The sequence below is a fragment of the Coloeus monedula genome, assembly GCF_965178545.1.
Source record: "Coloeus monedula genome assembly, chromosome: 10".
Classification (NCBI taxonomy): Eukaryota; Metazoa; Chordata; class Aves; order Passeriformes; family Corvidae; genus Coloeus; species Coloeus monedula.
This window is the reverse complement of record NC_138790.1, coordinates 12,548,257-12,620,345: the sequence shown is the minus strand read 5'-3', so window position 1 is coordinate 12,620,345 and position 72,089 is coordinate 12,548,257. Positions and strand designations below refer to the sequence as shown.

The 72,089-nt window shown below is 39.9% G+C and overlaps 1 protein-coding gene across 1 annotated transcript; it reads left to right on the top strand.

The window, feature by feature from the left end:
- Positions 1–39,947: 39,947 nt before the first annotated feature.
- Positions 39,948–61,989, top strand: LOC309576610 (phospholipid scramblase family member 5-like; the record flags this gene model as incomplete). Its single annotated transcript, XM_082288019.1, has 12 exons — positions 39,948–40,030; positions 40,114–40,195; positions 46,923–47,107; positions 48,391–48,470; positions 53,017–53,145; positions 53,661–53,741; positions 53,852–54,003; positions 58,053–58,095; positions 58,951–59,171; positions 60,107–60,268; positions 60,900–61,061; positions 61,951–61,989. The coding sequence occupies 12 exons, from the start codon at positions 39,948–39,950 to the stop codon at positions 61,987–61,989; spliced, it is 1,419 nt and encodes a 472-aa protein (XP_082144145.1).
- Between the last annotated feature and the right edge of the window lie 10,100 nt (positions 61,990–72,089).

Below are 72,089 nucleotides of genomic sequence, written 5' to 3'. Positions count from 1 at the left end.
GTGACTAAGTAACTATATTGATTTTTTTCTCGTTTTCTGTGATGTGAAAGGTCAATTAGACTTATAGAAACAATGGAGCCTTCACAGCAGGAACCATCGTTTTGCTGTGCTGACATCTTTTTAGCCATGTACAAAGTTCATTAAATGTGCAAAGGTAGTAATGTTAAAAGGAAGCAAGTGATTGGGTCAGAGGTCACCAGCCATGGCAAGCTGACAGCCGCTTGTGGATTACGCCACGGGAGCTAAGTAATAGTGAGAATTGCCTTTCAGGTTGCCCACTGGGACCAAGGGGAATAAAGTCATAAGCAGCTAATACTATTGGGTTAATTAAAAGGAATATTGACAGCAGCTTTGTTTGTCTTGCCCTGAATGGGATGTGGTTAGCCAAGTATTTTATTGGGTTACATAACATTTAGTGAGTTTTTGTCTTAACTAACAGATTGCCAAATTTTAACATCCACAGTGTTCCAGGAAACAGGTATTGAACCAAACATGTCTGGCACTTGTATGGTCTTCTATTTCACTGTCTCTGTTCACACCATCACGTTGTCAGATGTGACCCATTCAGGTTATTTTCCTTTCCACCGGAGTCAGCTCTCCCAGGTGTTAATGTCTAGGCGTTCTCACAGGAAGCTTACAAGCAGCTGAAGGTCTCCCCTTTCCCGAGATATCACGGCTTACTAAATATAACCGTGGTGTTTGTTGTTCCAGTCATTTGGTCAATCATCTATAGAGCTTTTAACTCTTCAGCTTCAGTCACATTTAACAAAGTAAGTTTCAGAGCATGCTAAGCAAAACCAAAATCCCTGCACGAAGGACAAGTAGTACTGTAATTTAGGACTTGGTTTGGTTTGTATTGTTCTAATGTTTGTGGAACAGCGAAGCAAAGCATTCATAATCATCCTGGTGAAATTAATAACTTCAAGAGCACATTTGTGAAGATTTCAAAATTGATTACCATCGCTGCCCAAAAATGACAGATTTTTCCTACTAAATGTTCAGGAGAATAAACCTACATTTTAATAAGTTTTCAAAGTGTTTTTCTTCACTGTTATGCTGAAAACATTATTTATATGCTAGATGTAACTAATTTGCTTGTAGTCTTCATCTCAGAACATCAGGGTTTTTACTTTTCCATGCTAAAAAGAAAGAACTTGATGTGAAGTCTCCATGTAGCAATATATGTCTGATTGCTTCAAGTTTTTGTGATCGTTCTTTGATTTCAAAATGAGCTCAGAGCTGGCAGTGCAGAGATGTACAGGTAGACTTCAAAGCTGACTTTCTTCTTCCATTTTCCGTTCTGACATTAGTGTCCCTTTGGTTTGTTTTGCAGAAGCCTAAAGTAATACATACTTCATTATTTGACAGTCTTAGCAAAAAATGGAAGCAGAAATATAATTACTCTCTTTATTAACTGAGATGTGAAAGAACAGTGAAGATGGATTCACTCCTGGCATGTACAAGAGAGGCATATTATCAACTGTATTATATTAGAAAAATGGAAAAGCGTGCACTATTGTGATATAACCAGATTGTTATGGAATAGTAATTTCTACCTTTTGAAAACTGTTCTTACTGCAAATCAGAAGTGCTGGGAGTGGTAGGAGACTCAAAAGGAATTGTACATGGAGATTATTAGAGCATCTTTATGTTTCAAGGGTTGGATGACTTAAACTGTGAAAAGGACAAATTTGACATCTGACAGAAGCTTGCCTTCTGATAAACAAAATGATCTTGCCTTTCTGCATTGCATCAATAACGCAGGTGTACAGCTGCAGTCAGCTGTGTGTTGGTAGTGAGACAGAGAGTGTGCACTCTGCACATTGAGCTCAGGTCATTAATGGCAGTCATCTCATTATTTCTTTCAGTGATTCTTCTCCAATACCTTTCTGTGGCAATGTATGAATTAAACCCTCACTCTGGGCTGTAATCATTGTCTTGTAAAAATCTGTACAGTCAAAGCATACAGGGATGCCCTATAATAATAATTTTGAGGGATATGTTATGTTAGGAAGTAAAACCTCTCATCTTAAAGGAAGTGTCCAAGCTCTTGAGAGTTGTTAAAGCTCCGTAGTCCTGTAAAATACAGAAATTTCACACACAGAGTCTTTGAGCAGAGTCTTACCCAACATCTCACAGCTGCACAGTACAACAGGTGTCTTAGGGCAGGGCCCTCACGTCCCAGCTTAGTGTCCAAATCGTAAATTCACCTGCTCTTTTCTTAGGATTGAGTGCTGTGTTGGTTGAGGCAGGGCTCACCAAGCAGTAAAACTCCCTGCTTCTATAAATACTGCATAGCAATTGCTCAATGGAAGCCTCAGCAGACATCGAGAAGGTGAGATGTGAAAGCAGCTTCTGTTCGCAAATATTGGGTCTCTGAGGTAAAGCAATGTATGCACGTTCAGTGGATGAGCACTGTGCTCCAGAGAGACAACTTGACACTTGTGTTCACATCTTTCACAGTTCTCATCTGCAAGTGATAACTTTTGACACCACTGCCTGTGCGTGAAGGGTACTGATGGCCAGAGTAATGCATAGTTCCTGTCCTTGTAGTGTAAGGCTGGGACTTGAAACCAGTGCAGCCCTTCTAATGAAATACCTCTGTGGGTTTGCACTCCAAGCTTACGTGATCTAATTTGAAGGCAAGTAAGTGGGTCATATCTAGTACCTAAGCATGAGCCCTCATCATTAGTGTGCCTGTTATCCAGTGTTGTGTAGCTTATCTGCAGGGGTGCAATCTTGCCTCTGGGTGTCCCTTATACTTGTGGTTACTGATTAGTTGCTGCCACTGGCTCTTCTTGATAAATTCCACATGTGGAGGCGAAGACTTGCAGTAGCCTGATGTTGTGATGCTCTGAAAGCGTGTAATGAGTAGCTTCTTCAGGAGCACTAATTTGTATTTTTTTATAGATGCTTTTTAAGGATCTGCGTCTGACTTGTTGACTGAGATTTATGTACAAAAGCAGCATTACCCAAACTCCACCTGCAGCATGGTTTATACTTCAAAGCTGATGCTGCTTGCAAAGCATTCTTTTGTCTCCGCAGTGGATTTATACCTGAGTGTCAAGTTGGCTGAAAAAAGCAATGGCATGAGAAGGATTTTAAAATGAATCAGGTTAATTCATCTCCCTTTGTAGTGACCACAAACGAAGTATATTCTCCAAGTGGTGATTTTTTTTTTGAAGTGATCAGAAAGGGTTTGCCCTATTGTGTGTAAATTAATTTAAAAAAAAAAAAAAAAGGCTGCACGTGTGAGCTCAGTTGAGTGCAGACCACTGAACACTAGCAGCATGCGTGTCCCCATGGCTGGGTGTAAGCCAGCTCCAGAACACGTGCTGGAGCCGCCTGCCAGGCGTCCCCTTGTGCCAGTAGGTCACTGTGGCTTCCAGATGAACACTGGCTCCTGCGCTGCCCTCCTGGGCCATGGCTGGCTCTGCGCTGGCTCTTCAGCCAAGGGATGAATAGTTCATGTTCAGTTAAGTCTGATAAATGCCTGATGTCTGACAGGGAGACCACTTTGACATCCCATGGCAGCCTGCCTTTCAACCAGTCGGTAGATTTACAGCCTTCAGCAGACACATTTCTGTGAGGGAATGTGGAGCTCTTCTGCACTGAATCTTTTACACTTTTTTTTTTTTTTTTTTTTTTCTCTTGCAGCAAAGAATTTTTTGATCATGTAAGCTGAAGTCATCACTTAATTTTTCTGGACACTTTTTGGTCTAGGGATCACAGATTTTTTCCACCCATATTTTATAGAGTATTTTTGGAGAAAGTGCTCCTTAAGTAGAAAGCTTTGTTACTAAGATTACAGCTTAGCTGTAAGGTGCAAAAGTTAGACAAAAATTATTTGGCTTTTTCAGACATGATTGCTTCTCTGTGTACCTTTCCGATGCCCTTCAGGGTGATGTCACAGTTTTTTCACCTACAAGTAACTGCTTTATTTCAGTGTTATATTAGAAATGAAGAAATTATGCAAATTACCTCCCCACTCGATTAAAATGTCATGCACTTGAGGAGAACTGAACTTGTTTATTTGGGAGAAATATGCTATCCCAACAGAAGTGCATGGCTGCCTGTTACTTTTCCATGAAAAGATAATAGTGTAAGAAGAAAAGGGAAAATTTAGTAAGTATCTTTTTCGTTAAGCTTCTGTTTCAGGAATGCTGTCTTAGTGCAGAATGGCATTTTATCACATCCACAAGCTTTCTTATTGAATCTGTAAAAACCAATAGGATTAAAGCATGTGATTTAAGCTGTTTGTGTGTCTGGTGGTCCCAGGCCTCTTCGCCTTCTTCATAGAGCTGTTTGGTGCCAACTCTTGATTTGCTATTCAATTATGCCTAGTGGCTTGCATAACTCTTGAGCCAGATCCTCAGATTTATAATGGTTTCTAAATTGTTCAGTGGAATATGACCCAGTGTTATGTGTTAGATTTTTGAAAAGCGAACTCAATCTGGTTATCATCATGCTCCATGGGAAAAAAAAAGGTTGTGCTATTCATGTATGTTATGAATCTATTCAATTGAAAAAATAATTGTGAACCTCTGCAATGGTGAAACAGAGTCCTAGCCTATTTAAGCTGAGAGAAAATGGCCTGCTGGGTATCTGTTTTCAGGTTTACTCCACTAACCTGTACCACTGTTTGTGAGAATAGAGTGGTAAAAGCTGCAAACTCCAAAAGTAAAAAAAAGTGTATGCATTGGTAATCAAAAATCAACAGAAGCATAGGTCTTCCCCTTGTCTTTATGAAAAGTGATACCAGAAAACAGAGATTCTGGCATTCTAAAATACCACATTTAAACCCTAAAAAACCTAAAATTTGCATTTCTCTTTTTCTTTAAATATGAAAATCGAACTACTTTGAATTACTTCCAGACACTTAGACCTACATACAAATGCAAAGTATCATACCATTCCCCTTGACTCAGTATCCTGGCTGTAATCAAGGCTGGTATTTAAAAGAAATGGCTGAGTTATGGAGTTAACTGTCCACAGGGACAATTTTTCTCTAGTCCTCATTATTTAGATTTGGCTTTTATTCCACAGCATGATGTTAAGCAACTAAGATACATCATCAATGGAGGGGACATCTCAGTTCTGAAAAGCAAGTTATTTAGGTATGTTTTTCAAAACTTTAGTGTAAATCAATCTGCATTTCTTAAATGGAAAAACCATGAAATTCTGGAACAAGTTTCTTTCAAATATGTATAGTACTGCAGGATAAAAATTCTATGGGAAACAAACTTACTCTGATTAAAGTCAGGTTTAATGTAATAGCTTCCACATATTTCAGGGTGGAAAAAAGTTATATACAAATGTCCTCAGTCTTTTGGAAAGGCTGTGACCTGCATGATGTTTGAAAGTCCACGGGAGTATATAGGAATGAACACAGCAGTTGTTCCCTCATAGTATGTTATTACAAAGAGAACTGGGGGTCAAATTGCATGAATGATAAATGGAAGGTGCTTGAAATGAGTTGGTTCTTTTTTGAACATTATACATTGACCTTGGCAGTTTTGACAATTACATCCATCATTTCTAAGAATCCATTCCAGAACACCCGTCTGTTCTCTAATGTGGCCAAGTAAACAGGATTTGTGAATACACGAATCAAAGATTGATCTTCTGTACCTATACACTGATTAACAGTTGGTTGCTTGGTGCAACTTTTTCATTCTATGAATTATGCGAAGATCATAATTCACCATGGCACACCTGTAGACAAGCATGTTGGAATGCTTTAATCTTCACTCACAAGGTCTTGGTAGAATCAATAGTTGGCTTCTGAGTTTCATAAGCAAAATGGAATAAAACCATTAAAAAGCACATTGTACACAGCAAAAATGATGTTTCACTGCCTTAGTGTTCCCCCTGGCAACAGAACTTGCTGAAGACAAAGATGGAACAAACCAGGGTGGAACAGCATAGCTGCCCTCAAAAATCAGCCTTCTCAGGCACAAAAAAGCAAAAATCAGCATTTCTGTTTGGAATTTACAGCTTATCCATCTCAGGCTGACCATGTGAACAGGCCTTGTAATCCCCAAAGGGATGCATGCTTAGAGCAGCAGTGTTTAACAGGGGTGTATTCTTGAGTAATACCTTTCTCTTCACCAGAACATCTCTATTCATTGGAAAGGTGCTGAGCTGAATCAATGTTGGTCTGTAACGCAGCAGAGCAGTACCACTCCTAGAATCACCTGGGCACACTTGATGTGTGCCTTCCAGTGCCCTTCTGCACATTCTTTAACAAGAAACATGGAAAGCAGTGTGAGCCTGCACTGAAGACATGAGGGGTGAGATGACCGAAAACTTGCTCAAACTATAAATGGACGCAGACTGATTCTGAAGTCCCAGAGAGGGGACACCCAAAGCTCTGCTGCCTTGGAAGGGAGCCAAGTAGGGACCATCTGATCATAGTTATGTAAATGGCAAAATCTGAGTTCGTGGAATTAATGTAAAGGCATCAGCTATGGAGGCAACCCTAAAGTAGAGCTTTATCTCACTTTCTTTTAGTTTTTCTCAGGAGACAGTCTCGCTTTTGCTCTAACAAGAGCTCTAAGAGATAAGTAGGTGGCTGCTGACAGGGTGCAGGCTTTGTGGAGATGGGCTTAGTGCAAGAGGTAGACACAAGGAAGTATAATATTCTATCTCCTTAGCTATGATGAAAAGGTTTAGTAACCTCTGTATTCTGACAGGTAATTGTAATACTGGTAATACTTTATTTTTTTTTTTTTTTTTACAAAATTACTCAGAATTGGAATAGATTAGTAAAATCAAAGGGAATTTTCACTCTTCAGACCCTCACTCATTCTTAATTTTACATGCCATTCTTTCACAGGAATCTTTCTTACGCTTACATAAAGCATTTTAGTTTCTTAAAATGTCTGCTAAACATGGTCTGATGGGAGAGTCAAACCCTAGAAAGAATATGAAGCACTATAATATCTGTAAGCTACCTTTTGGCCACTGACCTTGTGTTGGTCCAGAATAAATGTAAACTTATATTACGTTTGAAAATGGAAAACTTCCCCTTTTTTTTTTGTAAGCAAAGCATTTTTTTCAGCCAATTTTCCTCCTTAATAGAAACATACCATTCCCTTTGCCTACAATTTAGGCTGGATAATGCAGAGATAAAATTCTATTAAAAATTCTTTCTCCTGTTTTTTGACTCCCATCTGTCTTTGCATATTCTAATACCCTTACATTTTCACAATTTTATGATGTGCCTTTAGAAGAACTTGCACAAAATCCATCCACTGTAACTAGATCTATTACTAATTCTGTTACTAATTTCCCATACTGTGTCCCAGGAATTGAAAATCTGTTACATTTAATAGTAAATGCCAATCCTCCCCTCTTCCTCCTCTTTCACTGAATGAACTATAAAAAGACCAAAATGGTTTTGTGACAAAAAATTAAATAGATTGCAGCAGGTGGTATCACAGGTGCCTGCTTAATTCCTGTTGACACAGTCTGTAGCTCAGGGATGGGGAAGGATGGAGATTCCCTGACTGCTGGTCAGAATTAGGGTAGGGAGAGGGGAGTCAGATTAATGGCTCTAGCTCAAGCCATGAGCCTATTACAGGGGATTATTATTTTAGTGGAATTAAATGTACTGGGAAACACCACAGGTCCACCCAGTCGAGAATCCTGTGACTGTAAGAGGTCTGTGCTGATGCTTTAAACGAAGGTCTGTGGCATTCCCTTTCCCTCCCCTTGATAAAGGCAAACTGGTCAAATCAGTGTTGTCTCTCTCTTGCTGGGACAGACAGAGGCATAACTTCAGCAGTCTGCTTACAGGTCCTAAAGCAGGCACAGAAAAGTTCAGGTTGAGACAAGCTTAGTGCAGCCCCTGCCTTCGGTCAGGGGGCGAGTCCCTGTGCAGCCCTCTGGCAGCACTGCAGAGTTTGAGCCATAAGGCTCCCGCTTGGGAGCATCAGATGTTGGTGCATGAAGGACATGCATGGAGCCCTCCTACCAGATGGGGTGTTTTGATAATCAGTTAAATCTGCTTTAGCTGATCTTCTCATGGCATGGATGGAAACCAGATTTTTGAGATCATTTGAGCGGGATGGGAATATCTAGCAGCCAAGTACAAAGACTTCCTTTTAGACTACACTGCTGAAACAGGAAATACAGATAAATTAATTTCCCAAATCAAGGCAAAGGGATGCATTTAATGTAGGTGCATCTTTTTGTGAGGATTGTTTTCATTCATATCTAGGCTAGCGATAGCCAGTTAAAATGTCTGGTGTAAACAGGTTTGTTTGTTAATCTCTGATAGTGATGGCTTCCAGGAAAACTGATTAATCTTTGCTGAAAGGCTGCAATAATCATCCTTGCAGCCAAAATCATGTGTGATGGGCAGGGTAGCTCCCTTGGTGGAAATGTCTAAATGTGCAGGTGGTTCTGGCTGACGACTGGTGAAGGCTTCTTGTTCTCTGCAGTCACCTGCAGGCACTGCCCTGCCCGTGCCCTGCGCTCTGCCTGGGCACGAGCCTGTGCACGGCTGACCTTGGCTGTGTGGGGTGGGATGAGCTGCAGCACGGCTCAGCCTCTCCAGCAGGCACAGCTGGGCTCGGGTCCGCTGCTGCAGCTGAGTGGCTGCTCCAGGTAGGACGCAGGAAACCACCACTCGCCTGTGAGTAGGGGAGGCAGCCCTTGCCTCCTCTGTGTTCCTGTGTGCCCTGCACAGTGGATGTGAAAATCGAGAAAAATGCACCAAACCACAGATTGGAGGATGTCTGGAGATCAAAATTTAAGTATAATAGGTCCATCTGAATCTCTAGGTCTGAGTCTGTGTGCCTTGTCACAAAGACTAAGCTATACCTAGATCCTAATTTATGTATCTAATGGAAATATGCTTAAGATATATAAGTAGTCTGTTTTAAAGGGATTGCCCTTTATTGAGTGATGAAGTTGCAATCCATGGAGAAAAGAAACAGTAATAAATAAACCCACTATGCACTTTAATCCATTCTGATCAAATTATGTCACACATGGCTATGCAAGGAGATTATTCAAGTAAAAATCTGAGAAAATATTTTTTTTTTTGTAATTCATTTGATTATAAATTATCTACTTACACTTTTGTATTAATATTCTGTAATGAATGAGTGGGCCTGGGTTTGTGTTACAACCAGTAGTCCAAATTTAAAGTGTTCTGAATGTTTTCCCTATGCTTAGTTATTAAGGCCAAATTTTACTATGCTTCATTTTCCTGCTTTGTACATTGCAAATTGTGAGGAAATGCACTAAGGAGGAAATGTGAATACTGGCTAAATACTAATTTTATTGTTTTTCTGCATTGTGGGGAAACCTATCTCCTTCAAGAGACTATTTAAGTAGTTATTAATGTGTAGCTGTCTTTCTTACTAATTAAAAATCTTTAGTTTGCTCCCTAGTAATTGGGAGTTGGGTTTAGAGGAGAGAAAAGTTTTCAGTAGAGCTATCTTGGCCTTCTTGCCTTAATTTAACACTGCTAATTAAGTTAAAATCATGCCTGCAATGAAGTAATTTTATATACATGACTGAGGTACTAATAGATAAATTCCTTGGTGTTACTAGCCGAGTATCTTTGGTGTTAAGCTCAATATGGATCAACAGTTTAGGGATTTGGCATCACAGACTGAGTTTGCTGATGGCTGTCATCATCCAGGTAGTTTCAGCTGCCCAACTACGAACAGCTCGGCCCTGCCTCTGTGAGCTGCAGCTATGATAGCCAGAGGACCTGGAAAACACTTGCTGGATTTTATGAAAGCATTTGCCTGTGTGGGCTTCAGCCTCAAGCCAGTTGCTGAGCAGACATCTGAATTAAGCTAAATCATGTGTAACTTGAAAAAGCCGCAGTGATTTTGTGTAAAAGGTGAAGGCCTGACTTCTCACTTAATATGTGCATTTCCAGTTTGCTCTGTGGTGTCTGTTGTCTTGGTGTTGCCAATGTGATAATGGCTCAATGCAAGATATGGATGCTTCTTTTTGCTTGGGTGTATGTTATGTTGCATATGCACAGGGGTGAATTATGCTAAAGCCTGTTCACTTTAGAACTTTCACCTTTCGTGGTGTAAGAGGCATCAAGAGGAATGTGGAGTATGGTGGTTTGGTTCTGTTTAACAGAAATGTCTAGAGGCTTAACGTGTGGAGACAATTTACTGTCATTTGTACAGCTGTTGCACCATACAGAAAATTCTTTGCCTAGTAGATGGCACTAGGCACTACAGCTACTCTATCACAGTGTGATAGAGTAGCTGTATCATAAAAATACAGCAGGGGCATCTCACTGCACTAGAATTTTCTAAAATTTGTGGTGTTAGTTGGATTTTTATGTATGTGCTTGTCTGGATTTGGTAAATGCTGGACAGAGTTTTCTGTGTTACCTGAAGCACTGTGATAGGGACAGAAATATTTTTTGATCGAGTTGAATTTTAGGTGTAGCATCTGGTGAAAAATGAGTTTAAAGCATCAGTTCTAAGACCATGCAGAGCCACTGGGCAGAGATTAGTATTTTGATGATGACTTTAAAGAGTTCCCATGCCAATGTAGCCCTGATAATTTGACTTTTATCATCTTTCCCTTTGAAAATAACAGCTCTTGGTCACCTTATACTTTACAGACTTACAAGGAAATGCTGTATGTTTTGTCTTCACTTAGCACTTATATATGATCTAACTGTTTATTTACAACTACAAAGCAAGTCTGGAGTCTGTGTTCAGGTATATAATATATTATAATACATAACATATTTGGAGAATATATTGGAAGCAAAGAAAGCAATGATTGCAAAGCCATAATAATATTTTTTGACAAGCTGTAGATTTAAACTTTAAATAGCAATTTTCAGGTCTATCTAGTTGGTAGATAACAGCACAAGATACAAAATCCATGGAAAGTTTCTCTAGATTAATACATATTATTTTATTGTGATGTTTGAAACAATGGCTTGCTTTCGACCTGTACCTAGTGCAAAAATATTTTTCAGGGGTTCACTCCTCAGCTGCTGCAAGTTTGTGTAGTTTACCTAAACTTGATGATGACATGAGATTAATAATTTAGTCAGAAACCATCGTTGTAACAGTACATGCATGACTCTCAAAAACAAATTCCAAGCAGGTTTCTTCTTTCACTAAAGCAGGCAGTTACCATGGTGATGGGAAGTGTGCAAGAGCTAGAAGAGACAGAACAATGCATGACTTCAAAGTGCTCTCCTCTCCACCAAAAATGTCATTGCTCCCCATTCCCCAGCAGTTCCTATACATCAAACAATATGCTCCATAACACCAAGGAGTTCCAGAAAAGCAGGAAGAATAGCCCTACCTTCTGATAAGATGAGCCTTGCAATCCTCCATGTGCCTTCTAAACCTACCAGAGCCTTGGAAAGTCTTCTGCCAAAACCAACCATCTTTATTCAGAGATCAGAATTAATGTAACCCACTGCTCTCTGCATTTCAATTTTAAATTAATCAGAACAATAGAATAATTAATATAAAGACAACAAAGCACAAACGGCAAGGAACTATTTTTTGGTTTGGAACTTGATCCTTGTGACTCTGATTTAAACACTAATCAAGGGATAGAGGTAATGATAAAATTGTGAAGAAATAATACTTGATCTCAAAGGAATATATCTTTACTATAAGATTTAAGACTAACCTTTTTCCTGACTCTTGCCTACAATGACGTCAAAGAGGAAGCAACATGATGGGAGCTAGGGTAGAGATTGCCCTGAGAGAGAAGCTTTGAACAAAGAGAGGAGGCCTGGAGCCTTGCAACAAAGAAAGAAATGCCTGTGAATAAATGTGGAACCCTGTGGGCAGTGGTAGGCATGGAATTTCATTAAAATGTGGAAAATAAGCAGTGAGCTCTTGGAAAGGTGGTGTGAGTGTACAGTGGTTGTGCTCTCTTCCACTTTTGATTCCTACCAGCAGTGGGAACAGATGGTGCATTACACCTCCTCCCCAAAATGAGCCATCCTCTGCTCTGCCACTCACCAATCTCAGCACTGCAGAGGAGGCAGGGACCTGAGAACAGAGCTCCTTCATGCTGATTTTGTCTTGGTTTGTTTCCACTGAAATGATTTGCCTAACACTAATGCAAAAGGGCTAGAAAATGATGATGTTGTCTTTAGGAGAGGGAAGAAAGAGTCTTGGGGGAAATATGGGAGGGCATATTGAAGATGTACCCAGTTTCAGAAGCTGAGCTAGTCAAGAAGGTTAACTTCGAAACTGTCAGAAAGTCTTGCTGTGGTAGATATCACCAAATAAGTTAACCTAGGGGGAAATACATATTTGAAAATCAAGCAATTTCTCTTGAGGATGTATGTTTTAAGGCATGCATACTAGAAGACTACAGAAGTCAAAACCATTCACCCAGCTCCTCCATATAAAATATCAATTAAATAGGTGTACGCTCCTGTCAGTGTCGTGAAATTATCCTGGCCACAAACACACTGGCTAGGCTGGAAGTGAGCTGGATCAATGCCCATTAATGTGAATATACTGAGACTTTGATTTGAATGTAAGTGAACATCTAGACAGAATTTTTTGGTTCAAAAGTCTTTATTGTCCAGAACCTTCCTTTAGAGAGAATTCAAGAGATTATCAGGCTCTTTTGCCTGATAGAGCCTTTTGCCATGGTTATACTGGTGTTCTCTGGTCAGCTTGTTCTCCCTGTCTCTGTTCTGGTATGTGTTTGTGTGATACCAGGTCACAAGAAATGCAATAGCAAATGGTTAATGCCTAGCAAATAACTAGCAAGTTGTTGGGTGGTTTTTTTTTTTTTCCTTTTCCTTTTTGGTGTTTTTTTGGTGGTTTTTTTTTTTTTTTAGACTTTGTACAGCTGCATAGTGGAAATAAACATCAGAGAAACACTTGCCCTGTGTATGACAATGAAGTGCAGATTAGCAACTGGCTATTTATCAAGAGGAAAGCAAACTGATCATCCTCTTTCTTGTTGCTTTCACATGGTTTTGTTTTGTGAGCTGGCTTAGCTGCATGTAATGGATAACTGAGTTGCACTGCACGATTTTGGGTTGTACAATGGGTGTAGAGCACCCTCTACTTTCTTTTGATCAAATAACACTCCTGGGCTTGAAGAGAAGGGTGTGTAGGAGGAACATCGAGGCTGTTTTCCTGTAGATTTTTGTACTGAAATCAGAAGAAAGAATTTGTCTATAGGGTTCATTAACTGTTGGCCTCTGCTGGCAGTAACCCATGTTATATAGGCCACCATTGTGCCATCCTCAAAAGAACTCCCTGAAGGAGGCAAAGTCTAGAAGGAGAATATCGACTCTGAAGTTTCCCACCTTCCCTGAACTGTATCTGCAGAGCCACCCCAGGAGGGGAGACTGTGGCTTTGAAAAATAACACCTTTGTTATTCCAAGTGTTAGAGATGAAGCAGAGTTTTCAGATGGCCCCAAGGTTTTTGCACCCTTCACCAAACACAGATGGAAACTGGACTCTTTGAACTGCTTTGAAAATCTGTTAGCATGCATTGCTGTGGGGCCTGTGAAGCAGCCACTGCTAACTTATGTCTGCCTGCAATTTTTATGACCATGTGATGACAAGGGATTAAATAGCTTCATTTTAGAAGCAGACAGCTTTTAAATATAAAAATGAAAAACAAAATAAAACAAAAAGCCCAATAATTCCTTGCTCAAGGCAAAACCTTAATAGATGCTGAGGTAACATTTCAATGAATGAGGTGAATTCTGAAGTAAAAATGTGAGCAGTTTAGAATTTAAAATTGTATCTTAGGCAATAGTTGCAAAACCTTTATAACATTATGATCTTAGTAGATTGGAATCCAGAAAATATAGATTATCCTTTGTTTCCCAATTTAGGAGCTGTTGGAATTATGGTATATGATACCATCACTGTTGCTTGTAGTGTTTTCTATTTAGTGCCTGTAATTTACATGGCATTATTATACAGGTGCTGAAAAAATTGTCAATTTATTCATATAATGAAAACTTCTTTGACTTATCTAAATTAACTGTGTAGTTGATGGCAAATAGTGTAGAGCTTTCTGTAGGAAAACAAGTTCTTTAAAATTTTTATTGCATTTTATTCATTCATTGAGATTATCAGAAATATTTGTGCTTATTACAGCTACTCTTGGTTTATTAAATAAGTGATAGCCTTTATTCCAATATAATTTTATATATTGGGTTTAACTGGCAAAAGATTGTTTTTTCATATTTTTCTTTATTCAAGAGGCATTTAGTTTATCTATTATGCAATAAAAAGTTTTTTATAGACGCAGAGCAACCATTCAGGTTTTGTTTTTGTAGTTCACCTGGTAGGACTGATCTCAGTTGCATGAGGCAGGAGATGTAACGTGCTACAGATTTCATCTACTTTTCATAAGCGTGACTGCTTTGGGTGGATTCAGTAGTGTGCTAAACAGCTGAATTACGTGGGCAAACACAGACCTCGGACAAGGTACTCCACACTCTGCTCTATCCTCATCCTTTAAGGATACAAAACTCCTGTGCAGCAGCTTTTCTAGTGGAACAACTTCAGCGGAGACCAAGTGGGACCTTTTCTGCTGGCTCTGTCCCTGCTGCCAGGGCAGAGGGTCAGAGTGGGGCAGTGCTGCTGCATCCTCCAGGCTGGAGCTTCCCTAAAGTCTCTCGACTCCAGATCCTCACCTTTTCCTCTAGATCTATATGGTACGAGGATTGGCTTTCCCTCAGCTGAGATCCTCTTCAGAAGTTGATTTGATGACCTGATTTTCTCTCCAGGAGGTGAAAATTGGGGCATTCTGTGTTGGCAGAGTGTTTTGTTGTAAGAGCTTCAAACACTGTAAGATGTCTTCGTTAGTGGAATGCTTGGAGGTGAAGCAGCTCATTGTGCTCTTATCGGCAGAAGTAATGTGTTTTTATACCATGTAAATGTCTTTTGTAATGAATAATTTTTCTTGAGGCACTCTTGAGTTTTAGGTTACTGGAATATACCAGTAGTTTGAGAAATCTTTGTCTAAAAGTTGGGGAAGTTTGAATTAGATTTGCTGAGGAAACTGCATTTCCTCATGTCACTTCAGCAGCTCTGGCTCTGTCAAATGTTGATTTTTAGTTCAAAGTGCCTTACTGCATAAAATACAACATGACATTTGCAACTGCAGACTATAAATTAGTTAAAACTATAAATAAATATTTTAGTCTGTCATCTGTTATGAACTGTTGTGGTGACTTTGGAGGAGGTAGAGGAGTGGCCTAGAACATGAACTGCCCAGAGAGAGGGAGTACTGCTCTGCAACTTCTCTGCACATTCCTCATCCCAAAGATGACAAAGGGCTTTTACTTCACTCCACTGAAGGTTTCCATTCCGCAGGAACTGGTCCTAAGAATTACCAGTATGAGAAGCCAGTTTGGGTCTACTGTCTTTCTAGATGGCATCGTTTATTTTGAAATGAGGCGGTAGTGAGGGCAAGTGCTGAAGGCATATGGGAATATAATGCAGCCTCCAGGACCTGAGGTTGGCGCGGCAGTCCTGTGGGTAATTTCCAGCTCAGTGCTGAAGTGGCAGAATTTATCTATTTATTACTACAGTGAGCCTGTAAGGTTCACTGTATCTTTCCTCTGTGTTTTGTGCAACTTAGGCATCAACATGTTTAGGACAAAAGAAGCGCCCACTGCGTTGAATTGTATCACATGAAGTGTCAGTAATGACAAGAAATTTTATTACAATTCAAGGAACCTCACTGTCATAGTTGCAGCTTACGTGTAAAAGTTAGCTCACAACAGTTGTATCATATGTAGTAGAATTTTCCCTCTGGAAATAATTTTTTGGCCTTATTTTAAGTGATGCTATGCAAACAACAAGGCACATACAGAGTCTTGCACCTTATCCTTTTCAGGTTAACATGAGTGCAAAACGTGTGCACATGTATGTAGAGTAAGGTTAGCTTCAGTAATTACAAAAGAAGATAATGACAGAAAAATTTTTACCATGCAAGTGTCTTTTTTAACTTACTGAAAAAGGCAGGGACAGTTTAAGATGCAAACTGGACAGTCAGTGACATGAGTGACACAGGCACTATGAGCAGTGATAAGCTGATGACAAATCTTTAGTACTTGCTTGCCATTAATCTTGCTGACATTTCTTTGTACGCTAATTGAAATATTTCTTCTAATTGAGTGAGGTTTGAAGTTCAACACAAGTAATTTTAACTCTGAGGAGAGATCAGGAATATTTACATGTTTGATCACAAATTTAAGCAAATACTGGAAACACAAGGGCTTATATTTTCTTTAATAGGCGTCCTTCTGTAATAGAAAGGGATATACTTTCTATACAGAATTTGATCACTAATTTTAAAAGCTCTCAGATGAATCTTCAGTGACAGTTTTCTAGATCATTATTAATTTACTTTTTATCTCCTTATAGAGTAAGGGTTACTAAATCATATGTCACTAAAATCTATAAAATTGTCTAAGTGTTTGAAACAAGACCAAATATGCAGGCAATGGCATAAACCCAATTTTTTTTTTCTGTGGAATAAGTAATATTTGTACATTTTAAATCTTACAGGAAATGTTTTTAAGAGCTTATTTTGCAAGTGTGAAATATTCCACATGGAGCCTTTACTATATTTCTGCTGAGATATAGACAAATACTACACTGCAGGTACTCAGTTTTCTTCACATGGCCAGAAGCTTTTGTAGCACTTGAAGGTTGGTTCATAAGCTTTTCCCTCCATGAACTTCATGCACACGTATTCCTTTTGCCTTTGCAGTATAACTACATTGATCACATAAAAATACTAGATCAACTGGTTTTTAGCAGATTATGCTCCTATCCCTTAAGGAGGAGGCGAGAGCTGGCATTTTGCAGCTTGGGTCTGTAAACAGTGGATTTATTAAATACATCACATACTTTGGGGAAGTGGCAGATCCACCATTCTCCTTGTTCAGCCCTGCTTGGCAGCCAGCGTGTTTCTCTCGTAGTGTATTTGTGATACTTTGAAAGAGATTTTAAACTAGTAAAAGGTCATATTAAGGCAACTCAGTTGGTATTAAGTGCAAGAGCTGGATGGCTTGACTACAAAGGGACAATTGGGGGAGGCTTAGTTTAATAAGATACTTGTGGCTTATTAATGCACATTACTGCAATCCCTTCTCCCTTGTGAATGCCCCACTCAGAGTAAATTGATCTTGGTTACTGTAGCTTTGTTCTCCTCTTTGGCCCCAGCATAGAAACTGATTCTTGCAGAGTGTAATATATTTTAGACTCTCTGTGTTGACCCTCAGTTGACTCCTGAACTTTGAGTGCCTTTCTGTGGCTGGGACCCATGCTGCCTGCCTCGAGCCACTCTGCGTGCAGAACCCAGTGCCCTCCACCTCCTCCTCCATCCTGCGAGCAGGGACAGATTCTTCCCTTTGTGCTCTTGGGAAAGGGATCCCACTTCTTGGCTGCATCAAGAAGGCCAAGACTAGCATTGTGCATTGTGTCCTTACCAGGCTGGAACTGTCAGCTCTTGGGTGAGAGAAGGCACCAGCAATCATCTTTCTAGAACAGGAGAAGCATTTATGGAGATGCACTGGTTCCTGCTGATTACACAGATAAATGCTGCTGGCGTGAGGCATTACTGGCCTGTAGGTAGGTAATATGCTTATGTAGGTATGAAATATGACACACACCTTGTCATATGCCCAAAGAGGGACAGAAGACAACTGGAAAGCAGCAGATACTATTTTTGAGGCTCTCAGTTTTAAACGTAGGAAGGGAACAGAAATGAGCATCTTTTCAGCCAGCACTGACATATTAATCCTCTGAGCAATAATGGTACTTTTGCCACTATACTGTGAGCAAGCATTGTCTAATCTACAGATACAGAAGCCTCCAGTGAAACAGTGTTGATTCAGCCCTGCCTCTTCACAATCAGAGACCCTCTCATAAGTCTTGGAAGAGATTATATATCTTAGCCAGAATGAAATGCTTAATTTTTGGAGACAGTGCAATCAGAATCACTCCTACAGCTATAGTTACACTATACCTTTCAATTCCAACACCCTTTTAAATAAAATGAGATTGAGCTAGGCAAGTCTTTCCTACTGTTCACATTCCAGGACTACGAATGCCCTTTTCTCCAAGGAAGCAATGAAATGTGTTCTATATTGTTATAGTCCTGGAGAAACATTCATTTTTCATAAACAACTAATGAATTCTGACACTTGTATCTTGGAGGTTAGCAGACATGCAAGAGACAGTAAAATTGGTCATTGTGATTCAACTAGTGGGACGTGATTATTTTCAATTTTTTTCTTTAACCCTCCTTCTAATTAATTTGCAATATTCACTGCTGTAAATGACAAGCAATGCAGCATCCGAGGTAAAATTCCCTGGTGTGGCTCTGCAAGATTTAGACATTGTCAAACAATACCTTTCAGTACATGAACGAAAACAGCTCCATGTTTTGTTCTTTCTCCTTAATGCTGAAAATGTCACAGAAATTTGTATGTAAAACTGTTCTGGTAGGTGTCTTTGCTTTGGCCTCTCACCAGTGAGTTAGGCCAGATTTCTAAATTGTTAATAACTGAATAACTTTTAGATCCTGATGTCTTGTATAATCAGTCATAAATATAAATTATGAGGGAATTTGTACTCTGCAGCGATGGGACGGACATGAGAGTCTTGGCAACTGTGAAATAGTTCACTGGCTCCTTTATAATCTCTTGTGAAATGTATACAAAATGTAGAAGCAAGTGAAAATAGTATTTGTTGGATAGAATTTAAGAGAACACAGTGTATGTTAAATTTCTAAAGAAACTGGCTATACTATTCTGAAAGGAGGTATTTTTGAAACAAGCTTTAAAAATTATCTTTTTGGTATTGAGAAAAGTCTATGCTAAACTATTAAGAAGATTCAAGTAAACTGAAAAAACTTAGATTAATTAAATTTAGTCAGCACATTTATCAATAGAGGTCATCAGGGAAGAGCAGTAAGACAGTTCTTGGGAGCAACTGTAATCAATCTGATCACTTCAGTCTGAATGTGAGTGGGAAAATATTCAGAAATTGCTTATATGGAAGAAGTTAAGATTTAATTGACATTCCTTAAAATGAAGAAAATCTGCCTGCTCTTAAAGTTTTCTGATGGGGAGATGTTTCTGGTGTTAATGTTGTGTGTATAGAAGCTGAATCTGTTGTGTATCTTTTCATGGTCTTACAATATTTACGTACTATTTTTTCCACATTTTTGCATAGTGCAATTGTAGTTCAGTGTCTCATTTTTAACTTTTTTTTATATTAAATACTTAGTTATTCCTTTGAGGCACTTTTCTCTTGAAGCATTTGGAGTGCTTCATTCTCGGCTGGTTGAAGCTTCTGAACTCCCTGTTGTTTCAATGTATTCGGCTTTATTTATTCACATCAGCTTAGGATCAGAGCTTGGAGTAATAGAGGGTTGTTTTCTTTTTTTAAATATGAACTTAATATGTAAATGTTCTGGCATCTTAATGTTAAAGGTCACCTGGCTGATTTTATTCTTTGGATTGCAGCAACACTTTGAAGAGTGTTAATTGATTGTAATTGTTTTAGTTAATCAGTTTCAGAGGATCAGGAACCTATTTATATGCTGGAGTTGTTTGCTTCCAGGCAGTTCACAGAAGTGATGATAACTACCTTAGGTCAATTGTTCCTTTATTTTAGGAGATTAAGGGGTTTATATGCCCTGGGTGACACTGCATTTGGAATATGTTAGAGCTGAGCTATGAGGAGAGTATGGCTCCTTCATGTAAAAGTTGGAGAAAAGTATCTAAACCCTGCTTATCCCCCACCATTTTTTTTAATTGAAGAGAAATAAAAGTGTAAAGGAGAGGAACTGTCTCTGGGCTTGATACTTCCAGCAGCATTGAAAGCTGCTTTTCTGATAAAGGCATCAGTGTCTTGCCACTGGATTTCTGTGCAGAAACTCTCATTTATCTACATAGGGTTGTTTATTTTTTTTTAGGACAGTACTTCAAAGTGTTTGTGGGAAGAGTTTGTGAAGTATGCCATGTAGTAAACTGGAAGGGCAACTTAGGGAGTTCTTGATAAGCGGACTTCATCTACTCAAAAATTTTTGGGATAAAGTCTGTCCTCTCCTACTTCTTTTCCATTGCAATTTTGTTTTCTCTGTCTGGCAGTCAAATAAGTTGCATTGTCTGAGAACTGGCCAGTTAATGCATTGGATGTATCTTAGTGTGTATGGAATGAAAGCAGAACTTCATTATAATTGGAACATAATGTGGGTTTTAGGGATCTTTGACAAGTAAGTATTTAAATCCAGCAAAATGGCGTGTCCCATTAAAAAGAAGGACCTTATGGTTTAATCACTGAGTTCCTAACACAGCCCATAATATAATTTCATGGTCTACATGTCTTAAGCAAGCACTGTGCACATTAGAGCATCAAGTGGGCTATTCTTTCCTTAAATGTGAAGCTGACCTTTGTCTCATAAACTTCAAATAAGCTGTAAGGCTGTCCTTTTTCTCTCCCAAATGTGTATTTTTCTGGATTTCAGGAACTTGGTGGATTTTCCTATGACTCTTGCTATCTATGAAGTAACACTCAAAATTAGCAGATGTTCAGATGAATCAAATAGCAGAATTCTGAGGGGAAATGGAAAAGGCTCCTGACCAAGAAGTATGGGTGGCTTACTGAGGGAAATGCTATTAGCAGAAAATGGCAAGGAAGGTAACTTAATGTGAATCCCAGATTTCTGCTAGGAAGAGAAAAACAGAACTATCAATGAAATGAAATTACCTAAATGAGGAAATCTGTATTTTTGGGATAAATAGTACAAAGATCAAGCAAGAGGAACTAGGAATTAAAGGCAATTGAGCATAAATTTTACCACATAATTGGAAACTCTGCAGATGGAAGTGGAGGAAGAGAAAGAAAGAAGTAACATTCAAAATTTAAAGTATACATTATCGATGAAGGAGCAACTGCAGCATGGGTGCTTTTCTCCTGGGCTCTTGGATTTCTTCATCCTGCCCTTTCTGTCTCTCTCAGAGCCCTGTTTAGCATTTGACCTGTCTGCTCACATGAACCCATGGACAAATGTTTCCTCCTATGCTCCACTGGGAATGAATGATGTTGCTGTTGGACCCACAAAACTGGGCATAATCAAGCTTGGATACCTGTTCTGCCTATGTGCTTAAGCTTTAAGGCATGGATGATGGTTTTACATCTAATTGAAAATCAACTAAATTTAGGAGTCATACTAGTTGAGTTTCTAACCAGAGAAACTCAACAGTGAAAACCTTTTGCTCAAATAAAGTATGATGGTGGGGGCCTTACAGCCAGAGAGAAGCAAAAGTAGTAGCAATTAGGCTGGTGGATGAAGATTTTGTGTCAGGCCCTAAATGTTGTCCTTTACTGTGTATTTTGAAGGCGAGTTTTGTGGGGACACATCCTGATCCCTTTGCTCTTTGGTGAAGTACAACTACAAGCCCTAGGTCTGTTAGGGGATACACATGGAGCAGAATTTTTCAAGAGAGGATAAAAACCCACCCAAATTCACTTTTAAAAATAATTATTTTAAAATATATTTGTGGAAGAAAAGAAGTTAGACTTGTTCCAGGCTGCTAACTTCCAGAAAGAAACAGGAGTTGAACTACAGAACATTCCTTCTGATTTCATCTGCCTCAAAAAAAATCACAGATGCCTGATTCATTTTATATACCTTTCTGTTGTTAAGACAGGCAGGAAATTCGAGAACAATATAATTGTCAGTATGATAAATGAGAAGGCAAAATACTGTTGAACAGTAGAGGACACCGGGTGTTATTATGGACTATTGTTGCTATGAATAGAACCACCCAGACACCAATTAACATCTCATTGCTATGATTACTTGCTACAGTATCTGTTCCACTAATCAAACTTGCACCTTTTTAGTCCATATTTTGATTTCAAAAAGTTATACCAAGAAGAGATTACATTTATCTCAAATGCAAATAAATGTGAAGCTTAAGAAGCTAATTAAGTTTATAACCACTGAGAATAACATTAAAAAGAAAATTAAATTGCTTGGTTTGGAGGAAAACCTTTTAGGAAACATTTGTTGAATAAACATAAAAGAAATTCTCCTAATATACTCTTATGCAAATAGTGTTCTGTTTATATTTTCCATATGCCAATCATATATAACTCTTATGATATTCCTTCTCACAGGAATATTTACTATCAAGCACACAATATGTAGTAAGTATGACAGTTATATTACAGCAGCCTGCTACACCTTCCCAAACTTTTTCAGAACAGTTTGTTTCATGAAAATGACAATGCCATTACAAATATTTAGTAAATAATTGCTTTTGGCAAAGAGATGGAACTGATGGATAAAGCCCGTAAGATATTACTTTCCTCATTTTTCTTTCTCTATTTTTTTTTTTTTAATGGTCATAAAAGGTACCAGATTGAAAACTCTGAAGAAAGGAAATTTCTGCTTATGTGTCAGGCAGCAGCACTGCAGAATTTCTTTGGCTGGGCTCCATCTTCCAAAGCACTCTGGTGGTGTCCCTCGTCTAAAAGACTGCTGAGACATGTTTGCTGTCTGTCTGAAGTCAACAAGAAAACAAGGTTAGCTGAGCAGACCCTCAAGTGTTTTGCTGGATCACGTTGCTCAGCTCCTTGACAGGCTGAGGCTGTGCCCCAGCAGCACATCAGCAAAGGGTGCCCATGCTGCCTTCTGCCAGGAGCAGTCCTGGCAGGCAGAGGTTGTGCAGCAGCTTGCTACCCAGCCCAGAGCTCCTCTCTCATCCCAAATGGATTAGCTGTGCTAGTGAAAGATAAGATTGATGGCTATGAATCATTCCTCTGCTTGGTTTAAGGAAAAAACAACTTTTGAAGGAGAAATGGAAATTCATAGTCCACAAGACAAAAGCAGGGGTGACATGATTTGCTGCTGGAAGAGTCCTGTGGACAGCACTGACTTCACTTCTGCTGCTCCTGGGTTTCTGTCCTGCTCTCCCCTCTGGAGCCCAGGCTCTGAGTGCATCCTGCACCACCTCTCCTTGCAGCCAGCTCTGGTTCTGCCAGGGTGTGGAGGAGACAAGCACAGTCTCTTTGTCCTTGTGCAAGTAAATCTGGAGAGGAGGCTGAGGCAGACTTTTGTTCTTGACTCCTATGTGTGTTTTAAGATGTGACTGTAGCAAAGTCAAGGGGACTCCCAGGGGCTGATTTCAATAAATCCTGGCTGGGCTTGGATGCTCTGGCTGGGCTGAGCAGTGGTTCTACACTCTGCTGGCAACAGCTGCATTCCTGTGAGCTGGACTGAACAAATATGGGGAGGAAGTTGGTCTGATGGAAATGGTGGATATGATGTCATTTCTGAGGCCTTAAAATTGTTGTTTTAGTTAATCTTTAATACATGCCTTTATCTTGCTAGTGCTCAGAGAACATCACTTTCTCTGCAAGGGTTTCAATTATGACTGGAATGTTTTGAAATGTGCCCCTGATGATCCATCACAATTTTTTTAAAGGCTTTGGACATGGAAGAGCAGTATTGAACTTGGAGCTTGAATTTAGATATAATTTTTTATAAAGCAGCTGACAGGTTTGCTGGATTAGTGTTTATAATACTTATTGACATCCCATGATACCTTTCTGTAGCTGAGCAGAGTTTAGAGTGACTCTGGAGTATTAGTACTTGATGAAGGTAATCTGTTTTCTTGGCTGAAGCTCACAAACAAAGCAGTTAAATCCCCATTACAAATGGCTAAACAGGGACCCATTAAACTTCTTATAGGCCTGTCTCATTTCTATAGCCCTGAAACATTTATAAAGGGCACTGTTAAAAATTTACAGAACATTGAGACAGCGTCTTAAGCAAAGCTACTCTGTGTACACTACCTGAAATACTCAGTCTTCCTTTAAAGAGTAAAATAAAAGTATAAAAGAACTTTTTTTTCATACACTTTGACTTACAGTGCCTATTTTGGCTTTTCTTGATTTATTTTCAAAGTTTCACAGAAAAATAGATGTTACAGGTAGAAAATCAATTCATGCTTAAACTACCATAGGAAGGTGCCTGGGCTGCTTATTAATAATCAAACTGTCTTTGTTAATGTCTGTTTCAATTATTAGTTCTCCAATCACCCTTTTTATATGGAAAGTCACTCTGGAAATTGTTGGCACTGAATTTGAGATGAATATGGTAATAGTGGATGTATCATGTTAATGAGAATTCTCATATTAAGAAATATAAGAGACATTATTTTAATGATTCTACTGGCATCAAACCATGGAAGCCACAAAGTTATTTTTTAATGAATCAATCCCCACAGGCCTAAAGTAATTGTGTGAAAACTGTTGGTCTTTTTTTTTTATTCCAGTAAAAGGCAGCCCCAAACTGAAATTATACTTTTCACTGGCGTAGCTGATGTTTTGCAATAGTACCAGGCATTTTGTGAACATCACAAGAAAGAAAAAATGTTTAGGAGAATGCTGGAGCAGGGAGGTTCAATCATTCCTCCCAATGCATGTCAATAAAGATGTGCTAATTAGAAGGAGAAAAAGCAGGGCCTTCATTAGGCCACAGATTGCTTGAGTAACATGGGCAAAGTGTCAAGACTGAGCTCACCAGGGACGACGGTGTCTTGTGAGAGTGCCTGGACCTCAGTGCATGGGGACAGTGGCATTTGGGAGAGCGCCTGTACCCAGTGCATAAGGATGGTGGCATTTTTTTGTGTAATTGGGGCATGGTACTTGAAGTGGGAGGAGATAGCCAAGGGTAGAAAAGCCCTATTGTCTGGTTTGGTTCATGGTATTCTTCTTCTGGTCATCTTCTCTAAGAGTTTAATCTGCTCAAGAATTTTAAAAATAAATAAATTAGCAGTTCTGTCTTTCTAAATATGGGATGTGGTAGTTGATGTGGGAGTGTGGGGAATAATGAAACCACACTGTGTATATATTTCTAGTTCCTGTGAATTTTGATAATTTCCAGATGGTCACTTTTAAGAGTATGCATCAAATGTGAAGAATGGTTTTATAGTTTCCAGTATATATTTTAGGACACCCCTAAAATGTCTGGAAAAGTTGAATCTTTAGGTCTTGTTTTTCTCCCTAACCAGCCACTGATGCCACAAGGAGTAACAATAAAGAAGTTCATATGATAGTCTGCTTTTCATTTTCATGGATCCTGGAAATACATGCTAAGCCATCTACACCATCTGCTCCACTAAGGTCAAAGTCCCAGCTGTACAAGCTTAGGAGAAGTGCTGAAGAGCTGATATTTTATATGGGCTGAAGTTGATATTTTAAGTAGTTTCAAGCAAGCCTTTCACAAAGTTCACTGGTGCAACTGGCACTTGTAAGCATGCACCTTCTTTTGAGTTTTTAGCTGAAAAAATAACAGACTTCTTTACTTGGTGTCTTAAGCAAGGTACAAAACTGTCTCTCAGCTGGGTTCAGAGAAGCAGGAAGGGATGTGTCCCCTCTGTGGTAGATGGGAAGAGAAAAATCCTTCAAAGAGCCAATTCAATGCCCATCATAATTTACCTGAGCAGTCTTCCAATTTAACAGTTTCTGCCTGCCTGGTTCCAAAATACAGCCCCACTATAAAATGCCACCCTGTGTTGGTTTCCCTTCTCTTCCTTTTTGTGCTGTTCTTTGCCAGTTATTTCTTATCTGAAAGCAAGACACTAAGGAATCATACAAACCCTCATGGTGCTTATTCGTGGTCCAGATACTTGTTTTAGCCCTGTGTCCTTTTTAAGCAGGGAAGTGAATCATTAGGCACAGGACAAGAAGTGGAGGAAATTACAAGTAGCATCTTTACCCTAGGATGGTCAAATATCCTAGGATTTCCTGTAGGATAGTCCTGGTTGCTAAGCAGCTTGTAGTATCTTGACTCTTTTGAACCTTTTTAGATCAGTATAACAGAATAAAAGGATTGCAGAGCTTCACACCAGAATTTGGTCTTCACTTCTACTGTCTTAGTTGGCTGTCTTCCTAGAAAATCCCATTCCCTTCTTACACTTGCTTTTTCATCCTTACTGATCTAAAATATGTTTTTATTTGCAGAGTGAAGTAGTTTTAAATATAAAAATATTTCCAGCCCTGTGCTTTCGAGCCATACAGTAAATCTATAATAATTTAAAACATAGGAAGTACATCTGTGGAATATGACTGAGTTGAGCCTACAAATACAAGGGCTAATCTACTGCTTTGATACAGCCTTTGTTGCCTCTCACTTTATTCTTCTCAAACATTAGTTCTTAATTCCAGAATTTGAAAGAAAACCAGAAATTCCCACCCATTTTTGTTCATCTCCTTAAGTGGGCACTCTTAGATATCATCACGTATTTCAGCGGTTTCATCTAGCAGCCTCTGCTTAAGGCAGTGATGAAAATAGGACTGAAAATACATAATATTTAGAAATATTGCTGAAGGAGATGGAAAAGGAGTTTTCACATACCAAATTGCTGCTGCTCTGTTGTTTAGCAGTTACACCAGTGTGACATACCAGAATGTTTCAAACATCAAATTATTGTTATTTTTTATTACCAAATAAAGAATTTTAAACCCATGACTTGATTAACTTCTTCAAATTCCATCTTACACACCTCAGGTGAAGTGCTATTTGCTTGATCCTTGCAGGATCACACAAACCCTTCTGGGAGCTGAGGTTGCCCATTGAAGTGTTATTTTGTTACTGCCAGTAGCTTGGAATTAGCCACTTAAGGAGTCCTCTGTGCGTTCTTCTGCAAATCAAATTATCTGCTGGATAACTGGGAGAGCAGTAAGATGCCAAAGACAGTTTGTATGAAGAAAGCAAGGCAAAGAGAAGGGAAGCAGTAACAACTCCAGTTACTTCACTTGATATATCCCTGGAAAAAAGGGATGTAAATCTTGAGTCTGCCCACAAACACCGACCCAAGTGCAGTGGTCCAGGTCTGTCGTCTGTCTTGCTCCATTCCCGTTTGCTGAAAGTCTTTCTCTGCAATAGTGCTCCAGAGCAGCCTTGGTATCAGTTATTCAAGGGCCATAGAGAAGGTCTGCTATAAAGGTCCCTCAGTTACGGAAAGGTGATTTTATTTTTCCTCCAAAAAAGGTGTGTCTGTCTCTACTTTGGAACCAAGACCGGGTACTGAAGTAGGGTGGGTGAATTTAGGCAGTAACAACTGAGGATGTTCTGTAGTCTGCAGTGCTCTTTCTGGATAGATTTTTAGTAACTTTATGATCCCAATTTATCGAAGTGTTTAGATTAGGAAACAACTGTTGTAACCCTTGGTGCTTTTTTGCCAATAGAAGTTTTTAATTTGTGGTATTTTGGTCAAATTTAGCTACAAACTAGACTATGTTTTATTTGAGTTTTAACTACTCATGTGATGTCATGAGAAAGCTGCCACTTTATTCTCTGACTCAGGTCAACCTTTATGTGGACAGAATAAATTGCTTTGGTAGGAAGGACCTCATATTGAGCAGTATCCTTCCTGTTAGAATTAAGGGTGACCATGACAAACTTTTTTAGTTTCTGTTTCATGTGGAAGGCAGTTCTATTTCAGAATTTTTGATCCTTTTAAAAATTTCATGCCATGGGTAACTTTTCAAACACTGAGCATTCATAGGAACATGGTATAGTTGGAAAGGTATAAATTGTAATATATATAATGATTATTATTATATAATATATATATTTAAAGGTACCTCTAGGTACCTTTTTGGAAAATCTTCGTACTTCTAGGATGGAATTTAATGAGACTTGACAGTGCTCTCCTAAAAGGTCACAACAGGTGCTTGTGTCATCCTGCAGAGGAGGAGAAGTCACCATCTTAAATTCTCCTGTTCCTGTTCAGGTTGGGGATTAGATTGAGAGTTATTAATGTCTCTCCTGTTGTACCCTCTGGGCTGTCATAAATGGCTGTAACCATGTAGAACACTGAACTCCTTGTCCTGATCCAGATTAGGAATAGCTCTGGGCTGTCACAGCCATGGATACGACCACGGGAGCTCATTTGGAAAAGGGTTTGGTCCTTACCTCCTTACAAGACAAGAGGATTATTTCCTACCTGTTCTCATTTCTTTGACATGGTTATTTTTCAATAGGAGATAATATATTCACAAAGGAATTTTTACAAAATCGTTCTGCCTGGGCTGCTTCTCTCTGTGTGGAGTTACAGAGTGAACACCTTGTTTAAGTTGTTACTGGAAAATGCATCAAGATAGTGTTGTAGGAGCGCTTCTGTAAAGTGTTGTGTGTGTTATCCTACATTTCCTGGGCACACCTGCAGCCCACCAGAACACATCCCAAGCTTCCCAGGCTGTGAATTTGCACCTCTGTACCTCAATGCATACTGTTACCATGGGAGTTTTGTCTGGGCTGTGGATTAATCTTCCTGTGAATTCAGAGAAGCCACACAGAGCTTGGGCTGGGCCCTGGACTGGCAGTTCACTGCCCCCTGAGTGGTGCTGAGGGCCAGCACAGCTGAGCAGGGGTTAGTGCAGCCACTGCCCAGTCTGGAGTGTCTGGCTGGGATGTCTTCAGGAGGTTAACCAAGTTTTTTGGTTATTCAGAGTAACCTCCCTTTGCCATCACCCTAAATAATGGGCAAGTGATTCGTTTTTGTGGATGTAATTAACATTCCGTTGAGTTCTCTGAGTTTTAGAAGTAGGAGTAGTCTTTCCTTTACAAATCACGACTGCAGGTGCTGTGAAGTAGTGGCTTTTTCAGATTATAAGAGATCTATTTTGTATGAGAAATGTGTATCTTTGGCAGACTGCTAAATATTACTGCTTAAATCCATTACAAGGAAGCACAATTTTCTGTAACTTAATTTCCTAAGCCTAATGAACCCAGTAAATTTCCTCTGATGTCTTCCCAAGTTAATATATTAAATCTAATTTATTTGGCAAAAAAATTGGACAAATTTCCTCTTAATTCAATTAACCTAGGAGAAAAAAATGTATTGTTATGGAAATCTGGGACTAATAATTCAAAGATGTGAAAGTCGTGGGTTTGGTTCCATTCATTTACTAGCTTACAATTGCTATTTTTGTTTCCTATAATTTAACTCAAAAAAGTCCATTGTACCATGTATGTATTTGAAAAGCTTGATAAATGATACCAAATTAATTTCTTGTCAGTTAATGTTGCAGAAGATTTTTCTGTCCTAAGTGATTATTTGCATACTTATTGAGTATTATATTCGCCACTTGGTTTCCTTGATATGTTACTGATATTTTGTGGGCACTGCTAATGAGTGGATGATGCATTTTCCTCAGCAATAATATTTCCCTGGCAATTTTGCTAGAACTCAAAGTGGTAAAAAAAGAGTTCTCATTGTTCACGTCTTAATGCTGGGAAAACCAAAGCTCTAAGTCCCCATAAAAGCCAAAGCAAAGCTGTGGCTGGGAGCAGGTTCAGCAGCACCACACAAACATAAGCTCGTCTATGCTGCTATTTTGATTTTATATGGACAGGATATGGATGAGAGGGATATAGTTGCATGTACTCCGGGAAGATAATTCATATTCTGCATGCCAACAGCTATAGTCCTGCTTTCCTGCTACTTCCTTAATATATGTGGAGAGGTCTTATGTAAACAATGGAGCCAAACCTCTGACAAATAAATTACAAGGGCCACTAATGAGTGCAAATCCATGTATGACCTTTAGAGCATTCGTGCAGCTGTCTCCGTGCTCTGATGTGGCTTGTGCTGGAAGAAACCTACGAATATCTAGGATTTCAAAATGCCTGTGTATGTCAGCATAATAGAGTTGGTTGCTTTCTGTTTGTATGCCTCGACCAATTTCAGAATTGCTCAGGACAGGATTTGGCTTTAAATCTGTAGGGCAAAGATCTTTAGCATTCCTGCATTTAAAGTGACTATTAGTGATATCCAAGATTATTTTACAAATGGTCCAGGAGTTTTCCTGCTATAAATTTTTATGCAGACATTTACATCTTTTCCAGCACAACAGCAATCTTATGAAAAATAGTCAATAAGCTGTAATACTAAGGTCAACATTTTTAGTATTAAAATCAGTTTACAGTATGTTTGCTTGAAGTGCACATAAATTCAAAGAGGCAAGAAGTATAAACAGAATAGCTGGTTTCTTGGATGCACTCCAATATAATTATAGCTATTCACCCTTGTGACTATTTGTGTGTGTAGCTTAAAGCTATTTGCCAGCCCTAAGGTACGGTAGCAGTATTTTTATACATCTTTGTATCTGATTGAAATGCAAAACTCAGTAAACCTGGAAAGGATGCTAACAAGCTTAAAGAAATGTATGAGTAAAATTAACCAGCAGATTGAATGTGCCTTTTGACATTTGTTAGCAGCACCACCCCATTCCTAGCACAGGTACTTCTCATTCTCTTCAGTTTTGAAACTGAGATATCCCTTAAGGATTTGTCACCAAAATAGTGTATTTCTAATAGGCAATTATGAAAAAAAAATTATCATCAATCACATTTATTGCAAACATCTCATAAAACAGTAAAACATTTATGTGGCTATGGAAGGCAAGTATGTTGCCATGTAATATATTAAGATTTGCATATAAAGAACAGCAGGCAGCAAACAAGTCTCTTTCCCTTTCTTATGCCATTTATACAAATGCCTTTAATGCAATGTATCTATTTAATTTCCATCAAAATGTTATTGCCCCAACACCTGAGTGATATTGGCTGTTGTTAGGTCTCAGAAGCGTGCCCTGGGAAGGGAGTGGGTGATGCTGCTTCCTCCAGGTAGGGTCCATCAGCCGTGTCACACCTTGTCACAACCTATCTGTCGCCCAGGAGGCAGGGTTTGCCTCAAGCTGATGTGCACCTGTCACTGAGATATATATATATATATTTTTTTTTTTAATTTCTCTCCCCCCCAGTATCAGTTTTTCACCAGGATCAGACATGCCAGTATTTAGCATTCAGACAAGTTGCAGGGATATTGGGACTCCATATTGTTTCAGTGTGAATCAGAATAAAATGCAGTTGCTTGTAAAGAAACACAGCTCTTTTTGTGGGGGACGTGGCAACTGACTTTCAATACCAACATCTGATAATCTTCTCCATAATCATCTGTACCTTATGCTCAGCAAACACTCAGGAATTATTTCCTTGAAACTTTTTTTAATAGCTCAGAGTGCATCTACTGTGAGGCTGTAGGTTATAAAATGACTAATAAAGTGTAGGGTTATTTCCATGTCAGAATTGGTAACAACTGTCTTTATCTGGGTTTTTCCACAAGCCTCAAGGTAAAATAAAGCAGGCAGCATTGCAGAGAAGAGAGAAATGAATGACAACACATTGTACAAATCTGTGGGATTTTTTGACACTTGACTTTGTACTATCATTTTAAAAAATTCTGCCTTCTATTTACTTGTCAGAACTGGATTTAATTCTTATATGCTGCAAGGAATTCACCATGTTAAGATATTGATATAACAAATTGCCAAATGTTTTAGGGATTGATTCTTGCTGACCAAAATGGGCTTTCAGATTGGAAGTCTTTTTTTCCAGAAAACACCTGCTGAGATAGAAGTCTGACAGCTGCACAAAAGAAATATACAGTTTGTTTAGTCTGCTCCTATCTAGCAATTGGCAGATGCTATCAAAAATTGCATTTTTAAAATGAAAATTACCTAAGAATTTGGCAAAGGACTGTGGTTAAAATGGACTGAGTGGCCACTGTCAGGTGAGTATTACCAGGCTGACTGGCTGTTACTTCTGTCAGTCTTTCTTCAAAATTATGACAGGCCACACAGCAGGGAGCAAATGATCATTAATACTTCATCCCCTGGGACACAATAAACTGCCATTCACTTGCATACAAATAAAATACATAAAGCTTGTCAGACAAGGTGACAGAAAAAGGTGCCTTTTCAAAATTATTTTATGCTGCAGTGGGATGTGATCAGTTAAGACACATTTCTGTATTGTGTAGTGCATGATCTTGACAGCAGCACCTTTGAATTCATTCCCGTTTAAAAATATATTTTAATGCTTTTTCCTGATGCTTATTTTATTTCATTAGAAGAACATAAGATTTTGAGCACTCCTCAGCTGTGCAATGGAAACTTAAGAATAGATTTTGCAGGAAAATACTCCCCTGGAGCCAGTGCAGTTTCTGCCATCTAACCCAACACCAGAACAATCCAGGCTCTCCATGCGTGCCGCTGTGCACTCAGCACAGGTGAACGCTGAGCCCCAGATCAAGAGATGGCCACTGCACAAAGACTCCAAAGCTAAAATACAAGCTTTTCTAAACTTCAATAAGCCATTCTCACATTTTTGTAAGCAAAAAATCTAAAAAAAAAAAAAAAAAAAGAAAGAAAAACGAAAGAAATATTGTTACACTGTATTATACTCATGGTAAGGTCAGAAAGAGGCTGGAATGTGAGGTATTTGCTTAGCTACTGCTTCCAGTAATGCTTTTCTGTGCTGGGAAGTGCACTGAAAAAGATAATTACTGATTTATGAGGAGATTTTACATATTCTGCCTATAGGGGTGTTTTGTTTTGGATTTGTTTGTTTGTTTTTTGACACATCTACCAATGAATTATTAGGTGGTTACTGCACTGCAAGTTTTGTGTAGGCAAGGCACATAGGGTTGCCTAACAAGTCAGTGTGGAGCTTCATAATATCACTGTGTTGACAATAAATTCCTTTGGTTTTTACTGGAAAAACAAATTTTCTGACATGCTCTTTATGCTTCAAGCCCCTTTACTCCTTTAATATTTCCCATGGAAATATATGGGACGTACTGCATAGTGCTTTGTGCAAGCTTTTGTTTGAAATATTTAAATTTCAGTAAAACGATACTTTTTTAGGAAGCAGAAGATACATTATCAAATATTTTGTCTGCTTTGTGCAGCTACAGCAGTTTCTATCATACTAACAGATCTTATTTACAGAACTTTGATGTCATACTTTGGTGCTTATTTCATTTTCAGGGCAGGTGAAGATATTTGCCCTTTTCCTTTGCCAGAATTGATTCTTAATTACTATTTTCACAGTTTGGTTGTGCTTGGTTTTTTCCTTCTCCTGGTCTTGATGGCAAAGAGAGAACTGACTAATGAATACTGTCTCATGACTGAGATAAAGAAGTTGGATGTTTCACATGAAAGCTTGGTAAATCTGCCAGTGTTCTCTCTCTGGGTTTCTGCCCCCTCTTTGTCCCGGTGTCACTGTTGGTATTGTAACGTGACCTACTTTAAAGATCTATCAATGACAATGACATTTACTACCTGAGAATCAGTTGATGGTAAAGTTTGGTGAGGAATTTGCCAATATTGTGTAAGAAGAGAAAGTTAAATGATAGCGAATCTGCAGCACCGCTATCCATGTGTATGGCTGAGCAGAGAGGAAAGTAAAAATGCTAACAGGAAATACTTCTTATATCGCTCCTGCCACATCTCTCATTTCTGTTCTTCCTTTGTACACTGAATTACCCTGATTCTAGACAACCACTACACAATTTGAGAATAGAGCAACAAAATCAAATAAAATTAAATAGCAGCCTGGAAAAAAATATGAGGAGGAGACTGAAGCGAGGTGTTTTTTCCCTTTTATTCACATGCATTAAAGCAGTTGTGGGTTATTGTTTTTTGTTCATTGAGAAAATGGAAAAACACCTGCTGATTTCAGGCCTAAACAGAAGAGTAAATAGCATCTTTAATAAATAAATTGTCTTTTGGCAGAAGTTTAATATAAAGATGGACTTCTTAATAGAATTTCAAAATAGACCTTTTATATTAAAGCCTATATTAAGGAAACACTCCACAGAGCAAGCCTGGAGACAGAGAGCAGACTTTTTAAGGTAATGACTGTCTTGAATTCAGTGTGAAATGTTGTTAAGTATCATGGTTCATGTTGCTTGGGGATTGTGAATTTCAGTGATGAAATCAGGTTGGGATTTTTTTTTGCATAGTAATTTCACTTCACCTTCCTTAAGTCCTATTCCTTCTGCTTTGTGCATGCAGAAGCATGAAAGCTAGGACTGATTAGGTGACATTGGCATTGCAAAATCCCCAGAAAAATACTACTGTTAATGAGAATTGTATGTATAACCCCCTGCTTACTGCAGTGAAAATTCACTCCTATGATTCTGTCAAACATTGCAAAAACCAAATAAACCTGATATCCCAATAATAAATAACTGCTCAAGCTGCCTTCTTTTTGCTTTAAAATGCAATAGCTAAATCCTCAGCCAGATTGGATTCACCTCTCTCCATTGAGTTCAGTGCTGCTAAACTGATTTACAGTGGTTGGGGAATTTGGCAGTTGTGAGTCAAGCTGAAAAGTATGCAAAAGTATTGTCAAATCTGTTTGGAACAGGGATAGAAATGAATATGGGGTTTCAGATGTTAAAAAGCAGTACTGGTTAAAAAAAACCTCCCAACAACTTAAACCCCTGCTTGAAAATCCTAAACTACCACTGCATATGTTCCAGTAATTTGCTCAGCCATGCACTATGCTGTATTCACTGAATGAAGAAAACTTCTCGTGAGAATGTTTAAAATGTCACTGAGGTTCAGTCTGGATCAGGGTGCAGGTGGCTCTACAAAGGCTTTGCTGAGGGGATGTGTTTATACAGTTGCTGCTGACGGATGGTATTGATTGGCCAGGCGACTCATAAAACAAGCGACCTCACTTTCATCTTTGTGCTTTCTGTTCCTCCAGTAGATAGAAAAGTGGTTTTAATTATTCACATCATCCATTTTAATATTTTTTTTACTCTTATCTACCCACTCTCTTACAACCAAGTAATATTCTTGTCTTCTCACTGTAGAAAGCTTGCAAAGGGGGCAAGAGTGGGCAAATGGATAAGAAGTTTTTGACAACTAAACGTTGGTGCTGCCTCACTGGTAAGATTAGCAGAAGTCAAAATATGCTGAAACCTCCGCCCTATGAGATTCCCTGAGTCACCTTCAGGATGACAGAGCACTTGACAGCAGCTGAGATTTGGGTATTGCCACAGTGTCTCTGGTGTTCATTCACATATCTCCTGCTTCAGCCCTTGGATCCCTGGAATACCTCCTGCATGGGCACAGATACGTGCTCTCAACACTGCAGTGTTACAGGCTGCACTTCTTTCCACCAGAGAATATATTTTTCTCCCATGACAAATTTTTTAGCTTCTGTATAGCTTGGGAGTTGTGATAAGAGCTTGAGGTCATTTAATGCTTCTGGGTTTTGCAGTTTGGTCATCCTTAGAACAGAGAGATGATACCCATACCATAATGGGAATTTTGGTGATTTTAATTATAATTGTCCATTTTTAAATGTATCAATGGCTAATGAGGAGAAAGTGATAGAACATGGGTATGTGCAAATCAGAAGACAACACCCAAGCTGACAAAAATTGAAGGAAAATTCTTGGTTTTGGGAACAAAATATTCTTTGGCTGATTTCCAGTTGCCAGCTTTAGTTAAAATGTGAGCTAGTTAGTAGATGCATGTTGTCATCCAAATATGTGTGTTCTACTCATCATCTTCACAGACAGACTTACGAAGGAGTACTGCATGGGATTCCTGCTAGTTCTGTTGCACCATGGGCTTGAGTCAGGCTTTCTGATGAAAGTGACCTTGAAATTTGAGATTTTTGTACTTTGTGCATGCATGCTTCCCTGGAACTGCTCTTTCAAAAAATTTGCCCTTGGAGCTGTGAGTTACTACACAGTTGTATTTTCTAAATGCTTACTTTTAACAAGCATATGTAAAAAATATGAAAGCTACAAAATCTTTGCTGTTTTCTGGATTCATAAAAAAAATGCATGAAGTAAAGAAATTAGTTATGCAAGAGACAAGAGTTTCTAGGTGGACTGGTTGACAGCTCCAAGCAGCAGGTAGAGAAAGAGCATTGCTCCTGTCCCTGGAATGGACTTACACTGAGCTCTAAAGCAATAGCAGTTTCAGCTACAGTAAATAAAAATGCACAGGTGTGTTGTCATTCAGAAATAGCTTCATATATATTGCACAGCAGTAAAACGAGATGGAAGAGTTCCTTAGTCAACTCGTGGAAGGGATTGTTCAGACAAAGCTGTAGGGGGCATGACATTTCTGTGGTTTTCCTTTTTTTCTTTTGAGATGTTCCATTTTCCTTCAAGCTAATTTTAACTCTAAACCAGCTGTGATTATTTTCTTTCTAAATCAAGTTGAGCCTTAAGGAGAAGGGGGGCAGGGAAACAAGAACCAAAAGCTGCAAAGTAGGAGCCCTCTCTCCTGCATGGGGTCTGCTGGAAAGCACAATTCCAGAATCCTGGTGAATGGTGGGAAAAGCTGCCTCGCTCTCCTGTGACAAATATACAAGTAAAAGGATTAAAAAACCCCAGAACAAACAGATCTTCTCCCCCCCCCCTCCCCAAATGAACAGCTTTTCAAAACCTTATTTTATGCCGCCTTCATATTTAGCATCCAATCCTGAGTACAGTACTGCTTTAGAGTACGTATATGTTCTTTTTCTGCTTCTTTGGTTCCCCTGTCACTTCAGACTGTCTCTCAGAAGTAATAATTTGTGTGTGGAAGAAAAAAAAAGTTGAGCTGCTAACAGGATGCATATTCCCCATCCCCCGTAAAATAACCTAGGAACCCATGTAAATGAAGCATAAGGTTTGTAATGAATTGGGCTGATGGCAATGATGTGTTCAAGTGTATCTCCCAGAGTTCATTAACTTAATGTAATATACAGTGGCAAGAATGATACCTATGATTACTCCAATTAAAATTATAGTTTTGTGCTTTTCTGTGATGCAAGTTAGTGCTGTGAGAACATGAAACACACCTCATAAATGCCACCCAGCTGCAAAAGTGACAAAGTGAGCCTGCCAGCTTTTCCTAGGGGCAGCAAGAATAATAAGAATGGCTGCAACTGGCTTTTGTTACTGCTGGAAGCTGTGGAAGCTCACCAAGCATGGTAAGACCAAGGCAGTCAGACTGCGATAGCATTGCTCAACAAGTGATTAAAATACACTAGGGAAAACGTGGAAAAATATACTCTTAAATGGAAATGAAAATTAAGTAAATATCATTGTAAGTATATGGTATGGGGATACCACTAAGAGAAGGCTGTAAGCGAGTGAGGATAGCACACCATCCTGCTCAAAAAAAGTATAGGATTAAAGCTTTGTTCTGTTTTGAGCTCACTGCTTATTGATAAAGAGTGGATGGTAACTGAGGAGATGAAGAGACTGTATTGTGAGATACCACAGAGCACGGCATGTGTGATGTTCCTTCTGAAGCCATAATAACCATTTGATTTCTGACCCTGAGGTGAATTTTGTGTACTCATATGCATGAAGGAGGTGAAAGGATGTGCACTGAGCTATGCCCTTCTTTCCAAACTGTGTTTTCAGAAGAGATATAATTGAGGCATAAATAAAATAACAAAGAAGGCTTTTGTAGACATATATTATTATTTCAAACTACCAACAGTTGTCTTTGCACTAGCTGGTATTTTAGGGTCCTGAATTTTAAATGGCACAGCTCTCCTTTACCACCCCCTGTAAAAAACACTCAATAGGGAATACATCTTAAGGGAAAATTCTAGAAACCAGGACTGTTCCAGAAACAGTCCTAGGAGCTTTGAGTTCCTTGCTCATCTCCTATTTGTCCCATGACATCTCTGAAAATAAAGAATACAGCTCTAAACCTGACATTTAGCAGTGGGTGAGTCCCCAGAATTGAGGGCCTAGGGCACGGCAGTTGCTTGAGCCGTCTGCTGGTTCGTGGGATGCCAAAAGGCCGCCCCCTGCTGCTTTCCGTTCAGAGGAATGGGAAACCTATGGATAAATCACCACCTGCAGCGCGTGCTACGGACACCGTAAGCAGCTCTCACGGGCGCTCTGTAATTGCACAGGTGTTCCTCTAACATTACACAATCAGATGGCTCCATCATGTCCCTTTCTTTCTCTGGGTAATGTTTCTGTAGGTGTCGGGAGCACTGAACTCTCGCCGTGTTCAATCAGTTGTGCCTTCGTGCAGTACAGCCATCACTTCCCGATGCTCCTGGAGCTGGCACTCTTCTCATACTAGAGGTTGTCTTCTGCTGCTTCTTCAGTGCTGTAATAATGTTTTGTGTTGTGAGCTATCCAAACCCATGGTGATTGCTGTCAGTAAGCATCTACACCTTCCTTCTGTTAGAGATTTCAGGCACTGCTGTTAGAAAGGTGCAGCTGGCTTTGTTCTCTTCAACAGAAGCTTTTTTGCTAGCATTTAGTAGCTGAGGTGTGATGTGAGACCGAGTATCAATGCATCCTTTCTGCATCTGAGGGATCTCTGTACTGAAAAGGAGAGCAGCTGGGTGGTATGATGCAATGCCAACTCGTTCAAAATTAAACGGAGAGCACAGTTATCAGGTGGGAGAACCACCCTAGTAGCAAATTGTTAGTTTGTTCCTAGATGTGGTTCAGAAAAATACATTTCACCAGAAAATGTTTCTGCCTTTCTCATTGTACTCTCCTTCTTCTCAGGATCACAGTCTATAATAAGCAGTGAATTTATGAATACTAAAAACTTGAAATTTCCTAAAGATTCTTAATAAAAATGGCTGATTTTTTTTTTCCCTTTGCAAAAACCAAGCCTCTGTGCCATTTTACAATCTAATACTTTAGATTTTCTCCCTTTCTCCTGGTTTTGTTTTGGCAAGCCTTTATTCAAACAAGAAACTGGGGAGGTCTCTTGATGACATAGAGGGTATCAAATCTCACCTTGAGAAGCTGGTGTTTATTCTGAAGTGGTCTAAATATTGTTCGTTAAAAAAAAAATCTACAAAATCTGCCTTTTTTTTTTTTTTTTCTATATTTCTTAATAAAGGAAACAAGATTGAGGATCTGTTCTTCAGTTAACCTTTTCCTGTCAAAGTTTAAAATAAGTTTAGCTTCAACAACAAGGCTGCTAATTAATGCCTGATTTTTTTACCTAAATTTGGACTAAATCGAGGTGACTTTTATGCTTTAGAGGCTTCCTTCTTTGTGCCTGAAAGATCATTCCTGTAAACAAAAATTGTGAGCCAATTTTGAAATTACCTTTACTTCTGCTGTTTACGGGATCCTCAAACCTTCTTTACTTCAGAAAGCATGCAAAGGTTATAAAATTGTGCTTTGGGAGCGCCTGTAGCCATGAGCACTTAACCCTCCCTCCATGGTCACCTGGCAGTGGCTGTGGGAGCTGTACTGGGGCCTAGACGGGGAAGGAAGGGTTTGTGGAAGCCACTGCTTTAGATACCTGTTAGTTTGTGCAACCTGCAGTTGTATTTCTTTTCAAGTTAACAATGAGGGAATATCTCCTGCTGTGCAGAGCCCAGGACTCTTAAATGGCCTTTCTCATCTCTTCCCGAAGGTTAGTCCCTTGCTTTCTTTGTACATCACTCAGCAACAGATTTTTGACCCTTTGCAGATTAATCTGCATATTTCAGAGCATGTAAATGGATCTAAATTAAGTTGCAGATAATAACATGCATATCCCATGCTTTGAATGTCCTGGAAAGGACTTTAGAAACATCAGACTACGTAGAACATATTTTTCTGCATTTATTTCTTGCATTGGTGTAAAAAGACAGGGATTTTGAGAGCTGGATGAATATGACAATAGCAGAGCATAATTTTAAATTGATAAATGAGAAGAACAAACCATGGTAACATAATGCCCCCTATGGTTTGTAAGGCAGTATGTACAACAGCTTTAAGGGCAATGCTTCCCTACATACCTTCTCTTAGAATCAGAATTATATGTTGTGCTCCTCAGCTAGAGAGGAAAAAATACCTGATTGGATTTTATTAATAAATAGGTCAGATACTGTTAATTCAGACGCTTTAAATCTCCTCCTTCTTTTTGGAGATTCAAAGCAATTGGATCAAAAGTGGTTTTGAGTGATGTAGAAGCAGCTGAGCTTACTGCACTCTTTCGGCAGCCAGCCAGGGTGGGAAAGCATCCCGGGGGAAGGCAGGACCGGCCCGGAGTGAAGCGCTCTGTAATTGAGGGAACGGCCGCTTGATGGCAACATCCTACCGCACATGGGGACCGGTGCCGGGGGACCGCGGAGCCGGGGGCACGCACGGTCACAGGACACGGCGTGGCTTCTGCAGAACGACTGCACGTAAGGCTCTCATCCGCCGGGTGCTGCGTGTGTCTGGACGGAATGTCCGCTCACGAATTCCCTTGTTGGACGGTTTCGTTTAGCATGTTGGTGGTCCTTCAGGAAGCCGGCCCTTTCCAGCAGGGTGGGCAGAACATGTTTGCAGAGTGGGGAGTCAGCCCAGCAGTAAGTTGTGCAGGAGGTAACGTTTAAATAATGATAGGACATTTTGCTGATAAATTAGTGCTCGTTTTTTGTCCTGCTACCCCATGTCCCATTTAAAGGCAAGCCTTCCCTCTTGTTCCCCTCCTTCCCTTTATGGTCTCATGGTGCCAGTGAGGGCAGAAGCAGCATCTCAGACCTGGGAGAGAAGCAAACCTGCCCGTTCAAGCACTGTGGGGGGAGAGCAGTGCCCGGCTGGGCAGCCCTGCCCTGCACCTGCCGGGGATGCTCAGGGAGCTCCATGCAGGGCAGTGAAGTGATCCAAGACCGAAACTGGATTAAATTAATTATGCCCACCTCTGAGCTGTGGATTGGGAAACACCCTAGGACTGGTTCTCTTTCAGTTCCCACAGAGCTCACAAATTCATTTTTAAGCCTTCGCAGTGAGAAAAGAAACGGCTGATCCTTGTATGGTGGTGGGCTCAGGGGAGACCCACAGGTGCCTAGCAGTGCACATGTAAAGTGAGAAGAAAATCTGTGAGGGTTGTTGCACGTCTCCAAGGAGCCCTGAAGAAAATGTGTACAAGCTAGATATTCAAGCAAGTTGGCTTTGTGTCACATGGTGCAGGAGATATCTCCCAGCCCCAATGTTTGAAGATCGTGTCTTGGATCGTTTTGTGTTTCAAGCCTTAATAACCTCAATTATGCATTTCTATTTCAGTAATTACTGAAAAAGTCATGGTTATCATATATTTATGTCTTTGCAATCTGGGTGCTGGGTGGGAGGGGAAAATACAGAGACAAAGTGAGAGTCACCGGCAATAACTGTTGCATGTTGTCAGAACATAATGAAAATTACTTTGGTCTTGTGCTTTTAAGATGGACTCCTGCTAGTAAAGTGTAGGCAGACTGATTAAAGAGTAAGTACAATTAGAACTCTGGAAAACCCCAGACATTTCATTTCACTGACATTTTAGGATAATATGATGATAGTAATATATAATAATATAATGATTATTATTATAATAAGCCTCTTGCTACCTTTCAGGTGCTGCCAAGTGCATACCTGGAGCATGGAATGCCTCTTCCTTACTTCTGCAACAGTCATTTATGTGTTGGGCTGGGACTGAAAATACATGTCACAGGTAAAATTGCCACAGCTAAGGTTGGACAAATGGTTGGTATTTCAGCTACTGGTCCATGGGCATATATACAGTTAAAATTTAAAATCCATGAAAAGACATAATCACAAGGTTTGTGAAAAATGAGGCAGTTTTCCTTCTCTTAATGACGGAGATCTCAAATGAGTTGAGTTGTCAATGGGAGAGCAAGAGGTTATATACTTTTCCATAATCTATAAAGCTTCTTCAGAATCATGTCATTAGCTTTCCTGGGGCAGAGCACAGCAGAGCTAATAATGCAATTATGGTTCATGTAGTTAAAGTATGCTATTGATATTTTTTTTTTCCCAGGAGGCCTTAATTTCTGGCAGTTCTAATCATCTTCATTGTACAGCTGTATGGATTCCATGTTTCACTCTGAGGGAAATAAAATTGCAAATAAATACCATCTTTCCTGATGTCTCTGTAAATGCCAGATTTAGTAACCATTAACCAAATGTTGGAGTCTATAAAATGTAGTGTATAGTTCTGTGTGTATATATATGTATAGAGAGAGAGAGGCCACATTCACATACCAGTCACCAGAACATAACCAGAGCAAACTATTATGCTGGAATAAACAAGAGTAGAATTTCCTCTAATATTTCATTATTCTCATTTCTTGCTGCTGTAATTAATTACATTTTCCGGTTTTGGCATGCTAGGTCTCTCTCTGTCTTTCTACTGTATTCAGGCTGTAAGTATTAGAGTAAAATAGTATAATTACCACATAAAAATGGGGTGTGTGTGTTTAGCAGGAGGGACATTCTTCTTTTAACTTCCCATTCTTTTGAAAAAATCTGGAACTTGGAGTTCTGTATCTTTACCTGATACACAATGAGACTGGCAAGCATAGGTTAATTAAGATGTTATTTATTCTATTATTAAGCATTAATTTAGTACTCCCATTAATGAAAAATCACTTTAAAAATTCTATCTGTGCCAATCCCCACTACAGCAAAAATATCAATCCTGAGATGTTGAAACCCTAATTAAAAAACATAAAATATGAAATAAGGATGTTGCCTGCTTCTGTGGTCTCAGTCTTCCATGATGAAGGTTCTTCTGAGAGGATAGATTATTAGAGCAATGAATCTATGAAGGGACTGCCCTGTTTTCTTTTGTGGGGGGGAAAGTTTCTCTGAACTTCTGTATTTCTTCTGAGTAAACTACCAAAGACATTACAAAGCCTTTAGAAAAGACACATGATAAAGCGATGATAAGGCTTGTTAATAATTTTGCTGACATTCATCCTTCTTTAACATGCCTGGGACATAAATAGTAGGAAATAAACACAGAGAATAATTGCTATTAGGTGCCCGAAGAAAAAACAAAGGTATGAGAGGGACATGCTAATTAGGCTTCCTTGATGGACCACATGGAGATGAAAAGGAGATGAAAATAAAAATAAAGCAGACAAAGCTGAAGTATTTAGACAGCATTGCAAGAAATTGTTGTCTGTGACAATGAACTCTCCATGATGTTAAAGTCTTTAGAGACGATATCCATCATTTTCCTGCATACATCAGAGGCAGGGTAGCACCAGGGTTTCACTTTGGGGTCTCATGGGATATCCAGCAGTACTGATCAATCCTAAGGGAGCTGGGACAGGGAGACAGCCGGACCAACTTCCCACCAGACTGTCTTACTATGGAAATAGAGCAGCTCCTGCCATTCCCCTCTCTGTGCTGGCTGGAGGAGAGAGGAACTGTGCAGCCATCAGCTGGCAGACGTGTTAGGGAAGTTCACATGGCTTTTCCACGCCAATGCATATTTTTAAGTTGTTCAACTCTTTCTAAAAACTCTATTCTTGGTAATAGTTTTTCTGTTACGTAATAACTGTTTTGGCTTCTATACTTCAGTAAAGCATTGAAAATACTCAGCCTGGGAGTTTGAAAGACGTAAGCAAAATGCTGTCAAGACATACTAATTAGAAAAATTGTGCACACACAACCTCCTAGGGTTCACTTTTGCTCTCATTTGTTTTACAGATGGTGCTAGGTCAAAGAAGCAGCCTGTCTTTGCAGGACAAGCAGTTCTGAAGTTCTGAGCATCTCTACATTTTCATCTATGCAGAAGTTTTCTCCTTAGCTTTTTTTGCTTACCTAAGCCATTGGTGATTTGCTTACGTTTTCCTCTCCTCTTTTACTTCGTATAACAGGAAACATGCAAAGTGCTTTGCTGGAATTAAAAGTACAAATTTGTTGCTTTTGGAATCAAGAACAAATGGAAAAACTTGTGGGGTTTTTTTTTCTTTTTGTTCTTTGCCAGTAACTGACCTGTGATACAGGAAGAGAGGAATATAAAATAAACTTGGAAAAAAGAATTAGGTTTCCACATCTGCTTTAAGCAGACTAATGCATGAACATGTCTATAAAAATGAGTGATGGGACCAGTAGGAAAGTGACCACTCAGTGACCACTGAATGGTCCAGGCAAACTGAGGCACAAAATTCCTGCTGTGCAGCTTAGTGTCCTGGATGAGTTCCTAGGATTTTATTTGACCCAGTTGGGATGCTAATGGATAACTTTTATTATATGGTTTTTCTGGAAAACCACAGAGGGTAAGGATTGTAATAAATTCCATGTGTTACCCCTATTGGTTATCAGTAGAAAATAATACAAAAAATAAAATTACCTGGAATTCTGCAAGAACTAATTTTTTTAGTGGGCCACTACCACCCCTTCAGTAGGTAGAATGTCCTAAATGCAGTAAATGAAAAACCAAAACATTTTCAAATTAAAAGAAAACACCAATAGTTGTGCTGTACTATTGGGTAGAATTTCAAACCATTGATACTAAATGTAGAAAACAAATTGGATTGAGATTCTTAATTCCTTTTATTATTTTTTTAGGGGATGAAAAGCTTTATCAGAACTAAGCTCATCTAAAACTTATTATTCTTTCAGTATGCTAATTAATAGAGCAGGATCATGGATTTGTTAATTAAAATAAGATACCTCAGGGAAACTGAAATTAATTTTGCTGTCCTAATAGAGTTACCATTACGCCATTAAATCTTATGGATGTCTTACCCACTTCTCTTCTTTTCCTTTTCTCAACAAGTAAAAAAATGGTTTATTTAGTTTGAATTTAGAATCAGAATATTGAATGGTGACTTTCTGAAAAAAGTGGAGAAGATCAACCAATAATCTTGGAATAGCTTGGTTTTCCAAAAATGCTGGAATGCAGCCTTCATGTGAGTGTCAGGACTGATCACCTCATGTGCTCTGAATGAGCACAAAACTGTTCACCTTTGGGTCACCAGGTCTGAGCTGCTCTGTGTAACTTGTTAACAGTCACTTCAGCAGCCTGCTAGAATAACCTGGTAGTGTTGGCTTATATTCTTCAGAGCTAGAACTAGCAAAACTCGGCTGCTGGGCAGGCATTGTAATGATTGCTAGATATATTGCACCTTAAATGGAATGTCTTCCACGGATGGAAGGTGGTATCTGACAGCAGATCCTGTGGTGCACTGGGTATGTCCGTGTTGGTGATTTAGTTCATACAGAGTATTTTAGGGGAATCTCCTGGTCATCCCTACCTGCAGTGCTTGAGAGTAGTTTTGGCTCAGTCCTTCAGTGTGCAGACTGATTCCTGCTAGTGGGACCAAATTGGAAGATAAGCTCCAGGAGCACACCAAAAGGTTTTCAGCTGAAGAGCCACCCAAGAGCCGAAGCAAAGCCCAGAGGCACCAAGCACGGTGAGCCCTGGGTGTCTCCTCTTTGTGCAGGGTTGCTGCTGCTGTGCTGTGCTCTTGGTTAACAAGGGTAGAGTTTGGGTTGACCAGATCTCACCTGGACCTGCCTTGGCAGGAACTCTTACTGCTGGCCTGAGAGTTGATGCCAAGCTTGACTTCAAAGTTAGTCATTTTTCCAGAAGGAAAAGCAGCTGGAATAGCCTCAGTGTTTTCTGATACTCTGACTTTTCAGTACTCTTGCTTCCAATTTAGTTTCAGAGGAGAGAAAGGGAGAAGGAGGGGTAAATGTCAGAGAAGTACTAGTTTTTCTTCTACAGCAAAGCACAATTCTTCTAATTTTGCTTGATGAATTTTCAAGGCCATCAAAGAAATTCTCCGTAATCACCAAGAGTGTTAATTGCAATTTGTATCCAAGACTTCTGTCATTCAATGTACTAGAAGACAAAAATAATCTTACTAATATACCAGTGTATACTGTCTACTTTATTATTTTATTATAGGCTTAAATGTGTGAAATTTAGTTAGAGACAAGCACTAAATCTAATTTTTAGGGACTGCTGAGCAGTTGCAGTTTGGTTAGTCCTGTGAAAGCTTCTGACTTCCCAGGAAGAATGTCTGCTGTTTGCTTTCAGCCTGTGAAGTGTTCAGAGGCATTGGTTACATGTAAGGACAAGCAGGATGCAGTTCTGTTACTGTTCAGTCTGTGTTTAATCAGCAAACAGAATTTGAGGTGTTTTGTGAATTTCAGTTGAACTCAGCAGATGGTTTCAAGTAAAAAATAACAACAGGTGAAATTAATTTCAGCCTCTCAAAATAGATTAATGACAGTTTACTAAACTAAGCAGAAAAGTATCCTAAAATATCTTTGTTTCCAATACACACTTAAATCAAGTAAACTCTGTACCTCTAGTGTGCTCTTGCTACAGAGCTATAAAGTTATTCTTTCTCACACTCAAACTCAATTAATATTAAAGGATATTTATCTGGACCAGAATAGATCTTCAGGATAGATTCACCTTCAGGATAAATGTAAAAAAAGATTCCCTGAGAGTGTTCATTATTTACAACAAAATCACTCGGAAGCGAGAGACCAGTTTGAAAATTTCGCCATGACCAGTGACGAGTTTTGGTACAGGTTTTGGCGCAAGACATACTCAGGTCTTCTATGCTGCTCCTTCCTGACCTTATTTTTTGCTTAAATCGCATGGTCTGCTTACATAAATCAGTCTCTTGATGGCCACACTTCCTCTACTTGCATTCTAAAACCGCTTAATGTGATTAAAGTCTAAATATTTGGTTCTGGTGTTGAATTCAGATTTTGGACTGATTGCTTTGTGCAGCTGTTTCAGAACTGGTAGGAAACCAGGACATGCATGAGCTTAGTGACAGTGCCACAGCCCCTTGAAGGTTGTATTTTTATAAGAACAAGATTTTAGAGAGTATTAAAAAAACCAAAATCTCAATGCAACAGAAACCCACCTCCAAAAAAAACCCCTGACAAAACCAAAAACCAAACACATTTGTTCCCCCAAAACCCCCCAAACAGACAAACCCCATGCCAAGACTTTCTTTTTTTCCCTGTGTCACGATTTGTTATGGAACCTGCTTTATGAATTTCCAGTGGATGGTTGTATTTTGCTGACATCTATATTTAGTTTCTGATCCACATCAATACTTGCTGGGGGTAGCACTAAAACTTCTGATACATATTCAGTACCATGTGCCACCTCTAAACACAAATGCTTGAAAGGTTTCTTCCCTTACACAGTCACTTTAAGATTGCTATTTTGATCCCATTTCTCCCAGTTGAGTTAAATGCAAAATAAAGATCAGGTTGCTGGAGAGTTGTTCTGTTAAAGATTGCATTTTGCTGTTAATTGGTGCACGACAGACACCTTGTGTAACAGCTACCTGGCAGTGCTACCTCAGGAGGCAGATCCGCAGCGTGTGCGCTCCGTGCGCTGCCGGCACCGGCACCTGCCTGCGGAATTCCAGCGTGATTGCAGATGTCCTTGGAGGGGAGGAGTTCCTGGAGGCACCAGCTGAAGCAAGATGCCTCACAAACAAAAGTTCAAGGTGAGAACCCTACTAGATGCGGCTGATTTAAGAAATTGGTTATTTTTTTTTCTCTCCAGTGCAGAAAGCAGTACTGGGTAAAATAATGTAACTTGGGGCTTGTAATTGCACGGGGTCACACTCTGATAGTTATGATCATGCTCAGCATTTCTCCCTGTGCTAAAGGGAAGATAAGGGAAGAAAGAAGGCTATAATATTTCCTATTTAAAAAAAAAAAAATTTTGCAATAACAATGTGTTTTAATGCTGGTCACAATTGATATTTTGAGGAAAGGAAATTTAGAATGGAAACTGATTGGTGATGACCCCTCTCAGCAGCAGGGAAGCTCAGGCTTTGCCTAGTGATGTTCAGGTGCATTTTCTGATGCTTGTGTACTGCTCTTAGGCTGCTGCAGGATGGCACAGGGTGCCCCTGGCTGCCTGTAGCTCATGAAGGGCCGGTGAGCTCTCTTGCCTGAACTTGTGGAGATTGTGGGGACAAGGGGAGGGGCAGTTTCTTCTTACCTGGAGGAGTCTGTAGTGATACAGTGGGGAAAGGGGAGTGTCATCTTCTCCCTGCTGAGTACAAGGACAAAAACCTCACACCAGGTTTGTGGAGCAGTTTTCTGAGCAGCAGGGAGCAGGACGAGAAATCAAACAGCTTTTCCTAATACTTTGAAATTTGTTACTGTCTCCTGTTTTTCTCTGAAGCTGTTTTTTTGAAACCATTGCCATATTCCTGCTGTGCTGCCTGTAGAAAATGGAAGAGTGATTAGGCTCCAGAGAAACAGCATCTATTCTGAGCCATATGACATTTTTACTCTCTTGATCCACCTGGTTGACTATTACTACATGCTTTCTGGAGGAAAATCTGTGTTCTGTTTCTGTGCTGGGGACAAGGATGTCTTAGTCCTTGGATAAGTTTCCTACAGGCTGCAGTAATTTATGTAATAACCATTAACTGCAGTGGTGTTTGTACATCAGCTCAGCAGGGATGGATCTCTGGGCTTTTGTGGAAATGGTAGTTATAGAAAAGATGCAATTTTTCTTTGAGGATAAAAGGAAGGTGTTAGATGTATAAGCTCCTCCAGCCAAGTGCTGCTTGCCCTGATCTGAATAGGCTCATTGATTTTGATGGATCCATGCTAACTTGTGCCTTCTAAGGATTTGCCCATCAATTTTTATCAGCTTTACAGCATAGGATGGAGCAAGAATATTTTAGAGGTAGCAGGAATATATGTATGTAGACTCAATTTCTTTTTCCCTTTTCCCCCCTTTTTTTCGTTTTGCTTTTCTTTTTAATAGCTGTGAATATGTTTCAGATGTCCAGCATATTCATGCTGAGGAAGGTAGTGTGCTCTATTTTAGTGCTCAGATTCTGACTGGTAGAGTCAGTGTAGGCAGTGATATCCCTCCCCTGAGCCTTCTTCAAGGGGCAGAGGCAGCGAATTCAGTGTCTTGGTGAAATTCTCCTTTGGGTGCTGCTGCTCTGATTCCTGGAGGCCCTAAAATAGGGTTAGAAGTAGCAGCACACACTTCTTTAAATGTTTGTCCTCCTTTCTTGAGTATTCTTCCTGTGCTTATTTAAAGGGCACCAAAGAATGGCTGTCTTTGTGCCTGAATAAATATGATTAAGTCTTCTGTACCTGATGTCTTAGTGAGAATGCTTTTAATCATGGCAGGAGCCAGTTTAGACCAATATATGAGTATTTATTTAAAAAAAAAAAAAAAAAAAAAAAGCAGCACACCAAAAATTCAGATTTAAAGAAATTATTAAATACGTGATTTTACTTGTAAGGACTTGTGCCAGTGCAAGACCATTGTTTGCAAATCCTTCAGAAATCTACTGATATAATCTACTCAAATTATTGCTTTGGAATAAAACAATAGGAATGGGGTAAAAGGAGACATTGTAAAAGATGTGGAAATTGGTGGAAAAAAAAGAAAAAACCATAAAATGTACTTAAAGCCAAGTTGTATATCTTTCTGTTACTTATTTACTGCAATTGTGCAAATAATGTCAGAAACATTACTTCTTTGGGGCAGAACTATTTCAGGGAAATGTTTATTTCATGAGTGGCAGGAAAATGAAACCTGGCTCCTGCAGAGAGGGGAACCTTCCCATGCTGCCAGGACAGCTCTTGGCTGGAGCCTGTGCCAGGGCAGCAGCAGCAGCTCCCAGCACAGCCACGGCTGCAGGAGGGACTGGCCCCTGCTAGAGGCACAAGTGCAGCACAGGCTTTGCCTGAGTCCTCCTCGAGTCAGCAGATGAACCACTTGGACTTCTCAAAAAGCGCTTTTTAAATGTTTGAAATGTCTTCTTTCAGTATTTAAGTTTTTAGTGTGTTTTGTCTGTTTGAGGCACTTTTCTTAATGTATTATGATTGTTTTATTCATTGACAGAATTATTGGGACTTTTTTTTTCCCTTTAATTTTCTGGGAGGTAAAATAACCCTTTATTCATTTTCAGAGGTAAACGAGTGCCATCTCATCTGAACTTTCATCTGTAATTTTTAAAGATAGGTTTATTATATTTATCCAGAGCTTTCCCTGTATTTTTTCTTCTTTTTTTAGGCTTTGTGCCTGCTCTTGGGGTTATAACCTGTGCTCCAAAGAAGCCCATCCTTGACAGGGAGAAAGGAAGCAAAAACTTGTGGTCATTCTTAATTGTTATTTCCAGTTATGTCAAACTTCCTCCTAATCCAGAGGGCTTTGTTCAGTACCCATTGTTCAGTTACCAAAATTTTTGCCTCTCTCACTTCTCTGGTTGTTTCCAGGTGTGAGCACAGCAGGGTCTGGCTCCTAGGTTGGCCTGTGCTTGCCACTGCACCCAGGGAGTTCTCAAGTAGGTAATGATAAAGTCCTGGGAAATTTCACATAGCCAAATCCATAAGTAGAGCTGAGGCTCTTGCATTTGCTACTATAGTCTCTGAAAATCAGTTTCCATATAATTTGGGGGTTTTTTTGGGATGGGTTTTCCGTATTCTTCCTTCTGAGAATCCTCATCAGCATCTTCCTGAGCTGTAAATTCTGGAATTTAATCTGCTCCACCATGCTTCTGCAGACAGATTCAAACCAGTGGAACTTGCAGTAGCAGAGAGGACAGAAAATGGTGCCCAGCACCTCCTTCTGCTCTGCTGGGCTCTGTGCATAGGCTTTGCCATTCTTGCAGCTGTGCATCATAGCTGCCTGCAGATCACATCTGCCTGATGATCTCCGCAGCAACTTGGGCACTCAAGGCAGGAATATGAGCTGGTAAGTCAAGGTTACTCTCCCTCCTTCTCCTTGTCTTCTCCTCCCAGTGCAATGGGGATAATTACATGTGTCACGGTTTTGGACAGTGCTTGTCTAGAGCAAAGCACTGCCAGACTGTTTTAATTCTCCAAATCCAGTTCAAGCACCTCTCATGGTTCAGCAGAACCCCGCGTGGATGTGAGTGTTGGGGGGACATAGTGGTGGGGGAATGTACAGGATGATTTTCTGGGGCTAGGTATAGGCATGACATCCCTTGGAGGACATCCCTTGCCTGATGTTACATGGATGGAATACAGTGAGAAATCCAAGGCAGCTTTTTCTGCTTTGTGCACAGAAAATGTTGTTTGGGGTCAGCAGTAGGGAAATCATAGAGTCATAGAGCGGGCCTGGGTTGGAAGGGGTCTGAAAGATGATCTATTTCCAACCCCCCTGACTTGGACAGGGACACCTTTTCCTAGACCAGGTGCTCCATCCACCCTGGCTTTAAACGCTTCTAGGGACGGGCCATCCACAACTCCATTAGCTCCTCTGTCTTTACTGGATACCCTGAAGAAGTGGCAACTCAAACACTGAACTGAAAAGACAGAACCTTTGTACTCCCAGAATAAATACACACCTTATAAAGCTAAATGAGTTCATTTAGCCAGCGGGTACATTTCAGCTTTGTCTCTCCGCGCTGGCAAAACTCTTTTCCCTCTTTGCATTGGTGCACACGCCTGGCCCTGGCTCGGCGTTGCCCGGGTCTCCGGGAGCCTCTCCCCCCGTGGCCCGGCTCAGCCAGTGCCGCGCTCCGCCCGTGAGGACCGCGCCGCGCCTCCCGTGCTCTGGGAGCTGATCGCGAGCAGACAGACACCTTCTGAAGTTCTGTGCATGCTGTGCGCTTTTTTTATTTGCTGCAACAAGAAAAGCCTTTTCTTTTAACCTGGCTTCCTTTGAAGAAGTAACTCAGGAAGCTTCATGGCCTCTCAAGGTAAGTGCATCTCTAGTCTGTGTTTTTAGATCATGTTTACAGAAAACTACAGTCTTGTGCATTTCCAGCAATCAGCAGTTGGCTGGAATGAATGTTTCAGGCTAAAACCACATCAGTCAAAGCACAGTAGTTTTGTCTCCCTTTAATTTTTCAGCATCCAAGAGGCTCCTAAGGAGACTAAAATCTATACTGGGATGAATATTTGAAGAAAATATGTTATAAAATGTTAGCCTCTGCGTTCAGTCAGAAAATTTAATGCTTGTATCTTTGTGTTTAAACCTGTCTCTACAGAATGCCTGGGAAGGGTGGATACTGAGCCAAGGGTACCACTATTTTTGCACACTTCTTCCCTATTCCACTTTGAAAATACTACATCAGCAAATGCTTTTCACGTTCAAAACTGGCCAGAGACCTGATAACCGCATATGAAAAATAATACTTGAAGAATAACTGAATTCAATCAGATTAGTCCTGTCTGGGTGCATCTTTGTCATGTACTGACTTTAGCAGTAGCCAGTTGAGTACTCAGAGCTATGGGCAAGCATGCAACATCTAATCTAATCAGCCAATTAATTTTGTCCAGGTTTTCAAATACTTAAACTGAGCAGAAGGATACAACTAGCTTTTTCTCTTTAACATGAGTGCAACTCCACAGAGGTCATGCTGTTGGCACGTGCAGAGGCAGGTGTTGGCCCAGGCTGAAAGTTTGCCAAATGTTTATCCCTCTTTTTTGCCCTCAAAATACTCAAGGAATTCTGCATTTAGAGCACTAAAAGGTACACAGGAGCAAGCAGGTTTTAGAGCATTTTTGTACTCTGACAATATAGGGGTTTTAAAAAAAATTTTGCTTAGCTTTAGCCATATAAAAGAAATCTAGTTTTGCCTATTTTTGATGTATATGAGTTAGGAGAAACAGTTAGGTAGTAATGGTATGGAATATGGGTTTTAGTGTGAAGAAATGAGACAGTACACCTCTTTTAGGAACACGTAACTCTACAAATTATGTTTGTACAGAATACTCACTGTATCATATGGTAACTTTTAAGATTTTCCATACTAGTAATGAAATGGGAATCATCCACAAAAATAGACAAAGTGTCAGACTAGCTCAAATTGTCATTAATATTTAATGTATTTACTGTTTGATTTTTGTATAGCTTAAAATTTGACAGGTAGAACTGCAATTTGTTGTCTTTTTTTCTCTTTATTATTCAAGAATAACGCTAACACTTGGCTACTTCGTGGCATTTCATGTAACAACAAGAGTTACGGCAGGAACAGAACCCTGTGAGGTAAAATGATGCAGAAGAGCAGATAAAATATTTATTACCCAGTTATACATTTTTAAAAGCCAGCAACAAATTCAAAGGGGTTGCTTCTTCCTGTGGTCTCAGACTTTGAAAGAAAGCAGTGGCTGCAAAGACAAATTAAGATGAAAACGTGATTGAGTGATGAATCTTTCACAGTGAGTTCAAATAATACTAAAAGATCTCATTTAAACCCACAACAGCAAAAGAGAGAGTCGGACTTAGAGCCAAAATTCCTTCTGGACCTCAAACCCCATTGTGCCTAAGTATTGTCACACATGAGATAAAAACAATCAGTTTGGGGACTGCTTTCCTGCTGAATCACAGGGGCTCAGCTCAGTATAAGGATTTGCCATTTATATGGGGAGAGCTTCAGTTTGCTCCTCCTTGTTCCTGCAGAACCAGTGTTGCTGAAGGCTGAGGAACAATGTGCCTGGAAAAACCAGTTGGAGTTTTTTGGAAAACCGATGGTTAAGGTGCTCACTGTGCTCTGGGAGACAGTGTCTGTGCCTGTGGAGGGGTGTGGATGTACAGGTGCCTGTGGTAGTAAATGCTCTTGCTACCTTCACAGCACCGGCCGGGGTGCTGATTACCATCGCTGTGTGCTAAAGGACTTGTTTGTGACAGCAAACCAGAAAACACAGCACAATGATATCTGATCTATTCACTAAGATAATAATAAGCCACTATAAGAGGCTGTGTAGACTTTGATATCAGGGTTGTAACATCCATCTTGGGGAGTCTGAGCTCCCTGGAAAAGTTATCTCTAATTAGAGAAATTATGGGTGCCCTCAGGATGCTGGAAAGCATCTTGCTGTGAGCCAGCCCTCAGCAGCTCAGGGCACACAGGGCAGCTCACAGGGAGCAGGGCTGGGCAACCTGTGCTGAGGGGCTTCTGGCCACCCTGTGTGTGAGTCCAGGCCAGCTCCAGCCTTGTCACACAGGCTCTGTGCTCACCAGCTGTCAGAGCAGATCAGGTGCCCTCCAAGACCACATCTCCTCATTTAGCTTCATCTGCCGTGATTCCTCTTTGCGTATTCTAGGGCAGCTTTATAATCAGCGTGCTCCATGTGTGGGACCATCAGGAGATTCCTTTTGGGTCCTCACTCCTGACCTGAACCGAAGTACTGATACAGTCACATGAAGAATGATGTTATTCCAGCTTTGATCCAAGAAGCTTGCTGCTCTTTTGTCCTGATATTTCTGGCGTTTTTTCTGTTTTTTTCTTCTGCAGAATCTCAGGGACAAACCAAGCCAATCTTTAAGGATTACCTGCCTGGTTCTTCTGACATTCCTCAACAGAATATGCCTGTTGAACCAACAAGTCTCTGGAAGCAAACGTCACACACTCATAACTTGCCACCTGGTCTGGAGTACCTGAACCAGGTCCTGAATCTTTCTGAATGTTAGAATTGTTTTCCTTCTACATTGCTTTGATACCCTGGAGGATGAGGTTTGGGTTTTTCTCCTTGGGGGAGGGGTAGTTTGAGGTGGGGAGGCTTTTTTGTTGTTTGATATTACTACGAAATAAGGAACATAGGAGAAACAAGCTTTTTCTTCATTGCTACCATTCACTTTATAGAAATTAGATTAACCTTAGTCCAAGTGGCTACAAACTTGAGTTAACTCTGTGTAGGGAAGAAAGTGCTAATGCCTGAGAGAGGAAGGTGCTTGGAAATGGAAGCAGAGAAGTAGGTCATAGGTGGGGAAGAAAAATGAATGCTTAAGTCATCTCCAGCCTACTGCTGAAGATGTGGCTGTTCCTTTTGCTCTGTGAAACCTCTCAGCTCCTGGAGCTCAGAGCACTGATTGTCTGCGACTCTGCTCCAGAAGTTTCATCTTTCCCTGAACATTTTTAGCAGGGGGATTACTCCCTGCTGTTGCTTTGACACTGACTGAGGTTTGCATTTCACATGTGGCTGGATTGTGCCACTCCTGCATGCTGAGTAAGGTGTCGCACATTCTGCCTGGTATGGGCAGGGACAGAGTCAGGCCCCCAGCGTAGTTAGATCATGGTTCTGATCCATCTCTGTTGTGTTTGCATTTTGGTGATGCTGGGCAATGTTTGCTTCACTCAAGATGGGTATTTTAGGCATACATTATTTCTGGTAGTTTTGTACAGAAGCAGAAATTGAGCGTATTTTATATTTGGAGCTAAGTTACCTAGATACCTAATGAAATGGGGAGACTGTTCAGAAACAGTCTTTCATGTGGAGTGATGATTTTCATTTCAAGATGCTCAAACACAAAATTATATGTGTTGTCAATTACATGAGCATTTGCTTACAGACTGGAAGCTACATTTTTTAGTCTAAAAGTGATTGTGATAGTAAGTACTTGGCAGGTTATGTATTCGGGCTCCTGTATGAACGTGAATTACACCTCAGATTTACGCAGACTATGTGGGCAAGCAAATACTATCACTCCATTTTATGGAAGCTTTGCATCTGACATTAAGACAAAAGAGCAGGTCACTCTCAGAGCTGTAAGTGGAACTGAAGACCTCATTCATGCTTGTTCTTGGCCTGTGCTGCAGCCTTGCTAATTATTCTCAATTTTCTCTGCTCTGAAAAGTGGGAAGCATGTGTGCCATGCTGATTGTTGGCGTGTACCCACAGCTCGAGTTTCTGTGCATTGCAGAACGTTTTGGTGTGTGATGCTGAAGCCACACTGGCTGTGTGACTAATGAAACAGGCCCCTACAGGATAGATGGGAACATAAAGGAGATCCCACCAGCAGGGAGAGGGCTGCCTGCAGAATGTATGTGGGATTCACAGCTGCTAGGGTAATCCCTTGGGATTTATCCTCATGGACTAAGAGATTTTCATGTAATTAAATGCTCAAGTGAAGATGTTTCTAGCAGAGCTTGGAATTATTTATGCCACTGGGAAGACTTCTGGAAGATTGTGCGTCATTCTAGTGCTGTGTGTAATGGAGGAAGGTGGGTCCAAACTGGAACAGGCACAGAGAGGTGCTACTGGAAGGCTATGGGGAATAGAGAACCTCCTTTAAAACAGGACTCCATCTGTTTCATCTGTAGACTAAAAACAATACAATTGGAGAGGAAACCATGGCTGAGTGCCTAGGAGAGTAAACTGTGGGAAAGAGATATATTTAATTTATAGAATGACATTACTGGAAGAAAGATTATATAGAGAATGGTTGTGAATAAATACAGAATAACAAATAGAAATTACATTCTCCAGCAGGAGTGGGCAAGATAACTGGATAGATTTGAGAAAGCTGATTATATTTCTCAATAAGACCATGATATGTTTGAAATAAAGATCCAAATTTAGTCAGTCTCAGAGACATCCCTACAATTTTACTCTAAATAGAAACCCAGGGATTGGATAAGAGGAAAGGAAAATATGTTTGCTGTAGGTAAAGGCTAGGTATAAATATTTCACTCTGCAGACCCACACCCAGAGTCAGTTCAGGTGAAGGAATGATTCCAATCAGCTGCTTGAGGTGCACCAGAGAAGGGCAGAAAACTGCTTCTGCCTCAGCAAGCACAAGCCATGTTTTCTGTCTATCACTCTTGAAATAACTTTCTATGAAAAAAGTTACCTAAACCTTGTTATTATCTTCCAGATTACAGCCATAACTCAAAGAATTGTTCAACATCCATAACAAAAATTGAAGGAACCTTTTCCCACAGCAAGAATAGACAGGTGAAACCTTGGAGAAGAATTGTCTGAGTAGCTCAGCTGCATGTTGTTCCACCATTCAGGTTTAACCACTTTTGTAAAAAACTTCTGCATTTAGAATTGGTTAGACTGATCAGATATAAATTTGATGCCAACAGAACTGAATACTGAGAATTAGCTGTGTATAAGGAATTTTAACATATCTGAGCTCAAGAGGACCAGACCCTTGTTAAACCAAAGGGCTTTGGGTGCTTTCAAATCCAAGTGCAGAATTCCCTCAATCCACAAATGCCCCAGTAAAAATGCATCAGAATAACTGCCTTGCAGAAACCAGTGAAAGGCAAAACAAGGATAACAAGTGGTACTGCTGTGTTGTCTCCACATTGTTTACATATTGTGCACAGCAAACCAAGACACAGACCAAAATCACTCAAAGCTTTTAACAATTCGGGCTCATTAATTTTCTTTTCTCTGTGAAAGTCTACATGAGGCAAAGAAATCCATATTAAAATCAATACTAAAATATTAAAATAGCCCTACCATCTTTAACTTGTTTATTCTCTTTCCATCAGCAGAGCCCTCCCCATGAGCTCCAAGAGCTCTCTCACGAGACCCCAACAACAAACAGTAAAGATTTTTGGGAGAATATTTTTACATCTAAATATTTATTATTATTTCAATTACTGGCATACACATTTCAGAGATTAATGAAAGGGATGAAGAAGTTCCTCTTTTTACCAGGTTTTCTTTGCAGCCTGAACTAGCTGCAGGAGCTGACTAGAAGTGACAAATGGCTGCAACAGTTCGAATATGTACCAGGCAAGATTTATCAATTATAAAATATCCAGGCACTGGAGAGCTGTGACATGCTGGTCTCAGAAGGTCGCTGTGTGCTTTGTGTCTGCAGCTGTGAGTAATGGCCACACCCTGTGCCAGGCATTTGCCCATCAGGAAAAGAGATTGGTAAAGCCTAAAACTGTCACATAAAACAACCATAAAAAGTCACATAAAACTGAAAGGTAGTCTGAAATTAAGTCTTGCTGGTTTTATAATGCTAACAACTGTTCTCCAAGAAAGAATAATGTCAGAGGGATGATAAGCACAGCAAAGCTGGGTATCATGGCAAGCAGTTTTTCTCCTGCATTTTTAACCAGCTCATGGGAGATGATAGTTTCAGCCACCTGAAGGTTTTGCTCTTGCTTTGTTCATTCTGGTACCCTGGCATGACCATTTGCCAGATTTAGGGTGAAGGAGTCTTGTTCCTGAGATCAGAGTGTTAAAGCTGGTGTGTGCTGTCGTTGGCATCCCCTGACTGCCTTGCTGGGCTGCTCCAGCAGGGCCCTTTGGGGTGTGGCCACTGTACATTTTGAGCTTGAGCCAAGGCTCACTCACTCCTGCACTGCCATGGTGCCCAGCACCAACCTTGTATCTGGGATAAGGGGCTTCCCCTCTGCCAAAGAGGAGCAACAGGAGCAAGAAGTGAATTCTGCTGCTTGCACACAGCTTTCTGTTGCTGTTGCCTTCTTATTCCCCCAGTGAAGATTATTTTTCATTAAACATGTGGGTGAATTACATGGCCACAGCACAGTAATGTCACATTCCTCAGCCATAATTTCAGAGAGAAGTCTGAAGTGTGACTTGAGCAAGCCTTCAGGCACCCAGCCTGTGCACCTCTGGAAGGAAAGAAATCTTGATAACAGGAAGGTGAGCGATAAAAATAGATGACCACTGGCAGCCCCAGACCTATCCAAGACCCACCATCTTGTTTATTTTTTTTTTAAACAGCTGGACCAGATAATTATTCATCAGCAAGTGGAGCTTCTGGAAGGTATGATGCAATCCTTGTCACCCTTTAACAGTGCTGGTACATGGGTGTCTCCAAAAGGCATCCAAGTCTTGCCCCCAGCTCACTGAAGTCACTGTGAACCCTCCTGCTGCCCTTGTGTCAGGCTGTTCTGTAGTGATAGTGTGGGGAAGACTCACTTTATTGTTTGCCTGTTCTACAGCAAACCACTGAGGGGTGAGTAATCTCTACAACAGTCTTAAATTCTCTCCCTCAGACGACTCCCTCTCAGTGTTACTAAAGTTTAACCATCTTTACAATCCATGGAAAAATTTTTTGCCTTTAACAATAACTAGCATACTATGAGAAACAAAGCAAATAGAGAAAGGAAGGTCAGAAAACAGAAAATGAAGCAAAAGGTTTTCTAATTACTTAGTTTCTCAGAATTGCAAAGTACTGAACAGTTGTTAAGTTCTGCCAGTTAAACGTTGTCAAATGTATTTCTCCCATTCAAAATGGTTTTGGCCTGATTCTCAAATGATCTGCTGGGTGAAAGCTTTCTCATTGAAGTGGGTCAGTCTCAGGATGTTACTTTTCACAGATGATGAAGTAAGAAAAGCCCCAAACAAAAACTCAGGATCTGAATTCTCTTTTGTGATATGTACTTTAGTGTACAGCAAATCAAAGTGTGAATTAATTCCTTCAAGATAAAGACCTTGCACTATTATTTCCTTATACTTGTATATTTTCTTTGTGTTGCTACTTCAAAACAATTTTTTAAACAATCTTTCTCATAGACATTTAGAATAAATGCTCATATATGTATATATCCACTAACATTATACTAAGGTAGTAAAAAACATTATATAAGTTAATGTTCTACTTGTTTTGCTTTATTAGCCATACTCGGCACAGAGACCTCCAGCAAATATGAGATAAAAAACCATTTGGGACAAAGAGTTTACTTTGCAGTGGAAGAGAACGGCTGCTTTGACCGCCAGCTGTGCTCGCCTCTAAGGTCTTTCACCATAAGGATTGCGGATAACACGGGACGGGAGGTGATCCGAGTCATCAGGCCCTTGAGGTGCAACAGCTGCTGGTTCCCCTGCTTCCTGCAGGAGGTGAGGGAATCCCAAGTGCCTTTTGTCCCAGCATCTCGCTGTGCAGCTCCTCGAGGGTGGCAGGAAGGAGTTCAGGAATTCACAGGCCCCCCTCAGCCCGGAGACTGCAGGGAGGCCTTTAAGTAGAAGTCTTCATAAATGAGTTCTGTTCCCAGTGTACCTCCTCCCTTCCATGGGACCTGGCTTTGCTGACATCCCACACAAAGCTTTGGTGTCTGGTGATGTCTCTCCAGTCTAACACCCCAAAACACCGCTTGCCCTGACACAGAGAGAGGTCACCCACTGGGCTCCAGGAGGGTGAAGGATGGAAACTCCCTGGAGGCCACTGGGATGAGTGGGTGTGGCTGGGAAGCCGCTCTCTAAGGAAGCTGAGGCTTCACTCTGTGGATCTGCCTCTTCCGGGCCATATATCTCTGGGAAATTGCAGAACATGGATGTAAGCTGCTTGGAGTGAAAAATGCAGATCCCATATAGCATCAGGTCTTTCCTCCATGTTTTTTGACTCTCCTTCACTCAGATATCTTTCTTGTGTTATAAAAACGTTTTACAGGTTAGCTCATCCACTTACCTTCCTAGCACTGCATCAGGATTTTTGAAGAGAAGGTCCTTTGGTAGTACAGCTACTTAAAAAAAGCTTATAGGATACTCTCTGAATACAGTAACAGTTTTTTTTCCCAGTTTAGAGATTTTATAGTCTTATATCGTACATAAGATTTTGGCTTCTGGTGCAGCTTTTGAGCTTCATATTGTCCACTATATTTAAAAACACCCTTAGACAGTTTTGCAATATCCACCATGTTTGGTAACATGGTATGTTACTATATTTGGTAAAGAAATATTTTGTCATTCTATAAACAATACTCTATCATGGAAAAATAAGTTAATATAAAATCAGCTAAACACATTTTTTGTTGTTGTTTTCTTTTGTTTGCTAGTTAGAAGTTCAGTCTCCACCAGGTACAATAGCTGGGTACGTTGTACAGAACTGGGACCCTTTTCTGCCAAAGTTTACTATACAGAATCAAAGTAAAGAAGATGTACTAAAAATAATTGGCCCGTGTGCAACTTGTGGCTGTTTTGATGATGTTGACTTTGAGGTATGTTTTTTACAAGTGTTAACAATTTAAAGGTTTTGCTACTTGGAATAAATTTCTCAGATGAGAGGGAGAGTGGGAGATACTTGAAGAAACCCCGAACAGAGTTTTCTGATGTGAACAAAGTGCTTTGCCTTAGTCAAGAATCATAAAGGAATTTTTGGGTTTATCAACTCATTATCCAAATCAGAAGACTCCAGTGCATACTGTCTGAAATTTCAGTATACTCTGAAAAACAATGCAGGTGGCTGCATAATGGAGAGGATATCTGTCCCCTGAGGGGACAGTGGTCCACAGCAGTGTGGCTAGGAGAGTATAAAAAACGTGAGACAGGAAAAAACCCACAGCACTGTGAAAGAAAGACAAAACTGGCATAAACTTTCACAATTGCTTTCTCCCACTTTTTGTCAGCTCTAAAGATGCTGATGTTTCCAAACTTGAGACCCTTTCTTGTGTGCCACTCGTAAAGGGTTTTGACACTAATAGAACATTGCAGCAATAAGTATAAAAGGAGAACCTGACAACTATAGCATACTCTGCATGTCAGGACAGAGTCATTAATTCTGTGGAGATGTCATCAGTGTGCACTTGATTTGTTTACATCTATGTCTGTTCCTGTTTTTTCTTTGTGCAGGTAAAAGCTCTCAATGAGATGACAACGATTGGCAAAATTTCCAAGTATTGGTCTGGATTTGTCAACAACATCTTTACCAACACTGCCAACTTTGGGATCCAGGTTCCTGTAGATCTTGATGTGAGGATCAAGGCAGTAATGATTGGTGCTTGTTTCCTCATTGTAAGTGTGCAAGGTGGAGAGGCAGACCCCTAGAGACCTGCAGACCAGGGCCAAAGGGGCTCTTGCTGTCAGCTGAGAGCTACAAAGTGCAGGAGCAGTGGAAAGCCAAACCCGATATCTAAAAGATAAATTAACTGAAAAACTTCTAATTTTTATGTTTTTGATTTTTAAAAAAGTGTTTAAATTTTTGTTTATTAAACAGTTTAGGTAATATTACACATGCAGTTCAGTATTTTGTATGTCAGGATCAAACCTCAACATATTTGTCAAACCTTCCAAACTCCCCCAAACCCCTTACCACGTTTGAACAAGTGTATGAACCAAAAAAAAAAGTTACGTTGTTTCTAATGGTGATTTCAAACCAATTCAATAGTTCTGTTGAGTATTGCATGTAAGACCTTCAGGTCATATAAAAATTCCTACAAAAATTCTCTCATGAAGGTAATTGTAAGAATTATATGAGAAGGAGAATACTCAGTGCTAGGGGTTAAGTTAAAGTTGCGTGTTTTCTAGAATTAGAAATTGATATTTGCTGTGTAGTTCTTTTGCCAATGTAACTGTGTTAACATGAAGTGGTTTCAAAATAATCTGTGATACTTACATCAGAGAATATAAACCAAAATTACAATACTGTTTAAATTATTCACTGGAAAGTGTTTGCTTCAAAATTCCGTCAACAATTCAGGAATTTTGCTTTTAGTAGAATAGAAATGGCAGTTAAGATTTTTGGATTGTCCCCTCCAAAACTCCTGTTTCTCAGAGGCAGTGATAAAAAGTGACTGACTAATATAATTACTTAATGTAACAAAAGCCTACAAGTAAGACTTTTGATAGTAATTGTTGCATTTTTGTGCCTTCCATATCTAATTCACAGTTTGTTTATTTGTAGGACTTAATGTTCTTTGAAAACTCTTTGGATGGATTATAACAAGATGACAGAAACAATGAAATATGCAGAATGTGTTTCAGTAGGTAAAAATGAACATTAATTGATCTTCTTGCTTTGAAGACTTACACATTTCTAATTCTTTTTCATTTTCTTCCAGAAATCACTTGAGCTTTGGACATGATTTTGAACTGCAAAAATCCTTGTTCCTTATAGGAAAAGACAGGGAGCTAACGATTATGTTTATTAAAATATGTCTCATGTAAATAATAATTTCCCACTTACATTTTATATGTGCTGTAGCTAAACACATAATTTTCACACAGAGCACCGTTGCTTTGGAACAGTGCTATTCTCTTCTTTCTCTTTTGATGTTCCTGCATGGGAAATCATGAAAGATTAGATGAAGGCTTGCAGCATCACTGATGAAAGTCTATGTTTAGAGAAGCCTTTGATGTTTTGCAAGTGCTGGTACCAGCTACTAACCACATGAGGGTGTGTTCTGGGGGTTTTGCTTTTTTATAATTTTAGAAGTAATTTTCTGATTTGTTATTTAATTACCAGTAGCAAACTGATACTGAAAGTAGCAAATATAAAGACATACCCAATGGGAAGATCAAGATGTTACCTGTTTCACTGAGTTGGAAGAAGGGAAGTTACGTTTGCTAGTAAATTAATTTTGTGACAAAGATTGTTTTAATGAGTGGCAGCCAGAAATTCAGCTTCCAGCCCTAGACTTGGGAAGGTAAGCTTTATTCAGAAAATCTGGTATTCCACTATTTCCACTAAAGGCAGGCCATAGATAAAGTTTGAGAAATTGTCCTCTGTATGCTAGGGGCTCACAAATCACTTCCCTTTGTACTACGCAGTGTTAAGGATCTTTGCTGCCATCTACTCAAGTCTTTCCTTGAAAGGTTTGTTCCTCTTTGTAATATCCGGTGGCTGATAATTTTTCATTCAGACTTGCTAATGGCCATCCTAGAACAGAATTACTCTATTCCTTTGGCAAGCTCAAGTACTTTCTATGATGACTGCGCAGAAGGAGCTTTTTGTAGTTCAGCAGTTTTACACAGCTGTTCATTCCTGCAGTCACACGTCATCATACTGTTCCCAAACATTCCCACAAACAGGCTTTTGCTAATACAAACTTCCTTTGTAGGAACTATATATATGCAGGACAAAACCAGATTTTTTTGCTGTTTTTGCAAAGTGTTTGCTCTATGAGCTTGCTTATGCCTCTCAAAAACTTCAGCAGGTCCTTCAAGAAGCAAACCAGTACCATAAAATATTGGTGGCAAACCAAATTGCTCTCATAGTCGCCAGTCAAGTTTCTAAGGGGAACATTTTACAAATCACTAAAAATGCTGGAGATTTTTTTTTTTTTTTTTTACTGTCAACCAGTAATTCAGTTCTTGCAAACAACCAACACATCAACGGAAAGAGAGGAGATAATGAATAATTCATAAAAATGAAAAAGAGCTAAATTTATCAGGTGATTAATTCTCAACAAATATTTAGACTAATTTTAAATTAATGTTCGTGGATATGAATTCAAACACAGTGAAGTCAGGAAGTTGCAACTAACGTTCCCATAGTGAAATTAACTCAGGAATGCTTGTAGATTTAAACAGTATGTTTTAGATTATATACCACACTTAGGTATTTATACAGATTTACATATGTCTTGAAAATAATTGTGGTTAACAAGCTCTGACAATCATCATTATCTGTTAACCATTTCACTACTGGCTCTCGCTGTGACTCGCAGCAGTGCAATCAGGCTGCACGAGTTGGGGGCTCACAGAGAGCCACTGCTGCCACCTTTCCCAGGAGGAAGCACCCTGTGAGCTTCGTGGGCAAGAAGCTCCCTCGTGTGGAAATTCAGGAATTTGCAGAGGAATACAGGATACTTCTTGCTATTCTCGCTGATCTCACACTGGTGTCGTTCTGTTAAACTCACTCCTGCACTCCTGACTGTAGACTCAGTAAAAGAACCAGACTTTTTTTTTTTTTTCTCTTTAAATCCCTTTGCCATCTTAGACAGCACTGTTATTGTAGTCCATAATCTTGGCTCTTGTGCACTGTTGTTGAGCTGTGTGTGTCTGAATGCTTGACTGTATTCAGTGCCTGTAAGATCAGCAGGATCCCCACCTATCTCCCACTTCTCTTCTGCAATTTCCAATCTTCTTGTGGCCCTTTAAAAGCCAAAGACATCTCTGAAGCAAATGCGTCCGACCTCAGTGAAGTCAACACAAAATAAGGTTTTATTTACCTGCAGGGCTGAATTTGGCTGTGAGTGTCTATGTATATACCTTGTAGGTAAGCAATATGTGCATATATTTTTTTAATGAATTGCAGCCAGATGATAATACTGGATTCCTCACACTTAGTGTCTTTGTTGCTGTTTTGTGTGTTAATACAAGGTTTTTTGCTGTAAATGTCTATGTATATGAGTATGTTTGAATGCCTCTGTTTACACTGAGAGGCAGCTTCTGGGACATACAAGAACAGGGTCATCCCTTGGATAAAACAAGCAGTGGAGCTGGGATGATTCTTGCTGCTTTGAACTCCCTCGGCAGCGTGCTTACCTCTGTTCCACCCTTCAGCATCCTGGTAGAAATTCAGTGCTGTGCTGGTTTGGGCAAATTTGGAAATTAATTTCTGAGCAGGGAGCAGCGATAGGGGATACACATCATAAAGTCACCCCAAGACCAGTGCCAGCACTTTTCCAGCTGGGAGGTTCTTCATCTAAACCACAGCTGCCACACAAGGGCAAGTATCCATTCTCAGCAGAGTTTATGGAGTTCTGGATGATATTGCTATAGAAGAGCCAGTGTGTTCTAAGATCTTAACAACCTGCAGCTCTAATTTAACCCTTTCTTGTTAATAGCAATGTGTTTCATGTTATGGGAGCTATATATGCTCACCTTTCACTGTTCCCCCATGGGCTAGGAGTGGCTCTCCAAAGAAGAATTCAGAATCCCCCAAAGGGTTACAGGTATTTTCTGAAGCAAATTCATGTCCTGGATATCATCTAGAAAGAAACATGATTGCTCTAATGAAACAGAAATTTTACTTAATGCAGCCAAGCAAATATTTTTGATCAGTAGCCAAACTGTAAATCTGTGTAGTTCACACTCCTTGTGTTCAGTAGATGGCAGCAACAGCTCATTATGACAGTATTTACCTTTGCACACATCATAAGCTATACCCAGGACGCTGATTAAAGTTCAACATACCTTTAACCTCTACTTAAATTCTACTCTTAACTGAAGGACTTTATTTTCTGTGTCTGATATTAAACCTCTGCCATATGATACTGGTAATTCACAGCTGAATTACTGGTTGTTTCATGAGAACTGGTCAGAGCATGGGCAGAATACAGTCTACCACAAAGTGAGCTCCTCTGGTCATCACCCAGCCTACTTTTTGCACCTGAAGCATCTCTCCAGCTTCTGCAGGTGGACAAAGGAGAAGCCCCAGCTCCAGGACACTTCTCACCTTCTGCAGAAACATAAAGTGCCATGTGTAAAGGAGATTGCTGTGTACTGGTGTCTGTAGAAATGTAGAAGGTTTCTGTGGGAAAAAGGTCATGTAATGATGGTCTATCACTATGTGCTGTACTGGGGCAGAGAGATGGAAATCCCCTGTAGTGCCACAAACCCAGGTGACACCAGCATGTGGGGAGGAGCTGGTTTGTCCGTGGGAAGATCAGACACTTCCTGTAAGAGTGAAGACACAGTCTCTGTAAGTCCTGAGATTGTTTGGTTGTCTGATAATTTGGTGAATGAAAAAGGGTATTTCTCTTTGTAGACTTTGCTGTGTGTATTGAAAAACTCTTTTTGTGTCAATTTGGTTATTTGTTTTAGAATTAGGAAATGATCCAAAATGCACATTTTCTAATAGAGTTGTCTGAGTGAAACTGTTTAGAAAAAAAAAGGATGAAATTTCCTCCTCCTGATGCTCCTCTTAGTTGTATTGATTTCTGTTCAATTAGAATGGTATGTTCTATGTTAGAATCCTAAATCCTAGTTTAATTCAAAGATCAACTTTAGGTGTTTTGATGTGCTTTTTTCTTGACTTAAAATGTCTCCCTTAGGAGGCAAAAACCACTTCAGCTCGTTAGGGAAAATTACCCCATATACTCTGAAAGGAGATTTGAGGTTTTTTTGTGGGCTATGTGTTTTGTTTTTTTTTTTTAAATCCTAGATCTTTTTCTAAACTTCATCTCACTTAGGAATAGCTTACTTAACGTGAAATCATAATTCAAGAATTCTCTTAGTCCTTGCCACAAGACAACATCTTATCCATGATTTGTCAGCATTTTACTACTTCAGTCCTCTGAAGTGAGGTGAACAAAATAATCTTGAAGGTAATAATAATTACTTTTTGAATGAGACAACCCAGGACAGATACAACTTTCTGCTTTCTTATGTATTTCTTAGTATTCTTACAAAAGCACAAAAGATCAATGTTGAAAATTGATCTCAGTTTGCAATTAGGTCTTATCTCCGGTCTCTCTTTGCAAAAAGAGTACAGAGACTTCTCACCTCTCTTCTCACTTTAATTTTCTTCTGGAAAGGAAGCATAAACATAGTTCCTACAGCATTGCAGTAGGACTCAGAGGCCTGACCTCTTGTGCTCATACCCAGCAGACCTACCTGAAAGTTCACTGTATTAATGTACAGGGGAGTACACAATACACCCAACATCAGGTCTCATAGACCATGGAGACACACACTGAGGTCCATTGTTGGTGGGCTCTGTTTCCAGTGTGGAGTCCTGCAACTGGGTACAAAACTGCAGCCCAGCTACTCGCGAAGCTGCTTTGTCAGTCTTGATTTTGGCATAAGTTTATTTGCTGTGTTACATGGAGTAAATCTATCCTTCATTTAGTATCATGCTTCATGAGGAATAAATAAGTGAAGCAATCTTATATAGATCCAACTTCAATGCTTTCTGAGGCTGCAGGTTCAGTTCTGTGTATTATTATGTGGTCTCTGGCCAGAATATCCTAAAATCTGGATATTGGCAAGCAGATAAGCATGCAGACTGCAGAAGTGCTTAAAGCTAAGTGAGCACTTCGTGGGCTCTTATTTCTAAACAGCCCAGCACCTTGCAGGTTTAATCCTTGAAAAACTGTGTAGTAAAAGAAGTTGATAAGACATACAAGTTCTCACATAAAATTGTAATTGGGAGGAAAATCCCCACTTACTTGAGCAACCTTAATAATTCTGCTGCTTGTTTATCTAAAGTCAGAGTAAATGCTGACAGATTAGTGCTCTTCTCCATCCCCTACAAGGGAAGTTGCACTTTAGATATGTTAGACTGGAAAACACAGAAGCTCACGTGACAAATTTTCCATGTTTAAGTTTCTGTAGGCCATTCATAGTATGTGTAAAAATGTTTTTTTTCTGACATCTGGGTGAGTATTGAAGGGAAAATTACCTGAAAGTTATTTCATCAGGACTCATTAACTTGATGTGCTTTTGCACTTTAAGATACTCATTTGAAGGACTTGTTTTTCTGTTCCAGTCGCATTAGGTAAGTGCTCTATTTACATTGGTGATGTTTTGTATTAGAGAAACCCATACAAAACAACAACAAAATCACAAAAAGTCCTGCAAGCTTCTGTTGCAGACATTGCTCTATTGAGAAATACCTGTTTCTATCTAGAAATGACCCTGGGCATTTTCTCTTTCTGCCTCCCCCTCCCCCCCTCCCCCCCCTTTTCACCTTTTCAGATCACAGAATGGTCTGGATTGGAAGAGACCTTAAATATCACTTAGTTCCACCTCCCTGCCATGGACAGGGACACTGTTCACTAGAACATGTTACCCAAAGCCCTAAAGGAAATATCACAGTCCACGTGTCAAGATCCAGTATTGCTTCATAAGTCTTTTCTTAGTCATTTATGGTTTGCTTGTGGAGTCTTGGGTGAATTTTGGACCAGGCTAATGGTTGGTTGCATTTACTTTGTGCTTTGCTCAATAACTGCAAACAGTGAGTGAGATGATGTGAAAGTTTCAGGGCAATAAAATAAGGATGGGACACTAAATCTAGGCAGGACTGTAGAGAGAAGCCCTTGTGCAAACAGGCAGCATGCCTTTGGCAAATACTTTGCTTAGTAAGAACACAGAAACACCAATTGATACGCGAAGATCATCTGTGCCAGCAGGTGTAGCACCTAAATAAAGCCCGTGCATGTGAGCCACAAGAACTTCCGTAAGGTGAAACTGTTTTTAGCTGCAGTGATTGGAACCAGTGGGACCAGGTGTTTTGTTCATGGTTTGTGTTTTTTCAACAGATGAACTTACCTCCTCCAATAAGTTTATGCTTTGGACTTCCATACACAACCTGCTGTTGTCTTAGAGAAGTGTGGTTATATGGCTGGGGCATAAAAAAGATACATGCATGACCTGACTAACATGCTCATTTGAAACAGTCCCATAAAATGGTTTATTTCAACTACTGTGGTCTTTTGCAGTTCTCTCTTGCCAGTACTGTGTTTGAGTGGCTTCATTGAACATGAGGTTTTAGTTGAACTGTCACACGCTGGGTCAGACCCTTGCTCCTGTCAAAAGGGAAGGGATAAATGGTTGTGGAGCTTGGGAAGAGTCTGATGGAAACAAATCCCTGCAAAATCAGGGTAACATGAGCTAAGGAAAGAGTATAGGAACAAAATTAGCATGGGGTGGAGGAGGACACAGGGAGAATAAGATATTTCTAAGAGTAAATGAATGTTTTCAATCAGATGTGAAGTCTAATATGGTCTTTAAAAATATATTCTCAGTGGAAAAGAGCAATGGATTTTTGCTACAAAATAAGCACCTGCTTGGTGAAGTCATAATTCTTTACTGCATTGCTGATCTGTTCAAGCTGTAATGTTCTTTTTTCTTGTACTTCAGGAATATCACTGATAAGAGATGATTGAGAGAAAAAAAAAGTGTAAGAAAATCTGTAGAGATGCAAAATGCCTCACGCATCATTGATGTACTTAGCCCCATATATATTTATTACTACAAATATGTGTTAGCTTTCTTGGTGAACTTTTTAATCTCAAACAATTATAAAAAAAAGATGTAGAAGTCTTTCCTGAAGCACATATATCATTGCAGATGTAGTAAAAAAAAAAATTCTAAAAGTGTCAGATTCCTCTCTTTTCCCATACCATCCCCAGAAATTAAATTTTGTAAATAGTTTTGTTCAGTGTCTCATTTATGAAGCAGTGTCATCTTAAGTGCAGTCTTGGCTGATGTAGTAGGGTTTAGCGTTCCAGCACCTCAGTGAAGCACTAAAACCACAGGGCTTCATTGAAAGCCTGATAGAACAAACCTTAGGTTTTGGATCTGGTCATAAGGCCTTCTGTCTGATGAGTCCAGTGTAATTGTAGGCAATTTTAACAGCAAGTATTTTATATTATTAGTTCAGAGAGAATAACTAGGAATGTTGTAAAACATTTGTTCTGAAGCCATAGAAAACTCTGAATAATGTTAATATAGATCTAATTGGGCAGAAATCACATGCCCTGAAATTCTGGGAAAGATCACTGAAAGAGAATCACATAGAATAATTGTAAATACCAGTGTGAAAAAGACTTTTACTTCAATTTTGAAAACCTGCTTCAGGAACATACTGGTTCCAGAAACTTGCGGAGCATCCCTGCATAGACATTGTCAGCCACCTTATCCCATCCAACTTGGAGAAGCTGCAAGTGCAGGGTGTTGGACCTCTCAGGATCAGGGGGCCATGGGTCACAAAACTTGGTCCTGCAGCAGTGCAGGAGCATCTGAGCAGGGCTGGCTCCTGGAGTGTGTCCATGGGACGGTGTCCTCTGGCAGCACATGGCAAACCTGTCACAGCTGGAAGGGAAACTGCAGCCTGGCTGGGAGTTCCCATCAGCATAGGCAGCGTGGATGCATCCTGCTGCTGCTGTGCCAGCAGAGACATGGTTAAGGGGAGAGGGGAAGAGAGGAGAGGGCATCTGTAACAACCTGATCAGTAACAACCAGCAGCTCAATTACGCTAAAAAATTGAATCAGATGGGAAATACAATTTATAATACCACATGATACAGCAACCAGGGAGAAAAACCTTCTGGGCTGGGAGTAACAAATCTGTAAAACTTGATTTAGGAAGTAATAGGACTAAATGTGAACCTCCCGAAAGCTGTGCTAAGGATTTCTGGGAAATGGCCCTGGCCTGAGTGTGAGGCCATTGCTTTGATGAGCAATTTCTTCATATGTGATTATTCCACATCCCAGGTGATCAGTATTAGGTAAGAGTTTACAGTACCTGATATTGGTGACTAGGTCTTAATAGAGAACAGGGTTTATATCTGATGAAAATACTTTCCTTTTCCAATGTTTTCTCCTCTCCAACTTCCAAACCTCCCCAAATCCCCCAGCTGTCTTTGTGAGAAGCAGTGCCTGGTGTTGGGCTTCCTCAGTTTTCATTCTTAATTGAGCTATAAATTCAGCTCATAAATTCTTGCAGATCTAGTAGTCCTTCTACATTTACAACTTTTTAATTATCTTCTTAATTAACGGAAGCCTCAAGGTCCCAGTACATTTTTATCAGATGAGTGTGTTATGAAATGCATTAACTTGGACTTCATTGGTTTTAATAACATCCTCTCCTCAGCCTGGTTCTGTGTATCAGTATTGCTCTATTTGTCCTAATGTTGATAAAAGAAGTGCCAGTGTATATCACAGCACAATGAAACCCAGCTTCTCCTTTATCAGCAGCTCGCAGACAAACCAAGGGTGCCTAATCAAGAACATAAGTTTAAGAGGCATTTTTTCATGCTGCTGAATTCAAATGCAGTGCTAGTGTCCAAAAGATTACGATACCCTAAATGAAAGCAGGTGTGGGCCTGGGTGCTGTGTTACATTCTTTGCTGCTCAGAGAGGTGTGTCTGGTGAGGAGGGGCTACAGGCAGTGGGCAAAGGGAGCAGAGGGGACTCCTGCCCTGGAGTCAGAGGTGCCCTGTGCAGCACGGCAAAGGGCTGCTGCTTTCAGGCTTCCTTGTTTCATGTACATTTTCAAAGGGGAATGTCACCTCGAGGCCCATGGTGTCCTGATACAACTGCTTCATATGATTCCAGGTCTACAAGGGTGCAGCAATATTGGCTCTAGAGAAGTTTGGCCAGTGAACCCCACCCACCCACGGAATGTGCTTCTGAGAAGTGACACTGGAGAAAGGGAGGCAGGGAGAGTTCAAGGACCACTAGCATATCACTGCTGCTGTATGATTCAGTGTCACCTGCAACAGTGCTTAAATGAAAAAACTTGGCTTTGCAAAAACCTTCAAACCCCTCCTTCTCCCCAAAAAAACCCCCAAACACAGATAACCGAGCAGCCTGGGAATTCAGAGTGCCAGCCTTGACATACAGAGCTGGATGTCTGGCTGGGGTGGAATTGTCCTGACTTGATTTTTTGGTGTATTTCATTAATTATGCTGGTATTATTTATACTTTTTAGGAACAAGTCATGCCTAGGAAAATATTCCCTGTAAGTATCTATTTGGAGTAGCAATATCCCTTTAGCAGAAAACAGGATTTGCACAAGCTGCATTTTAAACTGTTGGTACCACAGTTAATCCTAAATTCTGGAAACTGTAATGGGCTGTTTCTTTATGTCAACTTGTTCTTTTCCTCCCAATATCCCATTTTCTGACTGCAAAGTGGCTCATGGCAGTTCGTCTACAGTGCTGACATTCAAAACCTTGTATGACTGGCAGCCGTAAAACTTTATTTAGCCTCCTCAGTCTGAGAAAGAAAGTGCTTTGGCACAAAGACATTTAGTAGCAAAACCAAATGTGGGGTATGGCTTCCATTGTTGTTCAGTTGTTTTCCCCTTGTGTTCTTGAGGAAAGACTGATGGTGATGGCTGACAGCTCTCTGCATGAATTGCTTTTCTTCTGTAAGTGATTATCATGATTGTTAGTGACAGCCCAGGGGGACATGTTGCTCCTCAGGATATGTAAAAATATAAGGAATGCTACTTTATGTGGTTTGGAACTCTTAACTGTCCACTGCTGCTATCTGGATGCTGAATTAGCTAGGACGTTACAACACTAAACCCATGTTCACCTGGTTTCCCTCTCAAAGGAGAACCTAAACCTCATTAGACTGCAGGCT